Raw genomic sequence first — 72,089 nt, forward strand, 5'->3', positions numbered from 1 at the left:
GCCACACCTTGGTGTGCGCGTCGGAACAGAGAGACGCATCGGGGTGCGTCTGCCAGGAGGAGTGTGCCAAGCACGAAGGTCTGGAAGATGCGCGTCGGCGCGCTGAGGTCTGGAGAGCGTGCCAAGCTCGAAGGTCTGGAAGATGCGCGTCAGAGCGCTGGTACGGAGGAGCGTGCCAAGCTCGAAGGTCTGGAAGATGCGCGTCTGTGCGCCGGTACGGAGGAGCGTGCCAAGCTCGAAGGTCTGGAAGATGCGCGTCAGTGCGCTGGTACGGAGGAGCGTGCCAAGCTCGAAGGTCTGGAAGATGCGCGTTGCGCGCTGGTCTGGAGAGCGTGCCAAGCTCGAGCGTCCTTGGAAGATGCGCGTTGCGCGCTGTGGACTGGAGAGCGTCTGCGCTGGTCTGGATGTGCGTCAGGACGACAGCTGCGCGGGGGGTCTGAAGTGGATGACTGGGATGCCTCCCGTGGAAGTCTAGGGAGCGCAGACCAGTCCCACTCTCAGGCAACGGCGACAGCAGGCGAAGGCTGGAGCAAACATCTCGACGCCGGAGAATGGAACAGCATAGGCAGACAGAGGATCTCCCGAAAGAGTCTAGATGTTTAGAGAATATGACTCGGCAAGTATACAACACGACCCCACGCCAAAACGAGGGGAAGCGCCCTGGTATTTAAAGCCCACAGGGGGACTAATTAGCCTGCCACCACAGGTGCGAGAGATAATAGAATATCAAACAGGTGTGGCCACTAAGGGTAAGGAACGAGAGGGTGGGGGCTAGAGAGAGTGAGTAGGGAATTCCTAACAGTAGGCTTAAAGAAGACAGAGAATAGGGAATTCCTAACAGTAGGCTTAAAGAAGACAGAGAAAAGGTAGTGAGCAGCGGGCAAAACCTCACAGTATCCCCCCCTCCAACGGGAGCCACCCGGCGACCCAAAACAAATACAGACAGAGTGGCAGGGGGCAAAACAAGAGGTACTGGCCAAGCCAGCAGGGGAAGCCACCACAAGAGTGGGGCTAGCAAAAGAAACAGGGTCGCCGAGGGGTAACTAGGGTAGCAGAGGGGCAACTGGGGGAACTGGTCTAGAGGAACTGGGTCTAGAGAACTAGTCTAGAGGAACTGGTCTAGAGAACTGGTCTAGAGAACTGGTCTAGAGAACTGGGCTAGAGAACCGGGCTAGAGAACTGGTCTAGAGAACTGAGGGGCAAGCAGGGTAGCAAAGGGTTAACCATGGAAGCACCGGGAAAGGGCTAGCAGAGGGAAGGTTAGCTGCCAGGGCACTGATAGCTACAGGGCCTATGCTAGCTGTACTGCTACATCAACATAGAGGCTGCGCAAGCTGCCGGAGCCAGGCTAGCAGAGGGAAAGGGTAGCTGCCAGGGCACTGATAGCTACAGGGCCTATGCTAGCTGTACTGCTACATCAACATAGAGGCTGCGCTAGCTGCCGGAGCTAGGCTGGCAGACAGGGCTGGACCAGCATGAGAGCACAAGCTAGCTGGAAGGACAGTCCTAGCTGTGTGAGAAAAACTGACCTTGCTAGCTGAAAGGGCAGTCCTAGCAGTGGGATAAACTACACAAAAAGGTGGAGGCCATGCAGAGGGACCGGGTTAGCTGCTTGGGCCTGGCTAGCTACAGGGCCTATGCCAGCTGCAAGGCTGCATTAACATAGAGGCTGTGCTAACAGCCGGGGCCAAGCTAGCAGACCGGGGCTCTGCTGAGGGACTGGGTTAGCCGCCAGGGCATGGCTAGCTACAGGGGGATCAAACAGGGCAAAACGGGAAGCAAACAGGGGAGCTAACCGGGGAGACTAACAAGCTAACAGGGGAGCTAACAGGGCTAACAGGGGAGCTAGAGGGAACAAGAAAAAAAAAAGGCAAACTCAACATACACCGTCTGTGCTGGCTGGGGTCGTCGATTTGGTGGGGTCGTACTGTTATGGTTTGTAACCGACCCCAATCGCACAACACAAGACAGGTATGATGGTTTGCCAAGAAACAGATATTTATTGAACAACAGGGAAATACAGGGAAAAGGGCACTGTCCCTTTAAGGGAGAATCACAAATACAGGAATATAATATGAGGGGAAGGAAAGGTGCCTTTAAGAGGCGGGCAGGAAAAGGGAACACTAAGGGAAAGTAAGGGAACGCCTAAGGGAAGGTTAAGGGAACGCCTTGGGACAGAGGAACTAGAGACTAGGTAAACCAGGGACAAGGAGAACTAGGGAGAGAGGACTAGGGACTAGGAGAGCTAGGGAACAGGAGAAACGGGGACTAGGGGAACTAGGGACAAGGAACTAGGTGGAACTAGAAGGGGAGAACTTGGGACCAGGAACTAGGTGGAACTAGAAAGGGGAGAACTAGGGAACGGGAACTAGGTGGAACTAGAAAGGGAAAACTTGGGACCAGGAACTAGGTGGAACTAGAAGGGGACTGAGGCCCGCGGAGGCGGGCTGGGGTACAGGGAGGAACTGGGGACTGGTGGGAAAACATCTGGGCCGCTCTGCAGGACAGAGGAGAGAGTTAATGCACAAAAGGGAAAAAACAGAGCAGGTGCAGAACAGTCCAAATAACAAAGTGAACAAAGTAATAATATCTTCGTGTGACAAACACACAGGGGGAGATGTAAAGTCCAAAAATACTATTCTAAGTGAGAACCAAAAACAGAGGCATTACGCTGGGAGATGAAAAGTCCAAACTAACTAACAGAGGCAATACGCTGGGAGATGAAATGTCCAAACTAACTAACAGAGGCAATACGCTGGGAGATGAAATGTCCAAACAACTAACAGAGGCAATACGCTGGGAGAGTGACATCACAATCAAAACTCACCCAGGCGTATGCGTAAAGGTACAGGAACAGCAGCGGGAACGGGGGCAAGAGGCATTACGCTGAGTGAGTGACATCACAATCAAAACTCACCCAGGCGTATGCGTAAAGGTAAAGGGGCAGCAGCGGGAACGGGGGCAAGGGCACTACGCTGAGTGAGTGACATCACAATCAAAACTCACCCAGGCGTATGCGTAAAGGTACGGGGCAGCAGCGGGAACGGGGGCAAGGGCACTACGCTGAGTGAGTGACATCACAATCAAAACTCACCCAGGCGTATGCGTAAAGGTACGGGGACAGCAGCGGAAACGGGGGCAAGTGCACTACGCTGGGTGAGTGACATCACAATCAAAACTCACCCAGGCGCATGCGTAATGGTACAGGGACAGCAGCGGGAACGAAGGCATCGCCACCGGGGCGGCTGGCTGTCCGAGCCGAGGGAGAGAGTGCTGGAACAGTGGCGGTGACGAGGGCATCGTCCACCGGGTAGCCGCTGTCGGAGCCGAGGAACAGAGTGCTGGAACAGTGGCGGTGACGAGGGCATCGTCCACCGGGTAGCCGCTGTCGGAGCCGAGGAACAGAGTGCGCGCCACACCTTGGTGTGCGCGTCGGAACAGGGAGCTGGAACAGTGGCGGTGGCGAGGATGTCGTCCACCGGGTAGCCACTGTCGGAGCCGAGGAACAGAGTGCGCGCCACACCTTGGTGTGCGCGTCGGAACAGGGAGCTGGAACAGTGGCGGTGGCGAGGATGTCGTCCACCGGGTAGCCACTGTCGGAGCCGAGGAACAGAGTGCGCGCCACACCTTGGTGTGCGCGTCGGAACAGGGAGCTGGAACAGTGGCGGTGGCGAGGATGTCGTCCACCGGGTAGCCACTGTCGGAGCCGAGGAACAGAGTGCGCGCCACACCTTGGTGTGCGCGTCGGAACAGGGAGCTGGAACAGTGGCGGTGGCGAGGATGTCGTCCACCGGGTAGCCACTGTCGGAGCCGAGGAACAGAGTGGCGCGCCACACCTTGGTGTGCGCGTCGGAACAGAGAGACGCATCGGGGTGCGTCTGCCAGGAGGAGTGTGCCAAGCACGAAGGTCTGGAAGATGCGCGTCGGCGCGCTGAGGTCTGGAGAGCGTGCCAAGCTCGAAGGTCTGGAAGATGCGCGTCAGAGCGCTGGTACGGAGGAGCGTGCCAAGCTCGAAGGTCTGGAAGATGCGCGTCTGTGCGCCGGTACGGAGGAGCGTGCCAAGCTCGAAGGTCTGGAAGATGCGCGTCAGTGCGCTGGTACGGAGGAGCGTGCCAAGCTCGAAGGTCTGGAAGATGCGCGTTGCGCGCTGGTCTGGAGAGCGTGCCAAGCTCGAGCGTCCTTGGAAGATGCGCGTTGCGCGCTGTGGACTGGAGAGCGTCTGCGCTGGTCTGGATGTGCGTCAGGACGACAGCTGCGCGGGGGGTCTGAAGTGGATGACTGGGATGCCTCCCGTGGAAGTCTAGGGAGCGCAGACCAGTCCCACTCTCAGGCAACGGCGACAGCAGGCGAAGGCTGGAGCAAACATCTCGACGCCGGAGAATGGAACAGCATAGGCAGACAGAGGATCTCCCGAAAGAGTCTAGATGTTTAGAGAATATGACTCGGCAAGTATACAACACGACCCCACGCCAAAACGAGGGGAAGCGCCCTGGTATTTAAAGCCCACAGGGGGACTAATTAGCCTGCCACCACAGGTGCGAGAGATAATAGAATATCAAACAGGTGTGGCCACTAAGGGTAAGGAACGAGAGGGTGGGGGCTAGAGAGAGTGAGTAGGGAATTCCTAACAGTAGGCTTAAAGAAGACAGAGAATAGGGAATTCCTAACAGTAGGCTTAAAGAAGACAGAGAAAAGGTAGTGAGCAGCGGGCAAAACCTCACAGTACATGATTTGATATCTTTACTTTTGTCTTGCCTTGTTGTCTTATTGTTATGATTTTACATGTATGATTATATATATATATTAATTGTTTTGCTTATTTCTGTACGTACACTCAACGTGACTGTAAATGAGGGAAACCTCCGTTGCCTTTTGAGTTTAAATAAAGGTTTGAAATGAAATGAATATATGTTTGACCACGTGTCTCAGTGTGTTGCTCTGTGAAGCCCCACCTGTTACACTGGTAGCTGTTCACCTTGTTGTGACCTGACTGGAGTTCAGACTTCATAGTTTATCCACTTTTCATCTTGGCTGCATTTTGGTCAATAATTAAGCCAGCACAGATTAGAGAGAGAGGCATATAGCCGATAGTTAAGAGGAGTCGAAAACTACCTTTGAAATCTTTATTAGGATTCAAGTGAAATGTATAGAAATGTCAGTCATCAATCATCCGCAAAAAGGTCTCGGAAATACCATAACACTGTGCAAATCTGATCAGATGAAAACAAAATTAAAAAGATAATCAGTTAAAAAAATCTGTTTGTTAGAAATAAATCCCAAACCGATGAGGATTAACTGCATTAATTCAATCATTACCAGGTGCGTAGCGTGAGTCACTTCTTTCCGTTGTGACACCTGCTCCACAGGTCTCATTTGAACATCTCCGATCTGCACAAAGAAAGTTCAATTAAGTTAACTCACATACAAGCCAGGCTCGCTGACTCGCTCCTGGGCCCCAGCGTGGTCACGGGGGTTCCTGAGAAGCTGCGGGTTAAGCATCAAACGGCCAAGCTTGGTTATGACAAGTGGGCCAGAGATCTGCCCGAGCTGTGTATCGGCCAGGACATAAGAATGAAGCCCCTGCCTGGAGACGGGACGGGCAAGTGGACGAGAGGAGTGTGCCTGCAACAGGTGACCCCCAGATCGTACTTGGTGGAGGTCGAGGGGTGTGCCTGCAACAGGTGACCCCCAGATCGTACTTGGTGGAGGAGAGGAGTGTGCCTGCAACAGGTGACCCCCAGATGGTACTTGGTGGAGGTCGAGGGGTGTGCCTGCAACAGGTGACCCCCAGATCGTACTTGGTGGAGATCGAGGGGTGTGCCTGCAACAGGTGACCCCCAGATCGTACTTGGTGGAGGTCGAGGGGTGTGCCTGCAACAGGTGACCCCCAGATGGTACTTGGTGGAGGTCGAGGGGTGTGCCTGCAACAGGTGGCCCCCAGATGGTACTTGGTGGAGGTCGAGGGGTGTGCCTGCAACAGGTGGCCCCCAGATCGTACTTGGTGGAGGTCGAGGGGTGTGCCTGCAACAGGTGGCCCCCAGATGGTACTTGGTGGAGGTCGAGGGGTGTGCCTGCAACAGGTGGCCCCCAGATGGTACTTGGTGGAGGTCGAGGGGTGTGCCTGCAACAGGTGGCCCCCAGATGGTACTTGGTGGAGGTCGAGGGGTGTGCCTGCAACAGGTGACCCCCAGATCGTACTTGGTGGATGTCGAGGGGACATTCTACCGGCGGAATCGGGTGGACCTGCGACCAGCGGAGGGGGATGTGACTGGACGCCGCCCGGAGCAACACAGAGTGCAGCACAGCGGCCCACCTGAGGAGCCACACAGCAGTCCGCCCAGCGAAGGGATGGACAGTAACACACCCAGGAAGTCAGGCCGTTCAGGCGGAGCGGCCTGTAACAGCATGCGGAGGACCCTCCACCGGCGCCAGAGTACAGGACGTCCAGTGGTAGGCTGGTGAGAGCGCCACAAAGACTGAACTTATAGAGCCAGTGGTAGCTGGTGAGAGCGCAACAAAGACTGAACTTATAGAGCCAGTGGTAGCTGGTGAGAGCACCACAAAGACTGAACTTATAGAGCCAGTGGTAGCTGGTGAGAGCGCCACAAAGACTGAACTTATAGAGCCAGTGGTAGCTGGTGAGAGCGCCACAAAGACTGAACTTATAGAGCCAGTGGTAGCTGGTGAGAGCACCACAAAGACTGACCTTATAGAGCCAGTGGTAGCTGGTGAGAGCACCACAAAGACTGAACTTATAGAGCCAGTGGTAGCTGGTGAGAGCGCCACAAAGACTGGACTTATAGAGCCAGTGGTAGCTGGTGAGAGCGCCACAAAGACTGGACTTATAGAGCCAGTGGTAGCTGGTGAGAGCGCCACAAAGACTGGACTTATAGAGCCAGTGGTAGCTGGTGAGAGCACCACAAAGACTGGACTTATAGAGCCAGTGGTAGCTGGTGAGAGCACCACAAAGACTGAACTTATAGAGCCAGTGGTAGCTGGTGAGAGCACCACAAAGACTGAACTTATAGAGCCAGTGGTAGCTGGTGAGAGCGCCACAAAGACTGAACTTATAGAGCCAGTGGTAGCTGGTGAGAGCGCCACAAAGACTGGACTTATAGAGCCAGTGGTAGCTGGTGAGAGCACCACAAAGACTGGACTTATAGAGCCAGTGGTAGGCTGGTGAGAGCACCACAAAGACTGAACTTATAGAGCCAGTGGTAGCTGGTGAGAGCGCCACAAAGACTGAACTTATAGAGCCAGTGGTAGCTGGTGAGAGCGCCACAAAGACTGAACTTATAGAGCCAGTGGTAGCTGGTGAGAGCGCCACAAAGACTGAACTTATAGAGCCAGTGGTAGCTGGTGAGAGCGCCACAAAGACTGGACTTATAGAGCCAGTGGTAGCTGGTGAGAGCGCCACAAAGACTGAACTTATAGAGCCAGTGGTAGCTGGTGAGAGCGCCACAAAGACTGAACTTATAGAGCCAGTGGTAGCTGGTGAGAGCGCCACAAAGACTGAACTTATAGAGCCAGTGGTAGCTGGTGAGAGCGCCACAAAGACTGGACTTATAGAGCCAGTGGTAGCTGGTGAGAGCGCCACAAAGACTGAACTTATAGAGCCAGTGGTAGCTGGTGAGAGCACCACAAAGACTGAACTTATAGAGCCAGTGGTAGCTGGTGAGAGCGCCACAAAGACTGAACTTATAGAGCCAGTGGTAGCTGGTGAGAGCACCACAAAGACTGAACTTATAGAGCCAGTGGTAGCTGGTGAGAGCGCCACAAAGACTGAACTTATAGAGCCAGTGGTAGGCTGGTGAGAGCGCCACAAAGACTGAACTTATAGAGCCAGTGGTAGCTGGTGAGAGCACCACAAAGACTGAACTTATAGAGCCAGTGGTAGCTGGTGAGAGCGCCACAAAGACTGAACTTATAGAGCCAGTGGTAGCTGGTGAGAGCACCACAAAGACTGGACTTATAGAGCCAGTGGTAGCTGGTGAGAGCACCACAAAGACTGAACTTATAGAGCCAGTGGTAGCTGGTGAGAGCGCCACAAAGACTGAACTTATAGAGCCAGTGGTAGCTGGTGAGAGCACCACAAAGACTGAACTTATAGAGCCAGTGGTAGCTGGTGAGAGCGCCACAAAGACTGAACTTATAGAGCCAGTGGTAGCTGGTGAGAGCACCACAAAGACTGGACTTTTAGAGCCAGTGGTAGCTGGTGAGAGCGCCACAAAGACTGGACTTATAGAGCCAGTGGTAGCTGGTGAGAGCACCACAAAGACTGGACTTATAGAGCCAGTGGTAGCTGGTGAGAGCACCACAAAGACTGAACTTATAGAGCCAGTGGTAGCTGGTGAGAGCACCACAAAGACTGAACTTATAGAGCCAGTGGTAGCTGGTGAGAGCACCACAAAGACTGAACTTATAGAGCCAGTGGTAGCTGGTGAGAGCACCACAAAGACTGAACTTATAGAGCCAGTGGTAGCTGGTGAGAGCGCCACAAAGACTGGACTTATAGAGCCAGTGGTAGCTGGTGAGAGCGCCACAAAGACTGAACTTATAGAGCCAGTGGTAGCTGGTGAGAGCACCACAAAGACTGAACTTATAGAGCCAGTGGTAGCTGGTGAGAGCACCACAAAGACTGAACTTATAGAGCCAGTGGTAGCTGGTGAGAGCGCCACAAAGACTGAACTTATAGAGCCAGTGGTAGCTGGTGAGAGCGCCACAAAGACTGAACTTATAGAGCCAGTGGTAGCTGGTGAGAGCACCACAAAGACTGAACTTATAGAGCCAGTGGTAGCTGGTGAGAGCGCCACAAAGACTGAACTTATAGAGCCAGTGGTAGCTGGTGAGAGCGCCACAAAGACTGAACTTATAGAGCCAGTGGTAGCTGGTGAGAGCGCCACAAAGACTGAACTTATAGAGCCAGTGGTAGCTGGTGAGAGCACCACAAAGACTGAACTTATAGAGCCAGTGGTAGCTGGTGAGAGCGCCACAAAGACTGAACTTATAGAGCCAGTGGTAGCTGGTGAGAGCACCACAAAGACTGAACTTATAGAGCCAGTGGTAGCTGGTGAGAGCGCCACAAAGACTGAACTTATAGAGCCAGTGGTAGCTGGTGAGAGCACCACAAAGACTGAACTTATAGAGCCAGTGGTAGCTGGTGAGAGCACCACAAAGACTGGACTTATAGAGCCAGTGGTAGCTGGTGAGAGCACCACAAAGACTGAACTTATAGAGCCAGTGGTAGCTGGTGAGAGCACCACAAAGACTGAACTTATAGAGCCAGTGGTAGCTGGTGAGAGCGCCACAAAGACTGGACTTATAGAGCCAGTGGTAGTTGGTGAGAGCGCCACAAAGACTGGACTTATAGAGCCAGTGGTAGCTGGTGAGAGCGCCACAAAGACTGGACTTATAGAGCCAGTGGTAGCTGGTGAGAGCGCCACAAAGACTGGACTTATAGAGCCAGTGGTAGCTGGTGAGAGCGCCACAAAGACTGAACTTATAGAGCCAGTGGTAGCTGGTGAGAGCGCCACAAAGACTGGACTTATAGAGCAGAGTGTAAGCAGCAGGGACCAGGATGTAAGCTATGATGCCCATGTTATTGGTTTGCAATACAGACGCACAGTTGACACACGCTCTGGCTTGTTATTTCACACAAACAGGATTCACCAAGTCATGAGCGCTGGGAATCACCCACACCAGGAACTGATCAGGTCTCGTCACAGCTGGTGAATCACCCACACCAGGAACTGATCAGGCCTCCTCACAGCTGGTGAATCACCCACACCAGGAACTGATCAGGCCTCCTCACAGCTGGTGAATCACCCACACCAGGAACTGATCAGGCCTCCTCACAGCTGGTGAATCACCCACACCAGGAACTGATCAGGCCTCCTCACAGCTGGTGAATCACCCACACCAGGAACTGATCAGGCCTCCTCACAGCTGGTGAATCACCCACACCAGGAACTGATCAGGCCTCATCACAGCTGGTGAATCACCCACACCAGGAACTGATCAGGCCTCATCACAGCTGGTGAATCACATATGTTGGATTATGTCATGACAAACCATGACATGAGGGTCCACGACCCTCCGTGCTGCGATCGCTGGAGCAAGCCAGAGACAGCCGGCGATGCCATTTTTTTATTGGTTTGTCATGACAAAATCCAACATATGTGTAAAGGCACAACATATTCCAGTCAACGGTATATTTTTTTAATGATTCGTTACGGCGTAATCAATACTTCCATTTGTATAAATTGCGTTAAGGCGAGTTTAGATTAGAGGAGCTTGTCGCGGCTCATGCGCACGCTCGGCCAATCAGAGCGCAACACGGCAACGCGGACCTGGAGCAGCGCTGCAGAAGGCAGACACGCCCCCCGGACCAACAGTAGGGGGGGGTGCGCAACAACCAGGAAGGGGGGCGGGGCATAACGACTAACAGGGGGATGGGAGAAAAATCGGAAAAAAAGGAGGGGGGAAAAAGATATTTACTTTATTTTATTTATTGTAATTTTCCTTGTATACTATTGCTACTGTGCTCCTGTCCGTCTTCGTCAGGGAGGCGACAGCGTTAGCGATCTGTTGTGCATGTTTTTCCATTGGGTTCCATCTCATCGGGGGGGGGGACCCTTGCGAGCACAGAGGGGGGAGAACATGCAAACTCCACACAGAAAGGCCCGGGAGACACCCCCCCCCCCCACCTGGGTACCTGGCAGCACGGCAACCTGGTCCCCTGCAGGCGGGAATCGAACCCAGGAACCCAGGACAGTGGTAACCACTACACCACCGCCCGTGCCGCATCTAGGTCCAAACCTATAAGCCACGTGTCGGGCTGACGTGTCTCCCCCGACCCCCGACCCCCGACCCCCGACCCCCGACCCGCTGAACGCACACGTTGTCCACCCAGAGATAACAGAGTGCACTCTGGCCTCGAGAGAGACGCCACTGAAGCGAGGAGACGCCGGACCGAGAGTGCAGCCTGTCGTCATTCACACACTCAATACCCTGCTGGATCAATAATGATGGTACCTAATAACATGTATTATTATAATAATAATAATAATAATAACTTTATTTGTATAGCACCTTTCATACAAGAGTTGCAGCTCAAAGTGCTTCACAGGAGTAAAAAAAAAAAGACAAGCATGAAATGAGCACAATATTGGCAGATCAATGCATGAAGTGCAGACGTATGAATTAATGATTTTATTTCTTTTTTACAAAGCATAGTAGTAGAACTTCCAAAAAACGACGAAAAAAAATAAAATGACGGAAAAGGTGTAAAACAAACATAAAATAGATAGCAGCAGAATAGACAAGGCAAGGCAAATCACATTAGGATCTAACATCCCAATAGGCCTCTTTGTTTTACGGTTTGATTCTATGGCAGTTTTAAAATAGACGGTAATAAAAAGAGTAAAATATAATAGACAGAGTAAAATAGTGCAGTGCACGAGAATTGAATAGTAACTTTTAACGTGTCCCCATTTTTAATGAAGTAATTACAAAGTCACTCAAGTCTGAAAATGTCTTCTGCACCTGCTGGCTTCCAACTCCATGTCCGCCATAGATTCTTTTGTCGGAGACAAAGAGGACATCAAAACATTGTTTAGGATGACAGCTCTGCTGCTGACCAAAGGGAGTCTGTCTGAACTGGGATATATATATACGGGGAATCCTACCTAAAGCACTTGAACTGACTCAAAAGAATTGCAATTGATACGGGTCAATTGGAATGGAATCTTGGAACCTATTCTACACGTTCAAGGTTCTCAGGGCTCCTCCGGTTTGCTCTGAACTAGGGAACAACTGCTTTTTCCTTCGACGCTTCCAACACCTGGAAGGCCCTCTGACTGACTCTGAAGCTGAAGGTTCTTCCAACACCTGGAAGGTCCTCCGACTGACTCTGAAGCTGAAGGTTCTTCCAACACCTGGAAGGTCCTCCGACTGACTCTGAAGCTGAAGGTTCTTCCAACACCTGGAAGGTCCTCCGACTGACTCTGAAGCTGAAGGTTCTTCCTTCTCTCGCTGCGTTTAACCTCTTAAGCCCGGAGCCCTATTTTCTGAAAATCCGCCTAAACTACATACCCAAGTAAATGGAAGATTGCTCCACTTCTACAAGGTCCATTTGCATGTTCTTGGTATCTAGGGACATCTATGGACCTCAGGGAATGTATTCCCAGTGTCAGACATATTGTGTCTATTATTACCAGGCTCGCTTAAAAGTATGATCTCCGACCACCGTGTGTCGACGTGTAACTCTCGTCCGCTGTAAAAGAGGGGTACCCTCAGTGTCCCTACGAGTTGAAATAAAGCTTTGAAATTAAACTCATTGTGTTGCTTTCTTTACAAAACGGTTTAAAATGTAGTCGTCAAATACTGTATTTCCCAGGTCTGGGGCGGCCGGCGTGAGAGCTGGGGGTTGAAGATACTGTCAATTTGAGCTTCCTCTACATCCCGTTAACCCGTTCACTGCCACACTACCAAATGGTTAACCCGTTCACTGCCACACTACCAAATGGTTAACCCTTTCACTGCCACACTACCAAATGGTTAACCCTTTCACTGCCACACTACCAAATGGTTAACCCTTTCACTGCCACACTACCAAAGGGTTAACCCTTTCACTGCCACACTACCAAAGGGTTAACCCTTTCACTGCCACACTACCAAATGGTTAACCCGTTCACTGCCACACTACCAAAGGGTTAACCCTTTCACTGCCACACTACCAAAGGGTTAACCCTTTCACTGCCACACTACCAAATGGTTAACCCTTTCACTGCCACACGACAAAGGGTTAACCCTTTCACTCCCACACTACCAAATGGTTAACCCTTTCATCATCTCTGCTGCTGCCATGAAGCCACTTATACACACACACACACACACACACACACACACACACACACACACACACACACACACACACACACACACACACACACATGGTGTCTTCCAGTGGAGATGGTGACGTGTGTTGTTTACCGTGGAGGCGGCTGAAATCAGCAGCTGGTTTAGTTCTGGAACATTCTGTCTCTGTTGGTCTCGTCTTGAAGCACTTTGAACTGCAATCTCTGTAAGAAAAGTGCTGCGCAAAGAACGTCGTTTATTGTTGTCAAATTGAAACCATCTATACATAGCGATGGGATATTTTACTCATAGTATATGATACAAATTCTTTATCGCCTATAATATAATAATATATAATATTATAAATAAATAAATATAGAGTAATGTGTAATATAACCCATAGGGCATACAGACCCTCATCTGCACCTTTGTTTACACTGTTTCTTTTTTCTCATATTTTTATATTCAGATCTAATGTTATCGCCTATAATTTATATCTTTCTACTATTACCCCGCCCATACCTGTACTCCCCCCCCCCCCCCCCTTCCCCCACGCTGCTATGATGCCCGAATTTCCCCCAAGGGGATCAATAAAGGAATATCTTATCTTATGTTTTCAATAAAGTCTCTCTTTATACATATTATTTTCATATATAGGCATATATATATATATCCTTTCTTAAATACAAACATATCCTTCATACATAAGTATGTTTAACTTTTCTTCAAGCCATTGACTTCATTCACATGGCGGCTCTTCTGCTCCTACTATTACGTCAGACTTGGCAACAAGCAGAAGTCTTGATCGCTGCCACGCCGCGCGCTCTTTATTGGCCTCCGCAGGAATGGGGAAGTGCGCGCGGCGTGGCGGCCGTCTTTACGGGAGAGGGCTCGGCGAGAGAGGGGGGGGGGGGGGGGGGGGAGTCAGGCGCAGAGAGACATTTCATCGGCGACCTATTGCATGTGTGTGCGTGTGTGTGTGTGTGTTCCTGTGTGTCGCATGTGTGTGTTAAACTGCATGACTAATAAAGACTTCTTCGTGTGTGCGTGTGTGCGTGTGCGTGTGCCTGTGCGTGTGTGTGCGTGTGTGTGTGTGCGTGTGTGTGTGTTTTGCAAGTAGTGGAATGTACATACATGGGAGTTATGGGAGTTCCTATCTGTTGAAACTGTGTGTCAAGTGTTACCGACTGTACCGACTGTATAACAGACAGGATCATCAGTTACATGAGGACATCAGTTAGGTCAGTTCAGTATAACATTTAGAGGTCCTACTATTTGGAACACTCAAAACCCTCCATAATACAAATGTGCTCAAATCCAAGCTTAACTATACATTATTAAATGAATAGTTTCAATCTCATAAAACCATTAATGTCACTTTGTTTTACAGTTTCATGTTAATTTGTTTAGACTAATTATTAATGTTGTTGTTGTTATTGTTGTTGTTGTTGTTATTATTATTATTATCTTAATATTATGACAATTGTTTTATGAACTTATTTCACTTTACTTTTGTTTTTGTGTTTATTTTTTTTAATCCAGTGATGTAATGAGTTGAGGTCCATCTGGGTCTCTGGCCTCGACTCGGCACCTTGATACACGTTCTGTCACGGTCAATGTTTTACTGTTTTGCTGAAATGGTGCGAAATAAAGAGAAATAAAGGACATCAGTTACATGAGGACATGACTGCCCTCTCTGAAACTTTCCATTCAGTCTTGTTGTTCTTCTTTTGGTCTCAGTCATTAATAAACGAGGAGGAAGAGGAGGATGAAGGGACCGCAGTGTAGTTTTCCAGTAAGTGAAGAACAGTAAGTGAAGAACAGTAAGTGAACAGTAAGTGAAGAAAACAGGAATTTAATCCGAGTGTCTCTTCCTGCTGGCTGGGCGCCAGCATGTGTCAGCGGTGGAATTTAACTTCCTCTGAGCCAACTGGTGGATAAAACCATGTCTCTGTATGTGTGTGCGTGTGCGTGTGTGTGTGTGTGTGCTCTGTGTGTGTGTGTGTGTGTGTGTGTGTGTGTGTGTGCGTGCTCTGTGTGTGTGTGTGTGTGTGTGCGTGCTCTGTGTGTGTGTGTGTGTGTGCCTGTGTGTGTGTGTGTGTGCCTGTGTGTGTGCGTGTGTGTGTGTGTGTGTGTGTGTGTGTGTGCGCGTGTGCCTGTGTGTGTGTTTTGCAAGTAGTGGAATGTACATACATGGGAGTTATGGGAGTTCCTATCTGTTGAAACTCTGTGTGTCAAGTGTTACCGACTGTACCGACTGTATAACAGACAGGATGTTCTCAGCACATGATGACAGAGCACACACACACACAGAGCACACACACACACAGAGCACACACACACACACGCACAGAGCACACACACACACAGAGCACACACACACACAGAGCACACACACACACACGCACAGAGCACACACACACACAGAGCACACACACAGAGCATGCACACGCACACACAGAGCACACACACACACAGAGCACACACAGAGCACGCACACAGAGCATGCACACACACACACACACACACAGAGCACACACACAGAGCACGCACACAGAGCATGCACACACACAAAGCACACACACACACAGAGCACACACACAGAGCACGCACACAGAGCATGCACACGCACACACACAGAGCACGCACACAGAGCACGCACACACACACACACACACACACACACAGAGCACGCACACACACACACACAGAGCACACACACACACACACAGAGCACGCACACAGAGCACACACACACACAGAGCATGCACATGCACAAAGCACACACACACACAGAGCACACACACACACAGAGCACACACACACACAAAGCACACACACACACAGAGCACGCACACAGAGCACACACACACACAGAGCACACACACACAGAGCACACACACACACACAGAGCACACACACACACACACAGAGCACGCAGCGTGGGTGGTGATGATGATGATGATGATGATGATGATGATGATGATAGAAACCGCTGTGGCGCATACAGGTGAACGCTGGTATTACACTCACTGAGGGACACGAAGAAGTCAAGTCCGATGGGATTTGGGAATCTCAAATACAAATCGGGATTGGAATAAAAAAATGCATTTATATTAAACAATACAGAATATACAGCACTTCTTGGGGTCTGTAGGGTAAGCACTTATTCCCTCCGCCCTGAACATTTATGGAGATGTGTGGGCCTTTTAAGTCAGTGATAAAAGTGTCTTTCAAGGATAAGTGAGCTCCTGCACTGATTATTATAGTTCAATATTCAATATTTGATCACCAAAACCCCCCAAAAAGCATAAAAAGGGGGCCCCCGAGGCGGTTAGGTGGCCGAGCGGAGATTGCGTTCGTCACCAGCCCCGGAGCTGTGAGCTGGATTCGCCTGTTCGAATCCAGCTCACAGCTCCGGGGTTGTCACCAGCTTGGCTGGCCGTCTGCACTAATACAATTGGCTGTATTAGAGGGTGGGAGAAGCTGGCGGGGTGGGTCCGGGTCGTTGTAAACAGCGACTCCTACAGTTCGGTCGGGGCGCCTGCTAAGCGCGGATTGGACGTGAGGGGGATAGTGTGGTCCTCCCACACGCTACGCCCTCTCAATGAGAATCCGCGCTGCCAGGTGAAAAGAAGCGGTGATTGGCTGGACGTGTGTCGGAGGAAGCACGTGGTAGCCTCCACTCTCCCAGACCGACTGTGGGGGGTAAGTGCGCAGCGACCAGGAAGGGACTGGGAATTGGCATACGACTAACATTGGGATGGGAGAAAATCGGAGGAAAATGGAGGGGGAAAAAGACCAATAAAAAAAATAAAAAGGGGGGCCCCGCCCGAAAAGGGCCCTTAAAAATCGAGCTTGCACGCTATGCGCGCTCAGTTAATATATACACACAAGTGTAGTGCCCTTTTCAGCCTTTGAGCACCTGCCCCTCTAAAGTCCTGTGCACGTCCCTGTACCCAGCCCCCCCCCCCCCACCTCTTTCAATGTAGTTTCTTCGTCAAATGTATATACTCTCTTTTCTTTTTTTTACTCTTTTTGTGTCACAAACAGTACTGTATTTGTAAATCTGGTATGTCATACATGTATAGATGTAGCAGTACTGTCTATCTGTATGTCATGTATGTCATATATGTCCTGATGAATTGAAAATGGGGGACCCTGATGTAAACAAGACGAAAGTCTTTCTCTGGTCTGCATCCCCTTAATTGTGTGTATTGAGCCGTACTGTATTGTACCCATTCTGCAATATGTTAATAAAGTTTTCAATCAATCAAGCAACACAACACACACTGGGTTTATGGGTCAAACATCATGTTTATTGTCCATAGGGAGAGAGAAGAGTCATATTTCATACCCGTTTTATGACAGAAATAGGCAAAAATAAAAGGAACAAAAAAAAGAATAGATATCCAACACTGAAGCCAGAGCAGAGACTCTGCAGTTACCACAGCTCACCACTAGAGGGTAGTAAGTAGCATATGGCCAAACAACATGGAGAGTAATATTTCACACCCGTTTTAACGGGTTTTCACGCCCGATAATAATAATAATAATAATAAGGAGAGAGAAGAGTGTTAGAGGGGGTTGCCTGGCCCGATACCGATATCAACCTAAACTATATATGCAGGGTCCCCCCCCCCCTCATTTTGATGTGTTAATTTCACTGGATGCATCAACAAGGCATTCTAAATGTAAACATTATCTGTGCTTCTCCCCTTTTCTTCTCTCTCTCCCTCTGGTTCTCACTCTCACCCTCTCTCTCTTTCCTTCTCTCTCCCTTATTTATTGTCATTTTCCGGGGCGGTCAGGTGGCGTAGCGGAGATTGTGCTCGTCACCAGTGTGCGATCCATACCAGCAAAAAGAAATCTCAGAGCGATTCCCTGAGTCTTGCAACTGCCGAGAGAGAGAGAGAGAGAGAGAGAGAGAGAGAGAGACGCCCGCGGAGAGAGAGAGAGAGAGAGAGAGAGAGAGACGCCCGCGGAGAGAGAGAGAGAGACGCCCGCGGAGAGGGAGAGAGAGACGCCCGCGGAGAGAGAGAGAGAGACGCCCGCGGAGAGAGAGAGACGCCCGCGAGAGAGAGAGAGAGAGAGAGAGAGAGAGAGAGAGAGAGAGAGAGAGAGACGCCCGCGGAGAGAGAGAGAGAGAGAGAGAGAGAGAGAGAGAGAGAGAGAGACTCCAGCTCACTGCCGCGGAGAGAATTACATTTGTTTTTCTTGCAGTTTTATTAAAAGTCACTCCTCATCTCCAGTAGTAAAAAAAATGCAACATTATCGCCACCCACCTGTCCTGATGGTCTGCCCTATTCTCAAAATCTGCATGTCACAGAAGTAGTCCCCGCAGCAGGTTGTCATGACAAACCAATAAAGAAATGGCAGCGCTGCTGTCTCTGGCTTGCTCCAGCGATCGCAGCACGGAGGGTCGTGGACCCTCATGTCATGGTTTGTCATGACATGATCCAACATATGTGTAAAGGCACAACATATTCCAGTTAACGGTATATTTTTTTAATGATTCGTTACGGCGTAATCAATACTTCCATTTGTATAAATTGCGTTAAGGCGAGTTTAGATTAGAGGAGCTTGTCGCGGCTCATGCGCGCGCTCGGCCAATCAGAGCGCAAGGAGGGGGGAAAAGATTTATTTTATTTTATTTATTGTAATTTTCCTTGTATACTATTGCTACTGTAATTTTGTATTTTATTTACTTGTATGCATGTAGGCTACACATAACCTTGTTTTTGTTGCAGCCCCCCCCCCCCCTGCTTTTGTATATAATAATTTGTTCTTACTTGGCTGCCTGGGTAAATAAAGGTTACATTTAAAAAAAGAAAAAAAGAAAGAAAAATGCCAATTGGTATGAATTATATTTAAAAATAGATACGATGGTGTCATGTTCTACCATATCTTCATCAATTCTGCTGTGTCTCCAACACAGTTAACCCTTATCCCTGGATAGAGGTCCTGAGTGAACGTGGTTCTAACTGTATGGAGGAGGGTCATGGTGTCAGAGACAACACTGTAGAAGGACAGAGTACCTGCCTTGTGATCCAGGTACACTCCTATCCTGGAGGACCGAGGGCCTGAGACTGTAGTCTGAACATTATTGTGTCTGAACCTGTACTCTCCTCCACTGAAGCAGATCAAACACCAGGACTTGTTATTGTTTACAAACACTGACTCAACACCTGTTCTTTTGATGTCTTTGTAACAGACTGCTGTCTCAACCCAGGAGCCGCTCCACTCTACTTCCCAGTAACAGCGTGCAGACTGACCCTCTCTGCACAACACCTGCCTCCAGTCAGTGAATCTCTCAGGATGGTCAGTGTAGCGCTGGTCGTCTCCTGTATTAGTCACCTTCCTGTTCTCCTCTGACAGGGACAGGAAGTTGCTCACTGTGTTTGGGTCCAGGGAGAGGGGACAGGCGTCTGGGAGAAAAATACAGGACATCAAATCAGAGCAAATTAACCCTTTCACCGCCGCACTACCAAACGGTTAACCCTTTCCCTGCGACAATACACAGAAGGTTAACCCTTTCACTGCCACACAACAGCAGGTTAACCCTTTCACTGCCACGCTACAGAAGGTTAACCCTTTACTATCACACTACCAAACGGTTAACCCTCTCACTGCGACAATACACCGAAGGTTAACCCTTTCACTGCCACACAACAGAAGATATTGTATATTTATAATTCTGTATGGGTTTGATATTGTGTATTTATATATCGATTATATCACTACTCCTACAAAAGGTTTTGATTTGATTTGATTTTTATTTGTCACGAACATAGAAACATAAAACAAGTTTAAAAAACAAAAAGGTAAATAGTCAAAGACTATTTCCATACAATAAGTGTTCGAGAAGGAACAGGGGGAAGTAAAACAACTTATCAAGCCCTGCCCCTTCCTTACAATATTTGACATTATAATTTAATAAAAATAAAGATAATATAACAAATAATAAATAAAATAAAAATACAGTTTTTTATATATCCAAATATCCAAATGAGAAAAAAGAATAGGGTCACATTACTGCTCAAGCTCCTCTCTCTTATAAGTGCTTGTTTATAGCTACCTTTAAAGGGGAACTATTTTACTATTTCTTTCACTATTTTGGGCAATTTTACACAATTCCTGTGAGTTTATGGAACACCTCTGTAATTTTTAATTTTTTTTAATTCATTGTTTTGTATTTCTAATCAAGTCCTCAAAAACAGCATTTTTCTACCTCAAGATCTTAATCCGTTTTGAGCCTCTGGGCTCCAACCACTGTGTTCGGACCTGTGTAGAGAGTGAGAGTCTCAGCTGAGTCTCTGAACTGTGTGGAGAGTGAGAGTCTCAGCAGAGTCTCTCTGAACTGTGTGGAGAGTGAGAGTCTCAGCTGAGTCTCTGAACTGTGTAGAGAGTGAGAGTCTCAGCAGCTGAGTCTCTCTGAACTGTGTAGAGAGTGAGAGTCTCAGCTATGTCTCTCTGAACTGTGTAGAGAGTGAGAGTCTCAGCAGAGTCTCTCTGACCTGTGTAGAGAGTGAGAGTCTCAGCTGAGTCTCTGAACTGTGTGGAGAGTGAGAGTCTCAGCAGAGTCTCTCTGAACTGTGTGGAGAGTGAGAGTCTCAGCTGAACTGTGTGGAGAGTGAGAGTCTCAGCAGAGTCTCTCTGAACTGTGTGGAGAGTGAGAGTCTCAGCTGAACTGTGTGGAGAGTGAGAGTCTCAGCAGAGTCTCTCTGAACTATGTGGAGAGTGAGAGTCTCTCTGAACTGTGTGGAGAGTGAGAGTCTCAGCAGAGTCTCTCTGAACTGTGTGGAGAGTGAGAGTCTCAGCAGCTGAGTCTCTCTGAACTGTGTGGAGAGTGAGAGTCTCAGCTGAGTCTCTCTGAACTGTGTGGAGAGTGAGAGTCTCAGCAGAGTCTCTCTGAACTGTGTGGAGAGTGAGAGTCTCAGCTGAGTCTCTCTGAACTGTGTGGAGAGTGAGAGTCTCAGCAGCTGAGTCTCTCTGAACTGTGTGGAGAGTGAGAGTCTCAGCTGAGTCTCTCTGAACTGTGTGGAGAGTGAGAGTCTCAGCTGAGTCTCTGAACTGTGTGGAGAGTGAGAGTCTCAGCTGAGTCTCTCTGAACTGTGTGGAGAGTGAGAGTCTCAGCAGAGTCTCTCTGAACTGTGTGGAGAGTGAGAGTCTCAGCTGAGTCTCTGAACTGTGTGGAGAGTGAGAGTCTCAGCTGAGTCTCTCTGAACTGTGTGGAGAGTGAGAGTCTCAGCAGAGTCTCTGAACTGTGTGGAGAGTGAGCTCTATGTTTTATTATGATGCTCTGTTTTAGTATGTTTTATTATGATGCTCTATGTTCTATTATGATGCTCTGTTTTATTATGATGCTCTATGTTTTATGATGTCTGTCCATGTCCAAAATCAGGGACCATGATGGAAATAAGTGCTTGCACTTTCTCATGTTTTTATCCCTTGGATGCTGTCTTTTACTCCACAATAAAAATCAATCAATCAATCAATCAAGTCCCAATAAGTAAGTAAAACTTTATTTTTTATAGCGCCCTTCTCAGCACGAGTGCTTCACAGCATTTTAAAACATCAGTAAAAATACAAAAAAATAAATACATGTGAAGAGAAGAATAAAACATTAAAATGAGCTAAAACAACAGACAACAAGTAAAGTGGGCCGATGGTTAATTTGATGTGATGTCATGGTATAATGTGTGATGTCATGGTATAATGTGTGATGTCATGGTGTAAAGTGTGATGTCATGGTATGAAGTGTGATGTCATGGTATAAAGTGTGATCTCATGGTATGAAGTGTGATGTCATGGTGTAAAGTGTGATGTCATGGTATGAAGTGTGAAGCTGCTCCATAGATGATGGATTGGGAGAGGTGGTAAAGATGACACTGGTGTTGTATGGGTGCTTTCCCTGGTTCAGAACTGAGAACACTACTATGGAATGAAGATGTGTATAAGAACTCAAACAGCAGAGTCTCTCTGAACTGTGTGGAGAGTGAGAGTCTCAGCTGAGTCTCTCTGAACTGTGTAGAGAGTGAGAGTCTCAGCAGAGTCTCTCTGAACTGTATGGAGAGTGAGAGTCTCAGCAGAGTCTCTCTGAACTGTGTGGAGAGTGAGAGTCTCAGCTGAGTCTCTCTGAACTGTGTGGAGAGTGAGAGTCTCAGCAGAGTCTCTCTGAACTGTGTGGAGAGTGAGAGTCTCAGCTGAGTCTCTCTGAACTGTGTGGAGAGTGAGAGTCTCAGCTGAGTCTCTCTGAACTGTGTGGAGAGTGAGAGTCTCAGCTGAGTCTCTCTGAACTGTGTGGAGAGTGAGAGTCTCAGCTGAGTCTCTCTGAACTGTGTAGAGAGTGAGAGTCTCAGCTGAGTCTCTCTGAACTGTGTGGAGAGTGAGAGTCTCAGCTGAGTCTCTGAACTGTGTGGAGAGTGTGAGTCTCAGCTGAGTCTCTGAACTGTGTGGAGAGTGAGAGTCTCAGCAGAGTCTCTCTGAACTGTGTGGAGAGTGAGAGTCTCAGCTGAGTCTCTGAACTGTGTAGAGAGTGAGAGTCTCAGCTGAGTCTCTCTGAACTGTGTGGAGAGTGAGAGTCTCAGCTGAGTCTCTGAACTGTGTGGAGAGTGAGAGTCTCAGCTGAGTCTCTCTGAACTGTGTGGAGAGTGAGAGTCTCAGCAGAGTCTCTGAACTGTGTGGAGAGTGAGAGTCTCAGCAGAGTCTCTCTGAACTGTGTGGAGAGTGAGAGTCTCAGCAGCAGAGTCTCTCTGAACTGTGTGGAGAGTGAGAGTCTCAGCAGAGTCTCTGAACTGTGTGGAGAGTGAGAGTCTCAGCAGCTGAGTCTCTCTGAACTGTGTGGAGAGTGAGAGTCTCAGCTGAGTCTCTCTGAACTGTGTGGAGAGTGAGAGTCTCAGCTGAGTCTCTGAACTGTGTGGAGAGTGTGAGTCTCAGCAGAGTCTCTCTGAACTGTGTGGAGAGTGAGAGTCTCAGCAGAGTCTCTCTGAACTGTGTGGAGAGTGAGAGTCTCAGCAGAGTCTCTCTGAACTGTGTGGAGAGTGAGAGTCTCAGCTGAGTCTCTGAACTGTGTGGAGAGTGAGAGTCTCAGCTGATTCTCTCTGAACTGTGTGGAGAGTGAGAGTCTCAGCTGATTCTCTCTGAACTGTGTGGAGAGTGAGAGTCTCAGCAGCTGATTCTCTCTGAACTGTGTGGAGAGTGAGAGTCTCAGCAGCTGAGTCTCTCTGAGCTGTGTGGAGAGTGAGAGTCTCAGCTGAGTCTCTCTGAACTGTGTGGAGAGTGAGAGTCTCAGCTGAGTCTCTCTGAACTGTGTGGAGAGTGAGAGTCTCAGCAGCTGAGTCTCTCTGAACTGTGTGGAGAGTGAGAGTCTCAGCTGAGTCTCTGAACTGTGTGGAGAGTGTGAGTCTCAGCTGAGTCTCTGAACTGTGGAGAGTGAGAGTCTCAGCAGAGTCTCTCTGAACTGTGTGGAGAGTGTGAGTCTCAGCAGAGTCTCTCTGAACTGTGTGGAGAGTGAGAGTCTCAGCAGCTGAGTCTCTCTGAACTGTGTGGACAGTGAGAGTCTCAGCAGCTGAGTCTCTCTGAACTGTGTGGACAGTGAGAGTCTCAGCAGCTGAGTCTCTCTGAACTGTGTGGAGAGTGAGAGTCTCAGCAGCTGAGTCTCTCTGAACTGTGTGGAGAGTGAGTCTCAGCAGCTGAGTCTCTCTGAACTGTGTGGAGAGTGAGTCTCAGCAGCTGAGTCTCTCTGAACTGTGTGGAGAGTGAGTCACTAGCCGGAGAGCCAGCAGCGCCACTGTCTACACCAAACCGAGCGTAGAAGGTGTTGAGCTTGTCCGCGAGGGAGGCGTCGTCGCTCCCCATTGAGGGGGCGCTGACTTTATAGTCAGTTATTGTCTTCAGTCCCTGCCATAATCCTCTTGTGTTGTTTTGTGCCATTTGTGTCTCCAGTTTGTCAGCATATGTCCTCTTAGCAAGTTTAACAGCCTTGCGTAGAGTATAGACTGAAGCCTTATACTCCTCCATGTTTCCTGACTCTCTACCCAGGTTGTAGGCGGTGGTGCGAGAGTTCAGAGCTGCTCTAATAGTGCTGTCCACCCACGGTTTCTGGTTTGGGAAAACCCGCACCATTTTCGTGAGGACAATACCATCAGCTATAGTTGTTATGTAGCTCACCACTGTCTGAGAGTGAGAGTCTCAGCTGAGTCTCTGAACTGTGTGGAGAGTGAGAGTCTCAGCAGAGTCTCTCTGAACTGTGTGGAGAGTGAGAGTCTCAGCTGAACTGTGTGGAGAGTGAGAGTCTCAGCAGAGTCTCTCTGAACTGTGTGGAGAGTGAGAGTCTCTCTGAACTGTGTGGAGAGTGAGAGTCTCAGCAGAGTCTCTCTGAACTGTGTGGAGAGTGAGAGTCTCAGCAGCTGAGTCTCTCTGAACTGTGTGGAGAGTGAGAGTCTCAGCTGAGTCTCTCTGAACTGTGTGGAGAGTGAGAGTCTCAGCAGAGTCTCTCTGAACTGTGTGGAGAGTGAGAGTCTCAGCAGAGTCTCTCTGAACTGTGTGGAGAGTGAGAGTCTCAGCTGAGTCTCTGAACTGTGTGGAGAGTGAGAGTCTCAGCTGAGTCTCTCTGAACTGTGTGGAGAGTGAGAGTCTCAGCTGAGTCTCTCTGAACTGTGTGGAGAGTGAGAGTCTCAGCAGAGTCTCTGAACTGTGTGGAGAGTGAGAGTCTCAGCTGAGTCTCTGAACTGTGTGGAGAGTGAGAGTCTCAGCTGAGTCTCTGAACTGTGTGGAGAGTGAGAGTCTCAGCAGAGTCTCTCTGAACTGTGTGGAGAGTGAGAGTCTCAGCAGAGTCTCTGAACTGTGTGGAGAGTGAGCTCTATGTTTTATTATGATGCTCTGTTTTAGTATGTTTTATTATGATGCTCTATGTTCTATTATGATGCTCTGTTTTATTATGATGCTCTATGTTTTATGATGTCTGTCCATGTCCAAAATCAGGGACCATGATGGAAATAAGTGCTTGCACTTTCTCATGTTTTTATCCCTTGGATGCTGTCTTTTACTCCACAATAAAAATCAATCAATCAATCAATCAATCAAGTCCCAATAAGTAAGTAAAACTTTATTTTTTATAGCGCCCTTCTCAGCACGAGTGCTTCACAGCATTTTAAAACATCAGTAAAAATACAAAAAAATAAATACATGTGAAGAGAAGAATAAAACATTAAAATGAGCTAAAACAACAGACAACAAGTAAAGTGGGCCGATGGTTAATTTGATGTGATGTCATGGTATAATGTGTGATGTCATGGTATAATGTGTGATGTCATGGTGTAAAGTGTGATGTCATGGTATGAAGTGTGATGTCATGGTATAAAGTGTGATCTCATGGTATGAAGTGTGATGTCATGGTGTAAAGTGTGATGTCATGGTATGAAGTGTGAAGCTGCTCCATAGATGATGGATTGGGAGAGGTGGTAAAGATGACACTGGTGTTGTATGGGTGCTTTCCCTGGTTCAGAACTGAGAACACTACTATGGAATGAAGATGTGTATAAGAACTCAAACAGCAGAGTCTCTCTGAACTGTGTGGAGAGTGAGAGTCTCAGCTGAGTCTCTCTGAACTGTATGGAGAGTGAGAGTCTCAGCAGAGTCTCTCTGAACTGTGTGGAGAGTGAGAGTCTCAGCTGAGTCTCTCTGAACTGTGTGGAGAGTGAGAGTCTCAGCAGAGTCTCTCTGAACTGTGTGGAGAGTGAGAGTCTCAGCTGAGTCTCTCTGAACTGTGTGGAGAGTGAGAGTCTCAGCTGAGTCTCTCTGAACTGTGTGGAGAGTGAGAGTCTCAGCTGAGTCTCTCTGAACTGTGTGGAGAGTGAGAGTCTCAGCTGAGTCTCTCTGAACTGTGTAGAGAGTGAGAGTCTCAGCTGAGTCTCTCTGAACTGTGTGGAGAGTGAGAGTCTCAGCTGAGTCTCTGAACTGTGTGGAGAGTGTGAGTCTCAGCTGAGTCTCTGAACTGTGTGGAGAGTGAGAGTCTCAGCAGAGTCTCTCTGAACTGTGTGGAGAGTGAGAGTCTCAGCTGAGTCTCTGAACTGTGTAGAGAGTGAGAGTCTCAGCTGAGTCTCTCTGAACTGTGTGGAGAGTGAGAGTCTCAGCTGAGTCTCTGAACTGTGTGGAGAGTGAGAGTCTCAGCTGAGTCTCTCTGAACTGTGTGGAGAGTGAGAGTCTCAGCAGAGTCTCTGAACTGTGTGGAGAGTGAGAGTCTCAGCAGAGTCTCTCTGAACTGTGTAGAGAGTGAGAGTCTCAGCAGCAGAGTCTCTCTGAACTGTGTGGAGAGTGAGAGTCTCAGCAGAGTCTCTGAACTGTGTGGAGAGTGAGAGTCTCAGCAGCTGAGTCTCTCTGAACTGTGTGGAGAGTGAGAGTCTCAGCTGAGTCTCTCTGAACTGTGTGGAGAGTGAGAGTCTCAGCTGAGTCTCTGAACTGTGTGGAGAGTGTGAGTCTCAGCAGAGTCTCTCTGAACTGTGTGGAGAGTGAGAGTCTCAGCAGAGTCTCTCTGAACTGTGTGGAGAGTGAGAGTCTCAGCAGAGTCTCTCTGAACTGTGTGGAGAGTGAGAGTCTCAGCTGAGTCTCTGAACTGTGTGGAGAGTGAGAGTCTCAGCTGATTCTCTCTGAACTGTGTGGAGAGTGAGAGTCTCAGCTGATTCTCTCTGAACTGTGTGGAGAGTGAGAGTCTCAGCAGCTGATTCTCTCTGAACTGTGTGGAGAGTGAGAGTCTCAGCAGCTGAGTCTCTCTGAGCTGTGTGGAGAGTGAGAGTCTCAGCTGAGTCTCTCTGAACTGTGTGGAGAGTGAGAGTCTCAGCTGAGTCTCTCTGAACTGTGTGGAGAGTGAGAGTCTCAGCAGCTGAGTCTCTCTGAACTGTGTGGAGAGTGAGAGTCTCAGCTGAGTCTCTGAACTGTGTGGAGAGTGTGAGTCTCAGCTGAGTCTCTGAACTGTGGAGAGTGAGAGTCTCAGCAGAGTCTCTCTGAACTGTGTGGAGAGTGTGAGTCTCAGCAGAGTCTCTCTGAACTGTGTGGAGAGTGAGAGTCTCAGCAGCTGAGTCTCTCTGAACTGTGTGGACAGTGAGAGTCTCAGCAGCTGAGTCTCTCTGAACTGTGTGGACAGTGAGAGTCTCAGCAGCTGAGTCTCTCTGAACTGTGTGGAGAGTGAGTCTCAGCAGCTGAGTCTCTCTGAACTGTGTGGAGAGTGAGTCACTAGCCGGAGAGCCAGCAGCGCCACTGTCTACACCAAACCGAGCGTAGAAGGTGTTGAGCTTGTCCGCGAGGGAGGCGTCGTCGCTCCCCATTGAGGGGGCGCTGACTTTATAGTCAGTTATTGTCTTCAGTCCCTGCCATAATCCTCTTGTGTTGTTTTGTGCCATTTGTGTCTCCAGTTTGTCAGCATATGTCCTCTTAGCAAGTTTAACAGCCTTGCGTAGAGTATAGACTGAAGCCTTATACTCCTCCATGTTTCCTGACTCTCTACCCAGGTTGTAGGCGGTGGTGCGAGAGTTCAGAGCTGCTCTAATAGTGCTGTCCACCCACGGTTTCTGGTTTGGGAAAACCCGCACCATTTTCGTGAGGACAATACCATCAGCTATAGTTGTTATGTAGCTCACCACTGTCTGAGAGTGAGAGTCTCAGCTGAGTCTCTGAACTGTGTGGAGAGTGTGAGTCTCAGCTGAGTCTCTCTGAACTGTGTGGAGAGTGTGAGTCTCAGCTGAGTCTCTGAACTGTGTGGAGAGTGAGAGTCTCAGCTGAGTCTCTCTGAACTGTGTGGAGAGTGAGAGTCTCAGCTGAGTCTCTGAACTGTGTGGAGAGTGTGAGTCTCAGCTGAGTCTCTGAACTGTGTGGAGAGTGAGAGTCTCAGCTGAGTCTCTCTGAACTGTGTGGAGAGTGAGAGTCTCAGCAGCTGAGTATCTCTGAACTGTGTGGAGAGTGAGAGTGAGAGTTTCTTTAGGCAACTAAACTGGCTTCCGGTCAATAAAAGGGTAATTCACATCAAATTAGGTCTCACACACAAGATAGTTCAAAATACAGGTCCGAAATATCTATCTAATTATTTTAATCGATTCCGTGACAATCATTCATACTCCACTAGAAGGAGCAGTACGGATTTTATTCTGCCAAGATTTAACTCCCTAATGGGCACAAATACATTTTTATATTCTGCAGCACTGGAGTGGAACAAGCTTCCAGTGGCCCTGAAAAACATCGAAGAGGGGGGAAGTTTTAGACGTGCCACAAAGAAATGGCTAGCCAGTGAAGTATAGAATAGCCATAGGAAGGAGAGGGTAGGAAGTGCTTTTTTTGTATGGGGTTGCTATTATGTTTTATTCTGTTTTTTATTATGATGATCTTTGTTTTATTATGATGCTATATGTTTTATTATGATGCTCTATGTTTTATTATGATGCTCTATGTTTTTATTATGATGCTCTGTTTTAGTATGTTTTATTATGATGCTCTATGTTTTATGATGTCTGTCCATGTCCAAAATCAGGGACCATGATGGAAATAAGTGCTTGCACTTTCTCATGTTTTTATCCCTTGGATGCTGTCTTTTACTGCACAATAAAAATCAATCAATCAATCAATCAGTCTCAGCAGCTGAGTCTCTCTGAACTGTGTGGAGAGTGAGAGTATCAGCAGAGTCTCTGAACTGTGTGGAGAGTGTGAGTCTCAGCAGAGTCTCTCTGAACTGTGTGGAGAGTGAGAGTCTCAGCAGAGTCTCTCTGAACTGTGTGGAGAGTGAGAGTCTCAGCTGAGTCTCTCTGAACTGTGTGGAGAGTGAGAGTCTCAGCTGAGTCTCTGAACTGTGTGGAGAGTGTGAGTCTCAGCTGAGTCTCTGAACTGTGTGGAGAGTGTGAGTCTCAGCTGAGTCTCTCTGAACTGTGTGGAGAGTGAGAGTCTCAGCAGAGTCTCTCTGAACTGTGTGGAGAGTGAGAGTCTCAGCTGAGTCTCTCTGAACTGTGTGGAGAGTGAGAGTCTCAGCTGAGTCTCTCTGAACTGTGTGGAGAGTGTGAGTCTCGGCTGAGTCTCTCTGAACTGTGTGGAGAGTGAGAGTCTCAGCAGCTGAGTCTATCTGAACTGTGTGGAGAGTGAGAGTCTCAGCTGAGTCTCTGAACTGTGTGGAGAGTGAGAGTCTCAGCAGCTGAGTCTCTGAACTGTGTGGAGAGTGAGAGTCTCAGCTGAGTCTCTCTGAAATGTGTGGAGAGTGAGAGTCTCAGCAGCTGAGTCTCTCTGAACTGTGTGGAGAGTGAGAGTCTCAGCAGAGTCTCTGAACTGTGTGGAGAGTGTGAGTCTCAGCTGAGTCTCTCTGAACTGTGTGGAGAGTGAGAGTCTCAGCTGAACTGTGTGGAGAGTGAGAGTCTCAGCAGCTGAGTCTCTCTGAACTGTGTGGAGAGTGAGAGTCTCAGCTGAGTCTCTCTGAACTGTGTGGAGAGTGAGAGTCTCAGCAGAGTCTCTCTGAACTGTGTGGAGAGTGTGAGTCTCAGCTGAGTCTCTCTGAACTGTGTGGAGAGTGAGAGTCACAGCAGCAGAGTCTCTGAACTGTGTGGAGAGTGAGAGTCTCAGCAGCTGAGTCTCTGAACTGTGTGGAGAGTGAGAGTCTCAACAGCTGAGTCTCTCTGAACTGTGTGGAGAGTGAGAGTCTCAGCAGCTGAGTCTCTGAACTGTGTGGACAGTGAGAGTCTCAGCAGCTGAGTCTCTGAACTGTGTGGAGAGTGAGAGTCTCAGCTGAGTCTCTCTGAAATGTGTGGAGAGTGAGAGTCTCAGCAGCTGAGTCTCTCTGAACTGTGTGGAGAGTGAGAGTCTCAGCAGAGTCTCTGAACTGTGTGGAGAGTGTGAGTCTCAGCTGAGTCTCTCTGAACTGTGTGGAGAGTGAGAGTCTCAGCTGAACTGTGTGGAGAGTGAGAGTCTCAGCAGCTGAGTCTCTCTGAACTGTGTGGAGAGTGAGAGTCTCAGCTGAGTCTCTCTGAACTGTGTGGAGAGTGAGAGTCTCAGCAGAGTCTCTCTGAACTGTGTGGAGAGTGTGAGTCTCAGCTGAGTCTCTCTGAACTGTGTGGAGAGTGAGAGTCACAGCAGCAGAGTCTCTGAACTGTGTGGAGAGTGAGAGTCTCAGCAGCTGAGTCTCTGAACTGTGTGGAGAGTGAGAGTCTCAACAGCTGAGTCTCTCTGAACTGTGTGGAGAGTGAGAGTCTCAGCAGCTGAGTCTCTGAACTGTGTGGACAGTGAGAGTCTCAGCAGCTGAGTCTCTCTGAACTGTGTGGAGAGTGAGAGTCTCAGTAGCGGAGTCTCTCTGAACTGTGTGGAGAGTGAGAGTCTCAGCAGCTGAGTCTCTCTGAACTGTGTGGAGAGTGAGAGTCTCAGCAGAGTCTCTCTGAACTGTGTGGAGAGTGAGAGTCTCAGCAGCTGAGTCTCTCTGAACTGTGTGGAGAGTGAGAGTCTCAGCAGAGTCTCTCTGAACTGTGTGGAGAGTGAGAGTCTCAGCTGAACTGTGTGGAGAGTGAGAGTCTCAGCTGAGTCTCTGAACTGTGTGGAGAGTGAGAGTCTCAGCAGCTGAGTCTCTCTGAACTGTGTGGAGAGTGAGAGTCTCAGCAGCTGAGTCTCTCTGAACTGTGTGGAGAGTGAGAGTCTCAGCAGAGTCTCTCTGAACTGTGTGGAGAGTGAGAGTCTCAGCAGAGTCTCTGAACTGTGTGGAGAGTGATAGTCTCAGCTGAGTCTCTCTGAACTGTGTGGAGAGTGAGAGTCTCAGCAGAGTCTCTCTGAACTGTGTGGAGAGTGAGAGTCTCAGCAGAGTCTCTCTGAACTGTGTGGAGAGTGAGAGTCTCAGCAGAGTCTCTCTGAACTGTGTGGAGAGTGAGAGTCTCAGCTGAACTGTGTGGAGAGTGAGAGTCTCAGCTGAGTCTCTCTGAACTGTGTGGAGAGTGAGAGTCTCAGCAGCTGAGTCTCTCTGAACTGTGTGGAGAGTGAGAGTCTCAGCAGAGTCTCTCTGAACTGTGTGGAGAGTGAGAGTCTCAACAGCTGAGTCTCTCTGAACTGTGTGGAGAGTGAGAGTCTCAGCAGCTGAGTCTCTCTGAACTGTGTGGAGAGTGAGAGTCTCAGCAGCTGAGTCTCTCTGAACTGTGTGGAGAGTGTGAGTCTCAGCTGAGTCTCTCTGAACTGTGTGGAGAGTGAGAGTCTCAGCAGAGTCTCTGAACTGTGTGGAGAGTGATAGTCTCAGCTGAGTCTCTCTGAACTGTGTGGAGAGTGAGAGTCTCAGCAGAGTCTCTCTGAACTGTGTGGAGAGTGATAGTCTCAGCTGAGTCTCTCTGAACTGTGTGGAGAGTGAGAGTCTCAGCAGAGTCTCTCTGAACTTTGTGGAGAGTGTGAGTCTCAGCAGAGTCTCTCTGAACTGTGTGGAGAGTGTGAGTCTCAGCAGAGTCTCTCTGAACTGTGTGGAGAGTGAGAGTCTCAGCTGAACTGTGTGGAGAGTGAGAGTCTCAGCTGAGTCTCTCTGAACTGTGTGGAGAGTGAGAGTCTCAGCAGCTGAGTCTCTCTGAACTGTGTGGAGAGTGAGAGTCTCAGCAGAGTATCTCTGAACTGTGTGGAGAGTGAGAGTCTCAACAGCTGAGTCTCTCTGAACTGTGTGGAGAGTGAGAGTCTCAGCAGCTGAGTCTCTCTGAACTGTGTGGAGAGTGAGAGTCTCAGCAGCTGAGTCTCTCTGAACTGTGTGGAGAGTGAGAGTCTCAGCAGAGTCTCTCTGAACTGTGTGGAGAGTGAGAGTCTCAGCAGAGTCTCTCTGAACTGTGTGGAGAGTGAGAGTCTCAGCAGCTGAGTCTCTCTGAACTGTGTGGAGAGTGTGAGTCTCAGCTGAGTCTCTCTGAACTGTGTGGAGAGTGAGAGTCTCAGCAGAGTCTCTCTGAACTGTGTGGAGAGTGAGAGTCTCAGCAGATCACAAATCAGCACATGTTCAGATGACTCAGTTCAGTGAGGGTGAATATTGTGAGAGGAGAATTGGAAGAATGCGCCAATATGAGAATTAGAGACATAGATCATATTAATATAAGTCCACATAGCTTGGAAACAATGCTAAACACTGAAAAAGGCCATTTATAAGATAGTTCCCCTTTAAATTGATTGATATTTTTGCTTAATTTTATATTCGCATCCAGACCATTCCAGAGTGATACCCCACAAACTGCAATGCACATACTTTTAAGAGTTGTACGTACCGTAGGTTGCTTTAAAGCTAATGTCCCTCTAAAATTATAAACACTCTCTAGCCGTGATTTTTTTTTAATGTTGCTTGGTAATTTGTTTTTTATTGCCAGAAACATAATTTGTGCAGATTTGAATTTGATTAAGTCCATGAATTTTAATGTTTGACTGCTTACAAACAGACTATTTGTGTGATCTAAATATCTACCGTGATGTACTATCCGTATGGCTCTTTTTTGCGGTGTGCATATCTTTTGTAAGTTGCTTTTATAAGTATTTCTCCAGATTTCAACACAATATGATAGATATGGTACAATGAGTGTGCAATATAATGTATATAGAGTTTTCTGATTCAGGATATGTCTTGCCCAGTATACCAATACTTCTCGCTAACTTTGAAAACAAATATTTTATATGGGGTTTCCAGCAGAGTTTATGGTCTATTAAGACCCCTAGAAACTTGTTTGTATATACTCTCTCAATTTTCACTGGCTTTTTTTTTTATGTGGTTATCTTTTCTTAGCACACCCATTTGTGTCAGGCTAGAACACTCTGCAGGCGTTGGATAGAACACTGCAGGCATTGGATAGAACACTGCAGGCGTTGGATAGAACACTGCAGGCGTTGGATAGAACACTGCAGGCGTTGGATAGAACACTGCAGGCGTTGGATAGAATATTATAGACGTATATTTACCCGTCAGTAGTGTGATAGTAAAGGGTTAACCTTCTGTAGTGTGGCAGTGAATGGGTTAAACACACAACCTCTATTATGTCAGAGTCTGTCCGTCAGCCGACACACGACAACACAAGTGATGGAAAGAGGTCATGGTGGAACTCACTCACCTTGTAGGAAGTACTCTCTCGTCCCGGACTCTGGTGGAAGTAGAACAGCCACTGGAGAAACTAGAGACACAAAATATCAGTCACAGCATGTTATGAATGAATGATTTTATTTCTGTCTTCTTTTACAAAGCATATAGAACATTTAAAAAACGAAAAGTAAAAATGACCGAAAAGGTGTAGGCTGAAGGCGAGGCTTATAATTGCCTATCCCCTTTTTACATTACATTATTTACACACTGAAGAGTTTATCGCTGGGACGTCAGCCCCCCCTGTCCACCCGGGCTGGGTGATGCCCCAGGGATTGCTCAGCAGACGGCTGATGGACCCCGCGACTCGGCTATAGACGCCTCCCCACCGGCGCCTGCTGATGAGGAGACCTCTGGCTGCGGGGCCCAGGCGGACCCCGTTCCTGCAGGTATCTCCCTGGGCGCACCGCTCCCGCAGTCGCTGCCCCAGCCCACTCGGCCGGGCCGCGTGAGGAGGCCGCCTACACGCTACGAGCCCGAGTCCGGCAGTTGGATACGGGACTGAGACCGTTAATCTATTCCGGTTCATCCTTATGTCATCTGTAACAATGCACCACCTTGTAACAGCTCCTTCTTGTTCACGAAAATCTCACCTATTGATGTTCTGAATGCCATAAAATACCTCAAAGTGTGTAGTGGCCCAGGCCTAGATGGTTTAGAAAGCAAATTTCTTAAACTTGCTCCACACATTTTGATGTACCCCCTATGTGATCTCTATAATCTGTCTTTATTATCACATGAAATACCATCTATCTGGAAGCACTCAAAAATCACTCCTCTCCACAAAGCAGGCAATGTACTAGATCCCAATAATTACAGACCAATAGCAATTATCTGTTCCATAGCAAAAGTCTTTGAAAAGTTAATTTATAAACAACTGTCTAATTATCGCAGCAACAACAATATTTTATCACCTTCGCAATCTGGTTTTCGCTCCAATCATTCCACATCTACTACCTTATTAAAACTCACTAATGATATATTTTCTTCATCTGGTAATGGTAATCTCACTGGTGCAATATTTATTGATTTAACAAAAGCCTTTGATTTGGTCAACCATTATCTCCTATTGGACAAACTGTATGCTATTGGCCTCTCACGCAATGCCCTGCTTTGGTTTAATTCATATCTGCACAACAGAAAACAATGTGTTGCTATACAGGATGGTAGATCTGAATTGGCAGTACAGGAATGTGGGGTGCCACAAGGCTCAACATTAGGCCTGCTCTTGTTTTCAATATTTATTAATGATCTCCCCTCAATTTTCACAGGTTGTAATACTCAACTCTATGCCGACGACACAGTGATATATACATCTCTAATTACCTTACCTCAAATTCAGTTATCACTGCAATCAAATTTCAATAAACTCGAATCATGGCTCTCGGCTAATAAACTTTTAATCAACAAAACTAAAACTAATACTATGCTCTTTGGGACCACCCGTAATCTTGCATCCAAAACCATTGATCAACCATTTAATATCACTTGTCTGGACGGTACACAACTGCATAGAGTTGATCACATTAAATACCTTGGTCTATGGTTCGATTCAGAACTCTCATATAAATATCACATAGATAATATTGTTAGAAAAGTGAACTTTAGTGCTGGTGTTCTCTACCGCAACAGAAAATGTTTCACACTCCCTGTCAGAAAGAAACTGGTTCAGCAACTAATTTTACCCATCATGGATTACGCTGACGTAGTTTACCAAACTGCATCTAAAACCAACCTTCTTCCACTAAACACACTATTCAACCGTCTATGCAGATTTGCTCTTGGCTGCCCATATTTGACACACCACTGCACCATGTATGAAAATCTTAATTTGCCAGCTCCCACAGTAAGACGACAGCAGCACTGGTTACAGTTCATTTTTAAATGTATTCACTTCAATTATCCGCAATATCTCAAACAGTATAAGTATATGGACCCTTTCACCTCTATACATCAACTAAGACACTGTGCACAGCTATTTTTTAAAGTTCCAACAAATGTTACTACCTCAGTTGGCAAAAAAGCATTCATGTTCAAAGGTCCATCTGACTGGAATAATCTCCCAGTTCATATTCGAGCTATAACATCCTCCAAACTGTTTAAAACTGTGCTGTCCTCTCACCTTGAGATTACTTGGTCATGTTTCCACCAATAATAGTATAACAGATCTTTGAAGCAATCACTTGAATATGTGCTCTGTGTTTTGTTGTTTGGTTGTCTTATGTTCCTCTTGTTTGATGTCGTTTGAACCGGTTTATTATTAATTCTATTTTGTTTTGTGTTTGGTTTTTGTTTGCTTCTTTGTTTTGTTATGTTGAATACATATTAATGTATGTATTCTGTAAGCTGTGGACCCCCTTGAAAACGAGATGGTTCATCTCAAGGGGTAATTCCAAATAAAGAAATAAAGAATCATAGCTTTCCGGTCTGGGGGGGATGAAGAGTTTATCGCCGGCCACTAGGGGGCAGCGTCTCATTAGTATTGCCGACCGGCTTTGTTTTGTTTTGTAGTATTGCCGAGTGGCCATTTTGTTTCACTTAATGTGAGTCTGTTTATATCACTATTGAGTGTTTATGTACATTATATAGCGATATATATATATGCATTATGATAGTGTTGTCATGTCATGCATTTATGTTGGTACTTTGTCAGCTTATTTCGCTGTGCTTTGTTCTGTTTCAGGGTGTCGTCATCCTTGTCATTAAATACTAAAACTGACATCGAGGAGTGCATTTCTTCACACACAAAAACATATACAAAAAATAAACATAATTTAGTACATAATTTGCAAAAAAAAAATTCTACAAAGTTTCATGTACAAATCGTATGCACATTTATTATTATTTTTTTTTCACGATTTGAATACAGTTATGTTATAATAAAATATAATTAGGATAATAATAAGGTTTTATATTTATGTATCACCTTATATTTGAATAATTTCTTAAATGTATGTAGCGAACTACACATTTTTACTTCTTTGTCAAAGTTATTCCATAGTGTTGCCCCTTTAACATGCAGATGTACATCGACTTTTTATATTCGTCCTTGCCTTTGCGATATCGAATACACAAGTTCCCCTAAGTCTATACTGGCTCTCTCTAGTTTGGAACAACTCCTGAATGCAACTTGGAAGTGAGTGCTTATGTGCTTTGTACATTATTATTGCAGTGCTAAGATCGATAAGATCTTCCCATTTTAAGGTATTTGATTTAATAAAGAGTGCGTTTGTCGGTTCATAGTAATCAGCTTGATTCACAATTCTTATGGCTTTCTTCTGCTTGATTGATTGATTGAAAACTTTATTAACAGATTGCAGAATGGGTACAATACAGTACAGCTCAATACACACAATTGTTAAGGGGATGCAGACCAGAGAAAGACTTTCGTCTTGTTTACATCAGGGTCCCCCATTTTCAATTCATCAGGACATATATGACATACATGACATACAGATAGACAGTACTGCTACATCTATACATTTATGACATACCAGATTTGCAAATACAGTACCGTTTGTGATACAAAAAGAGTCAAGAAAAGGGAGTATATACATTTGACGAAGAAACTGTACATTGGAGGAGGTGGGGTGGGGTTGTGTGGGGGGGGGGGGGGGTTGGGTACATTGGGATATTGACAACCATACTGGGTAATTTACATTAGAGGTGGTTGGGGGGGGGGGGGGGGGGAAACACTGTATAAACAAGCAAAACTGTACATTGGGGGGGGGGGGACACTGTACAAACAAGCACAATTGTACATTGGAATATTGACAAAACCATACTAGGTAAATTACTGTACATTGGAGGGTGTTGGGTTAGGACATTTACAGGGGCCAGTGCATTATGAACATTTGGTTAATGTTTGTTTTATATGTGTTTCCCCATACCTCCACACAGTACGTTATGTATGGAACTATGAGCGAACAGTACAATAAATAGAGTTGTCAACATGGATGAAACAATAGAGCTCATCACTTATTTCTGATTTGCTCCTTGAGCTGTTCCAGAGGTCCTGACGAGTGGGTTCACAGGGAGGCTTATTCTGGGTTTATATTGTGATGTCACTTGTCTTTATTTATTTGTATTTGTATGCATCTATCTCTCACTCTTTAGTTCTGTTATCTGTTGCTATTTGATTGGATTGATTAATTGGTTGAATCATTCATTCATCCATTGATTGCAATTTCTATTAGAGTGTCATTAAACATGTAATTAAATTCCATTTCACACAAACAAAACATTCTGCTACCTTCCCCCCAAGCTTTACAAAGTGCCTTTCCTAAAACATACTTTCATGATCATTCTAAACAAAATAAATTAGAAGAAATAGATAACATCTTACTGAAATAATGGGCCTCATACCATGAAGCGATATATGAACAGATTTCGTTCTTAACTAGCATTTCCTCTTACTTTGTTCTTACCTGGGATTCAGCAAAGTTCTCTTATTGTTGCTTTTTTCTCAGGCAAGAACAAATTATAAGAGTGGTCGAGAGCACTCTTACCGAAATAAGACACTCTTACCCAAAAATAAAATAAAAAAAGCATACCATTGGTTAATTGCCCCCAAATACGACTTTAAAAATACAGAACTTTTCAATAATAATAATTATTATTATTATAACTTATTGCGTGTGTTCTATCTGAAATGGATTATATATTGCTGTTAGAACAGTTATGCTCTGGCCGCCCAGGCCATTGATTGATTGAAGATTTTATTAACAGATTGCAGAATGGGTACAATACAGTAGGGCTCAATACACACAATTGTTAACACAATCGCTGCCACTGGGATGAGTCTAATAAATCTCTAGAGGACCAGCAAATGTAAACAGACGTGGGGCTGTTTGTAGAGCAAAATCTATACTTTATAGTATTGCTATCTGTCCATTCTCATTGTCAATTGAGACCATAAACCATCCCTTCAAAATGGCTTAAAGAAAAAAAAATGTCATCAATACGTTCTCATTTTATAGTGCCGTGAATATAAGCGTTATACGGGATTTCGGCTAGGATATTTCCTGGAAGGCGAGATACAGGCCGCTAAGCTACTACCGTTATATCCAATGGCATTTCCGTTATACATATGCTACAGAAATAACTCAAACTGCATATGATCGGCACGATCCTCAAGCATGTATGCATGAAAGGGGGGGGGGGGGGGGGCGGGGGACGTCGTTTCTGATTATTGATTACCAATAACCGCGTTAGCCTCATTAGCCTCATTCATTGATCGGATGGATGGCTATCAAAACAATGCCTGATCGGGATGTACTTTACGTGAAAAAGATCTTACCGTGGGCCAGTGGGATCCCCCCGAGCATTTCCCCGTTATCGATCGCCATCTGGTAGATCGATATGTCCATTGGCTGATGATAAATCCCCTTATTGCATAGTGAAATCTGCAATCCAAAACGTAATCCAAGCTACAGGCTGCACATCCAGAATCGCGCTAACTAGAAACTCCATTGAAAGTAAAAAAAAAAATAGTCCACCGTTCAGCCACAGGGCACACTCCATTATCGCGACAGCACCCCTAAGAGGATCTGGCCGGTAATGCACGTTGGCGAATTCAAAGAGTAGGGTAAATCTGCAGTGCCGCTCGGCGACCTTGAATAGGTTATTCAAATGGAATAAAAGCCAAAACTTGCCACGGATATATCCGTCCTTCTGTCCACAACGGGTGGAATGCTTGGGCGGGATTGTGTTAAGGGGATGCAGACCAGAGAAAGACTTTCGTCTTGTTTACATCAGGGTCCCCCATTTTCAATTCATAATGACATTTATGACATACACAACATACAGATATATATCATGACATTTATGACATGACATACAGATATGCAGTACTGTATACATAGCATAGAACGCATATTTAGAGATCGTCTATATCAGTGGTTCCCAAACGACCCCTCTCACCCAGCACACCACTTATTCCAGCACATGCCCTCAGGTCGCTACAGGTCCATTCTAACCAGACACACACGCTTCACAAACAGTTTTTTCCCCACAGCAGTCCGAACACTGAACACCCTGGCCTGCCCCCTTTTGCACAAACGGGCAAGCATCTGTCACCGACTGACACTGTTACCGTGACTGTCCTGTATGTATTTATGTATATATGTATCTATTGTGGGATTGGGAGGTGGGAGGGGGGCGCTTTTGACGTTTTTGATGTTTGATGTCTGTTTCATGTTTGATGTAACCAGTGCTTAACATCTGTACCGAAAACAATTACCACTGAACCATTGTTGTGTGGCATTAAAGTATCTTGTATCTTGTATCTTGTTCTGTTTTATGCGGACCACTAGATTGTTATCAAGAACATTTGCGGACCACCTCGTATGCAAACAGTAAAACATAAATAAATAAACAACTGACTTAAATCCAGTAATACACGAGACCCTCTTCTTGGACCAAGTAAGGTTTCGTCGATAATCCAATGTACAGTTAACCCCACCCCGCCTACCCCACCCACCCACCCACCTCCAATGTACAGTTCCCGCGCCCCACACCACCTCCAGGTACAGGAGTCGGCCCTTGTAAATCCCTTGATCAGCAGCAAAGTAATAATTGTAATCCAAATGCTCGATAGCATTGATGACAGCTAGCCAGCCTCCGTCCACGAGGCCAGCCCGAGTTGTAATCCTCACGAGGTTGAATCCCAAACGATAGTGGAAATCAACGATGCTCTTCTCCGGGTAACACGTTCCAAATCAATATAATCCAACCAGTAATGGTTCTGCAATCGCCGCCTCTGGTTCTCCTGTGCACATGCTACACACGAACGAACTGGGATGCACGATATACAATAAATTAACGACTATTTACTTCACATTAGATTAGGTCGAACTTGACGTTACTTTACTAAACTATTCGCACGTGGTTCTCAATGCTCTGTTAGACGCAAGGTTGCTCACTTCACTGCACGTTGACTCGTGGTGAAGGTGGGTAAGGTACTGAACGTAACTGAATTGAACTAAGCACGGTGTGCGCACCTTGCGCTGTATTTATACTTAAGTGAATATCTAGTCCCAACCTCAGTCCTTGTCTGGGATCACTACGCTGACTCCGGGCATGTTCCGACATGCCTGCAGTTGTCTTTGAACTTGCCGTTGGGGGCTTGCGCGCTGGCGCCTGGGGGCGCCGTCCAATAGGAGAGCGAATATTACTCTGGTCTGAACGCAGGTAAAGGGATATTCCGTGTATATATATAAATAATATACAAAGTATATCAAACAATAAAGGTAGATTCTCAGTTTAATCTGGCCCTTCACAACAACTACTGTATATTAATACAGTCTATTCCACTATATAGCTATAGGTGCTGTATGATGACAATACATTTGATTCCTATCTAATTTTGATCCATCGCAAAGCGCTCCAGCGCTTGAATACGGCCGGGGGATCCGCTCATATACAATGCAGACCCACGGCTCTCGTATTATAATGAGCCCGCGAGGCGTGTCTCTGTATGCAAATGACTTGCGCGAGAATGCGCATCCAGTTTAGAATGAGTGGGATTCACCATTAAAAAAACCTGGGTAAGAACAGATTTGGACTTTAAGAACGGCTTGATGAATGTGGCGGTGGCTTTTCTTATTGTTCTCTTAACAGACAGGTAAGCAAGAATATAAGAAAAATAATAAGAGAGTATTGTTGAATGAGGCCCATTGTTTATATGTTATCATAGAACCTGCTGGAGTGTAGCCTGCATTGACAGTCATGTTTTACGATATATTCATCTCACCTTCTGCTTATATCTTCATGTTTTACAACAGTCTATATCAGGGGCGTCTATAGACTATATATATATATATTCATCTCACCTTCTGCTGATATCTTCGGCCACGTATCCTTCAGGATGTTCATCAGTTCGTCTCTCAGCTCAGAAACAGCATCACTCACATTCCTGAAGTCACGTAGAGGATGGACAGCGATACTGGGTAAGTCTGGAGATACACTGGGACTGGAGAAGGACTGGAAACCCTGGATAGAGAGACATTATATTAAACAGAGAGAGACAGACACTGTAACAGTACTGTATATCTGTATGTCATGTACTGTATGTCATAAATGTCCTGATTAGATTAGATTTTTATATCTGTATGTTGTGCATGTCATAAATGTCATTATGAATTGGAAATGGGGGACCCTGATGTAAACAAGACAAAAGTCTTTCTCTGGTCTGCATCCCCTTAACAATTGTGTGTATTGAGTTGTACTGTACCCATTCTGCAATCTGTTAATTAAAGTTTTCAATCAATCAATCAATCAGACTCATTTGAAAATCACCTACAGTAAAACTGTAGTATTTCTGTGTTTTTTTTGCTTCAGATGTACAAATGGCTGTAGAAATACTATAGTGAATCACTATAGAAATAACCATATACATAGTATTTCTTTGGTAAAACCACAGGAATACTAGTGTTTCACCGTACATTTCTATTGACTTTACTACTGAAAAAAGTACACGGGCAGTCACAGAAATGTAAACGTAGATATAGATGGTTTAAATATGAAAGGCATATTCAGTAGAAACAGTTAGTCCTAACGCTATCTATACGACTGAATAGCTAGTGAACCGGAGTACAATGGATGTGGTTCAAAGACATATGAAAGGCATATTCATCAGAAACGGTTACAGTCAGTCCTATGGATGAGACTGAATATCTAGTGAACCTGAATGAAATGGATGTGGTCGTCAGCGTGCTTCAGCTGCTCCAGCTCCACCCCTCTCCTCCTCAGCTCCTCTAGCTCCTGTTCCAGTTGCTTCAGGACCCCTTCAGCCTGACTGACTGCAGTCTTCTCCTGGGCTCCGATCAGGGCCTTCACCTCCTTGCGCCTCGTCTGTATGGAGCGGATCATCTCAGAGAAGATCTTATCACTGGCCTTCACTGCTGTCTGGGCTGAACTCTGTTAAGACACAAAGACATGAATGGACTGCACTTTTATAGCACTTTCTTCTAAAGAGCTTTACAACTTATGCCTCACACACACACACACACACACACACACACACACACACACACACACACACACACACACACACACACACACACACACACACACACACACACACACACACACACACACACACACACACATTAACCTGAAGAGCATTATTGAGGATAAAGAGGTCACCTATCTGGGCTTTATTTTAAACAACAAACGTTCTAACGAAAAGATGGCACAAAGTGATTACAAAGGTTATGACTCTATGTTATCAGTGTTAGGATAATCAGACTAATTTTGATGAAGTTATAAGCTGTTTTGTGAAATGTCCTCTTTCGGTTTCACTGTAAAAGTCAGAGAGGAAATCAACGGGGCGATTATCCGTGCGCGGCCCGAATGTGCTTGCGTGCACGTATAATATTGATCATCTAGCGTTTATTTGAAAACGATTCATAAAAAGGCCGACGAATATCAACGTTGTGGAATATTCCAGTAAAAGACGATTTTCATAGAACGCTCCAGAATGGGCAGTTTTTTATCTGAAAACGGGTGCTTTTCTAAATGCTCTGAAACGGAAATGACGCGATAAAAAAACAATCTGCCTTGACAGCACTGACTGGAAAATAGTCTTTGATAATGCGATGGGCAGATTAGACACATAGCCATAATTTAAAACATAGATTAGGCGATATTAACGTTAACATTGGCGCCGATGGTGGCATTCAGGGGGTAAAAAGGAAAACCCGTGTGGCGCTCAAAGTGTTAACAGTCTGGGATGGCTCAGGGTTGAGGAAAGGGTACACCAGCTTAAAATGCTTCTGGTTTTTAAAGTACTGAAAGAAACGGTCCCCAAGTACCTAGTAAATTATTTTAATAAAGTAGGAGATGTCCACAAACACGCCACAAGAGGGAGCCCCACTGACCTGTCCCTGCTGAGAGTCAGGACATGCATGGGGAAAGACGCATTTTTTTTACTCGGCTACTGTAATGTGGAATGCCCTGCCAACATTCATAAAACTCCTGAACTCCCCTCTCGGATTTAAATCGGCCCTAAAATCATGGCTCAGCAGCAACTCAAATTGGTCTTAATTTGGTTTTTATCTCTTATCATAATTTGGTTTTTATCTCTTTTTATCATGAGTTGCTTTTAAGTGTTTGCGTTTTTATTTAATTTCTTTTAACATTAGATCAGTGGTTCCCAAAGTCGGGGTCGCGACCCAAAGGTGGGCCGCGAGCAGCCACGGGAGAGCCGCGAGATGATTTTCAAAAAAAAAATAAAAATAAAAAATCTTAGAAGCAGGCCAGGTCAGTGTTTCTAGTTGTATTCTAAAATTCTATTCTATTGTATTCTAAAATGTGACTATATGGTTTTATATTAACTTAATAAATAAACAAAAACGAAAAATCTACTTATTTCAACGAACATTTCAAACTAAATAACAGATTATGCACATAAAACGCTGAAAACAACCGAAGCAACAATAGTATTTTAATGAGGCTATTATTATTATCATTATTATTTTGCAACAAGTTAGCCCTCTCATAAATAGCACATATAAATGAATAACTAACTTAATAGGATTGAAGTGATATTTGGCTTAAAAAATCGGTCACCTGGAAAAAAATAAAAATAAAAAAAAGCCTGACGATGTGCATTGGGCCGCAGCTCTCTGACGCCTTATTTTCTGGGTCCCGGCCTGAAAAGTTTGGGAACCCCTGCATTAGATGACTGTATGAGTTTTCAGGTTAGGTGTTTTTGTACTTACTTTTAGGGTGTCCTGTCTGTGTACATGTCCATTCGTGTTTTTGTGCCTTTTTATGTTCCATGTAAATGGACCACAATGGAAAGAAGCCATGGCTTTATTGTGTTTTATCCATTTGACCAGCGTTATGACACTTTTATTGTTAAAATGTTGTCCTACTGTTGTCAATAAAGTATTCAATCAATCAACACACACACACACACACACACACACACACACACACACACACACACACACACACACACACACACACACACACACACCGAAGGCACTAAGGAGGACAGGAAGCAGTCATGAAATCGTTGTAGTAATGTTTTAGTCTTATTAACTAAAAGATTTTAACAAAATAAAAGGCAGCAGCACTATTGCATAACTGAGTCATGTTTGCTATGTATTTCTTTCTTTAGGGGAGTAGGACATTTGTTTCACAGTTTTAGCACGATGTTTTATAGATGGCCAGGTTAAACCCAGGCTTTTGTTTTTTAAGAGGGGGGTTTGATTTGATGAAGTTTATTTCAAATATGCAACACAACAAACAAATATCAAGTACAGATATAGCCTTAAGCCGTTCAAATAAGAAATTGTAAAAAAGAAAAATATTTAAATAATAATCTAAAAGAACCGATAAGAGTATCGATAAAGCACCGAACCGTTAAGCAGTATCGATAAGAGTAGTAGTATCGATAAAATCCTAACGATACCCATCCCTAGTGATAACGAGTTAATGCCTCCACGCCATAAAAACCTGGATGTCAACCAAATGACTGAAACTCAACAGCAAAAAGACAGAGCTCATGGTTGTGGCCCCCAAGGCACTGCTCGGGAAGGTTGGAGATCTCCTCCTCCACGTTGACGGCTGTTCCATCTCCCCGTCTCTCCAAGTCCGTAACCTGGGCGTCACCCTTGACTCCACACTTTCATTTCACTCCCACATCAAATCCGTCACCAAGTCTGCCTTCTACCACCTCAGGAACATCTCCCGTCTCCGACCCTCACTCTCAGACTCTGTGGCTGAGACCCTGATCCACTCATTCATCACCTCCCGGTTGGACTACTGTAACGGAGTCCTGTTCGGGGGACCCTGCGAAGCCCTGGACAGGCTCCAGTATGTTCAGAACTCAGCTGCCAGGGTTCTCACTCACACCAAGCCCTGGCAGCACATCACCCCCACCCTCATCCACCTCCACTGGCTTCCAGTCAAGTTCCGCATCACCTTCAAACTCCTGCTCCTCACCTACAAGTCCCTCCATGCCCTCGCCCCCCGATACCTGTCTGATCTCCTCCACCAGTACACTCCATCCCGGAACCTACGATCCTCTGATCTAGGTCTCCTCTCCATCCCTCGCACCAGGTTACAGACTTTTGGGGACAGAGCCTTCAGCGTGGCGTCCCCTACCCTCTGGAACTCTCCCCGCCCCCCGAAATCTGCAACGCCCCAACCCTGGACACCTTCAAATCCGCTCTAAAAACACACCTCTTCACCAAGGCTTTTCCCCATCAGTTAGTTTAGATTAGGTCCATTATCCCTTACCTTCCCTCATCCCCCCTTTCCCCCCCCCCCCTATTTTCCTTGCCCTATTTTTTGTCCTGATTGTGAAGCGACCTTGGGTGTCCCTCCTCACTCACCAGTGCGTACACGGTGGTGCCCCTGCCTATCTCAAGGAACTCCTCACCCCCCAGTCCTCCTCACGTTCCCTCCGCTCCGGCACAGCCTACCTCCTCAAAGCCCCCAGGACTAAGCTGCACTCCATGGGAGATCGAGCCTTCTGCTCTGCCGCACCCAGACTGTGGATATTTTTTTATGCGCCACACACGCGGGCCATCGCACCAGTGCTACTGAGGTAAATCCATTCATCGCACAGACTGACGTCAGTGTAGCACGTGCGACATATATCTCGCACTGTACAGCCCTGGTGGAGAGGGATGAAGAATAGGGCAGATACAGGAAAGAAGGCTCTGGCAGGATTGGATCCCAGGCTAACAGGGGTACATGTGGTTCCAGAGGTAGGGTCCTAACCACTACACCATCTCTGGGCACAGTGTGTCTTGCTCAAGGACACTTCGGCATGCTTCCAGGAAGAGCTGGGATCGAACCGGGAACCTTCAGATTACCAGACTGAATGCCAAAAAATGCATGCGTGTCCTATGTGTCACCCATCTCGCATGTGTGTGTTCGCTGCATGACGATGTAGCAATGTGCTACAAATAAAGACTTCTTCTTCAAAGTCCAGTTTCATATGACCTCACCTTCAGTGTCTCCACAGCCAGTCTGCGTGCTTTCAGCTCCTTCTCTCTCTCCTGGACTCTCTCCTGGACTTTGAAAAGACTCTCCCCCAGCTGTTTCTGGAACAAATCAACGTAGGAAGAATAGTTTTAGTTAGGGACTTCATTTAAAGCTACACTAGAGACTGCTTTATCTATAGTGTAAGATTGGCACCCTGTGGCCATGAAAGGTAATTGCATCTTGTTTAAACATCGCAGATGACAAAACAGTAACAAACTAGAATGGGTGATCGTTGGAGCACATTATGGCCGCAACTCAACATGCTATATAGTTGGAAATAAATATGTCCCCCCAATAAGTGAAGGAGGTATGGCATGTGTACATATGTTTTATATGGTCTCTTGTGGCCTATTCAGGAGGTGTGTGAGTCACAAGTGCTTTCTTGCAGTTTGTGGTTTTCATTGGGATTGATGTGCCTTTAGCTACACAAGTTGCTTCCAATAGAAAACGCTAGCGTTTACTCTGACTGACCAACCAGAAGTCTGCAAGTCATGTCATGATTTCTCAAAACACAACTGAGTAACACTAGCTGGTTACTGGAAAACGATAGATGTGCTTCCAGCCTATCACAAAATGAACTCCTCACACCCAAAATGTCTAATTTATATATTGTAATTTTCAAAATGATAATCATTGCCCCAAGCTGTTGCAGAGTGAAACAATTGGGGTGTTGATGAGATCGCACTGGGTGAGGCTTGGCCATTGCACTTTGTTTGTGCCGACTCCTGTGAATGCCGAGCAAAAGGCGTTGTCTCTCTGGTGGTAAAAAGGTGAACCATTAACTCTATAGTTTACACACACATACACACACACACACACACACACACACACACACACACACACACACACACACACACACACACACACACACACACACACACACACACACACACACACACACACACACACACACACACACACACACACACACACACACACACACACACACACACACACACACACACACACACACACGACGTCAGCTGTCACTCTGCATTTTTTATCAAATTTTCTTGTCTCTTTTATTGCACTTTGCCCTTGCTTTCCTATATGTACTGTACTCTACCTCTTTTTCTAGTGTATTTTTATTGCATTGTATGTGTTTTTATCATGTTGTGAAGCACTTTGGTTTGGCTGTTAGTCATTTGTAAACGTGCTATACAAATAAACTGACTTGACTTGACACACACACACACACACACACACACACACACACACACACACACACACACACACTTCTAATTCGTTATTGCAACATATAATATAACTGATGTGCCATACAGACCCTCATCTGCAAATTTTTTTTTGTTTACCTTCTCAAATTCTTATACACCGTTTATTTTTTATTATACTTCTATTGCCTATATGTATGTCTTTCTACTATTACCCTACCCTGTGCCAGGTTGTGGTCTATTTTCCTCAGTAATCGTTTCACTTGTGTTTCATGATGATCTAATTAAACACCTTTGTTCATTGTGGACCTTCCTCATTCTTTAAATGTGATCTTCGTCATGAAGTAGATGTTCTGGTCCTACCTGTTTCTCAGTCCTCTCTGCTGCAGCCGACACCGTGTCGTGGCCTTTATGTTCATCCATGACGCACAGATAACAGATACACTGCTGGTCCGTACGACAGTAGACCTGCAGCAGCATGTTGTGACTAGAACACATCTTGTCCTGCAGTCGGGCCGTGGCTTTGACCAGCTTGTGCTTCTTCAACACGGGGATACTGTGGTGAGGTTGGAGGTGGGTCTCGCAGAAAGAAGCCAGACACGCCAGGCAAGACATGAGGGCCTTGTGGCGTCTGGTTCCAGTGCAGAAATCACAGGCCAGGTCTCCTGGTCCGGCGTAGGTCAGAGCAGCAGAGGCAGAAGCCTGCTGGCCCCCTGTCCTCTTCAGCTGCTCCACCACCTAGGAGGACAGAAGGAGGACGGCTCAGTCACTGATGACCATGGCACCTGGCAAGAGCACTTATTCAAGGGTACTACGACTATGCTTGCACCTCATGGTACCAAAGCACCTCAAAGGCGCTAAAAACTAAATTACAAACATCACAAAACAAACTGGTCAGACTACTGCTTGACCTTACCCCTAGAACCCACCTCACCCCTGCTCACTTTGACAACCTAGGATGGCTTAGAGTAGACGACAGAGTACAGCAACTTGCAATGGGCCTGGTCTACAAGATACACTACACGACTAAGGTACCCATGTACATGTCGAAATACTTCCCTAAGGTCAGTGAATACCACGACCACAACACCAGAGGGAGCTCTACGGGAGACTGCAATTCGAAACTGGCCCCTGTAAATGTCCTAACCCAACCCTCTCCAATGTACAGTAAATGTCCTAACCCAGTAATACACGAGACCCTCTTCTTAGTTGGGACCAAGTAAGGTTGTCGATAATCCAATGTACAGTTACCCCCTACCCCCCCCCACCTCACCCACCCAACCACCTCCAATGTACAAACCACAAAACAAGGAAAACATAATACGTCATCTGCAATGAGAAATTTCATGTGTTTCTGTCTCTCTTCATGTACATGGGGGGGGGGGTCAGTGCCAATACGCAAAATGAATGGCCTACTGACAATCAGAGCTATTTGTTGTTATTGAGTCTACTATTAGCATAAGTTACTTCATATTGCACACTGACCAAAAACTTCAGATTCAATCAAAGAAATGTAGGCCAGGAAAAAAGATCTGAAATGTGTAGGAACACTGTATGAGGATTAGTATGGTTACTGGATAGCATTGGTATTATCGCACATTAAAAATGCCCTTATGTTTAAAATGTTCATAGGACAAAAGGAAAAAAAACAAATTTTTTGAACTTTTAAAACATTTTAAAATAAACCTTTTAGTAAAGACTAAACACACGGAGGGCCCTCCCCCAGTTTTGGGCCATAGGTCATCTGTTCCCCTCTTAAACTGGTAAATGGTGCATTTATATAGTGCTTTTATCCAAAGCGCTTAACAATTTGTTCCTCACATTCTACCATTCACTCACACATTCACACACCGACGGCAGAGCCATGCAAGGTGCCACCCACCTCTGCCAGCATGGTGTTTTTCTTCAGCGCTGGCCTGGGAGTGAAGCTCTGTCTGCACTGGGGACAACTGTAGACTCCTTTATTCTCACCCTGGTCCCAGTAATCTCCAATACAGCTGCTGCAGTAACTGTGTCCACAGGGGACTGTGACTGGTTCCTTAAGAAGGTCCAGACAGATAGAACAGCAGAACTGGTCCTCGTCCAACACAACCCCCTCCTGCTGTTCGGCCATTGTACCCACGTCTCTCTCTGAGGGCTGTCTGCTGACAAGAGACAAAACAAGTTTCGTTTTCTCTGAAGAGGCAGCGGGAGAGAAGGGGAGGGACTCATGGTTTCTTCCCAGGAGGGCGGAATTTAACTCAGCATAGAACGTTAAGAATGTCTTTGGGGTGGTTTTAAATAATATAGGATGCAGACAGTGAAGACAAAACTTAATGTTTCCATTATTTATTTGGTTTCTTACACCTCCAAGCACCACATTTCATGTAATACAGTACCGAGAACAGAAGTGATTGTTACATAACAGGCATCATGTTTATAGCCTGTGTTACAGCGACACCTAGTGGTGCTCTTAAGATGCTGCATGTAAGACCTGGGTTGGCAGAGGGGCGGAGCCTCAGTTAAATAAAGCTCTACTGAAACATGATGGTGTCAGAAGAAGCGGCAGCTCCGAAAGAAATAAACACATAAAGAAATAAAACCACGCCATGGCAGCAAGGAACAGCGTCCCAGCGCCCGAGGGCATGATGCCCATTGTCTGGTGATTTGGTGAAGAACTGGGAGGTTTTCCGTGCGGAGTTTGAGGATGCTCTCTCTCTCTCTCTCTCTCTCTCCCCCTCTCTCTCTCTCTCTCTCTCTCTCTCTCTCTCTCTCTCTCTCTCTCTCTCTCTCTCTCTCTCTCCCCCTCCCTCTCTCTATCTCTCTCTCTCTCTCTCCCTCTCTCTCCCCCTCCCTCTCTCTATCTCTCTCTCCCCCCTCTCTCTATCTATCTCTCCCCCTCCCTCTCTCTATCTCTCTCCCTCTCTCTCTCCCCCCCTCTCTCTATCTCTCTCTCCCTCTCTCTCCCCTCCCTCTCTCTATCTCTCTCTCTTTCTCTATCTCCCCCTCTCTCTATCTCTCTTTCTCTCTCTCTCTCTCCCCCTCCCTCTCTTTCTCTATCTCCCCCTCTATATCTCTCTCTCTATCTCTCTCCCTCTCTCTCCCCCTCCCTCTCTTTCTCTTTCTCTATCTCTCTCTATCTCTCTCTATCTCTCTCTCTCTCCCTCTCTCCCCCTCCCTCTCTCTCTCTCCCTCTCTCTCTCTATCTCTCTCTCTCTCTCTCCCCTCCCTCTCTTTCTCTATCTCCCCCTCTCTATCTCTCTCTCTATCTCTCTCCCTCTCTCTCCCCCTCCCTCTCTTTCTCTATCTCTCTCTATCTATCTCTCTCTCTCCCTCTCTCTCCCCCTCCCTCTCTCTCTATCTCTCTCTATCTATCTCTCTCTCCCTCTCTCTCTCTCTCTCTCTCTCTCTCTCTCTCTCTCTCTCTCTCTGTAAAATACAGAATACTTTTCCATTAAATGCTTTTTTCTGTATGAGCTCCTGAGAGTGTGCTAGATCAAATAGATAAAAAGTATAAAATAGATAAAATAGATAAAATAGATAAAATAGATAAAAAGTATAAAATAGAAAAAGTCAAGAGTACATAAACAAAAAGTGTTCAGTCAATCAATACACATATATGCAATACAGAGTAAAAAAGGAGTAACAGTGAGGTACAATGCAGCAATGGAATCAGGTACAACTTAGGGTAAGGTGCAATGAGGTATGAGTTGTAGTGCAAGTCTCTTTGTTAATAAATATAAAGTGTGTTAAAGTGAGTAGAGTGGGTGTTACGGTGAGTGTTTATTTAAAGTGAGTGTGTGCGTGTGGATGTGTGTGCTGTTACATAGTGTTATTGTCGTTGAGCATCCTGATGGCCTGGGGATAGAAGCTCTTTCTGAGTCTCTCTGTACCGGCCATGAGACTCCGGTATCTCTTGCCTGGGGATAGAAGCTCCTTCTGAGTCTCTCTGTACCGGCCATGAGACCGGCCACGTTCACTCACACATTCACACACCGACGGCGGAGGCAACCATGCAAGGTGCCAACCTGCTCATCGGGAGCAGTAAGGGGTTAAGTGTCACATCGACACGCTGCCCGGGAGGAGCGGGAATCGCACCGGGAACCTCCGGATTGTCAGACGACTGCTCTACCTCCAGAGTATTATTGTATTGTATTATTACACAATTAAACCAGGCAAACCTAAAATAGGAACAAATGTCTTAGACTCCACTGGGTTCATGATAAATGTCTTAGACTCCACTGTGTTCATGATAAATGTCTTAGACTCCACTGGGTTGATGATAAATGTCTTAGACTCCACTGTGTTCATGATAAATGTCTTAGACTCCACTGGGCTGATGATAAATGTCTTAGACTCCACTGGGTTGATGATAAATGTCTTAGACTCCACTGGGTTGATGATAAATGTCTTAGACTCCACTGGGTTGATGATAAATGTCTTAGACTCCACTGGGTTCATGATAAATGTCTTAGACTCCACTGGGTTGATGATAAATGTCTTAGACTCCACTGGGTTGATGATAAATGTCTTAGACTCCACTGTGTTCATGATAAATGTCTTAGACTCCACTGTGTTCATGATAAATGTCTTAGACTCCACTGGGTTCATGATAAATGTCTTAGACTCCACTGGGTTGATGATAAATGTCTTAGACTCCACTGGGTTCATGATAAATGTCTTAGACTCCACTGGGTTCATGATAAATGTCTTAGACTCCACTGGGTTGATGATAAATGTCTTAGACTCCACTGGGTTGATGATAAATGTCTTAGACTCCACTGGGTTGATGATAAATGTCTTAGACTCCACTTGATGATCGCATTGAATACAATATTTCACAAATAATAACCTTCCAGTGAAGCACCTTCCAGTGGGTCTTTTGTTCCCCTCAGGCGCCCAGGCTGAGACAGAACACAACTTCCCTTGTGCTGCAGGTAACAAGCTGTACTTACTGTAATCAGCAACGGTTATGGACAGACTGTTGATATAGGTGATATCAAATATAGGGGCACCACCATTTGGTTTGTTATACTAGATGGAAGTGGACGGGGGGGGGGCAGCGCTGGTGGACGGGGGGGGGCAGTGCTGGTGGACGGGGGGGGGGCACCGCTGGTGGACGGGGGGGGGCAGCGCTGGTGGACGGGGGGGGGGGGCAGCGCTGGTGGACGGGGGGGGCAGCGCTGGTGGACGGGGGAGGGGCACCGCTGGTGGACGGGGGGGGGGGGGGGGCAGCGCTGGTGGACGGGGGGGGGGGGGGGGGCTGGTGGACGGGGGAGGGGGGGGGCAGCGCTGGTGGACGGGGGGGGGCAGCGCTGGTGGACGGGGGGGGGGGGGGGGCAGCGCTGGTGGACGGGGGGGGGGGCAGCGCTGGTGGACGGGGGGGGGCAGCGCTGGTGGACGGGGGGGGGCAGCGCTGGTGGACGGGGGAGGGGCAGCGCTGGTGGACGGGGGGGGGGCAGCGCTGGTGGACGGGGGGGAGGGGCACCGCTGGTGGACGGGGGGGGGGGGGGAACCGCTGGTGGACGGGGGGGGGGCAGCAGATTGAGGCTTGTGTGGTGAAAGAAGCTAGTAATGGTTTGGGAGAAAGCTAACAAGAGGTGGTGATATGTGGTGATGTCACCAGTGAGGCGGGCGGGTGGAGGGTGGAGGTTGAGAGGAGGGTGGAGGTTGAGAGGAGGGTGGAGGGTGGAGGTTGAGAGGAGGGTGGAGGTTGAGAGGAGGGTGGAGGTTGAGAGGAGGGTGGAGGGTGGAGGTTGAGAGGAGGGTGGAGGTTGAGAGGAGGGTGGAGGCTGAGAGGAGGGTGGAGGTTGAGAGGAGGGTGGAGGTTGAGAGGAGGGTGGAGGCTGAGAGGAGGGTGGAGGTTGAGAGGAGGGTGGAGGCTGAGAGGAGGGTGGAGGTTGAGAGGAGGGTGGAGGTTGAGAGGAGGGTGGAGGTTGAGAGGAGGGTGGAGGCTGAGAGGAGGGTGGAGGTTGAGAGGAGGGTGGAGGCTGAGAGGAGGGTGGAGGTTGAGAGGAGGGTGGAGGCTGAGAGGAGGGTGGAGGTTGAGAGGAGGGTGGAGGTTGAGAGGAGGGTGGAGGTTGAGAGGAGGGTGGAGGCTGAGAGGAGGGTGGAGGTTGAGAGGAGGGTGGAGGTTGAGAGGAGGGTGGAGGCTGAGAGGAGGGTGGAGGTGGAGAGGAGGGTGGAGGTTGAGAGGAGGGTGGAGGTTGGAGGTTGAGAGGAGGGTGGAGGTTGAGAGGAGGGTGGAGGTTGAGAGGAGGGTGGAGGTTGAGAGGAGGGTGGAGGTTGAGAGGAGGGTGGAGGTTGAGAGGGGGGTGGAGGTTGAGAGGAGGGTGGAGGTTGAGAGGAGGGTGGAGGTTGAGAGGAGGGTGGAGGTTGAGAGGAGGGTGGAGGTTGAGAGGAGGGTGGAGGGTGGAGGCAGAGGAGGGTGGAGGCTGAGAGGAGGGTGGAGGTTGGAGGTTGAGAGGAGGGTGGAGGTTGAGAGGAGGGTGGAGGTTGAGAGGGGGGAGAGGTTGAGAGGAGGGTGGAGGTTGAGAGGAGGGTGGAGGTTGAGAGGAGGGTGGAGGTTGAGAGGAGGGTGGAGGTTGAGAGGAGGGAGGAGGTTGCATCTGACTGAGACGGTTTGTTTCTGTCTCTGTGGCTCCTCCCCCTCTGTCTGACTGACACACTGCACTCGTACAGTATCTCTCTGTGGCTCCTCCCCCTCTGTCTGACTGACACACTGCACTTGTACAGTAGCTCTCTGTGGCTCCTCCCCCTCTGTCTGACTGACACACTGCACTCGTACAGTAGCTCTCTGTGGCTCCTCCCCCTCTGTCTGACTGACACACTGCACTCGTACAGTAGCTCTCTGTGGCTCCTCCCCCTCTGTCTGACTGACACACTGCACTCGTACAGTAGCTCTCTGTGGCTCCTCCCCCTCTGTCTGACTGACACACTGCACTCGTACAGTATCTCTCTGTGGCTCCTCCCCCTCTGTCTGACTGACACACTGCACTCGTACAGTATCTCTCTGTGGCTCCTCCCCCTCTAACTGCCCAACAGTGATTCCATGATTTTCATCCCGTATTTCAAAACATTGTACACAATATAAAACCAAGGAAGGCTTTCATGTGAAAATACATTGACTGGACCAGAACAAGCACAGATTATAACGGTAAGGCGTTTGAATATGTTCACTGTAGTGCATGAAACCTGTTGAACACAGCAGGTATTGTTCAAAGCATTCTTGTTCAAAGCCTGTCAATATGTAATTATTGTAGTAACATCGATAGACATGTTAACATGACAATAGTTTGTTACTGTTCGTGCGAGTGAGCCTCAAAGATCTAGCTGTAAATTAAATCAGTGGTTTTTAGAGAATGGTTTGTCATTTTAGTGATCTGACATAATGCACTCTAGCTGATGTAATATTGCCTCATATGTATCTGTCACAGACAGCTATGCACCAGCTGAGCTCAGAATGTATACACAGAGTAGCTTCAGTGTATGTTTGGTGCATGCTTATCATATGTGTGTGTGTGTGTACACGTGTGTGTGTGTGTGTGTGTGTGTGTGTGTGTACACGTGTGTGTCTGTGAGAAACTCCCACTCAGGGCAATCCCTTAACGGGTCGAATCGGAATTTGAAACACAACACAGAGCAATACGAGACCGGTTACATGTGCAGGCACACGCAAACATGTATGTTATAATGGAATCATCTTACCTCAGAGTTTATCAGTGTTAGAACTTTGCTCTGAAAATGCCACCTCAAGAAACAAAACTGTCAAAACAATGGGAATAAAGCAGAATTATACATGTATGACGCCTGACTCAAATTTAAATAGAAAATGTATTAAAAGATTCATGGCATTTTTACAAACGAACCCTCAAAATGCCTCCTAAATGTTATACTGATTTGATTTGATTTGATATTTTTTATTTTCGTGTCTTACATACAGATGTATGCCCAGCCCATATGGGCTTACAAGACACATAACAATAAGTATATAATAATATACTTTACCAATTACTTAACAAATGACATAGACCAAGATGGCCATAAAAAAAATACAAGAAAATACAATAAAACGTAATATAACACAAGCTGTACTCAATGTAAATAAACAGAAAAACAGAAAAACAAGGTGAATTCAAATACAATTATATAGGATACAGTGTGTTTTGTCTCAGGTGCCATGCCTTCTCCAAAAATCCTGCAAAACCGAAGATGTCCTCCACAAAAAAACAACTCAACATACAACTCTCAGACTGCCAAAACAAATCTGGGTTTACAATTTGAATTTTTTCAAATAAAGCCCTCCTCAAAGTGGTGTACAAAGGGCAATAAAAAACAAAATGATATTCATCCTCCACCACTCCCAGATCACACAGAACACACAACCGCTCCTCCTCAGGTTTACCCTGGAATCTACCCACTTCCACAGCCAATGGCAGGGTGCCAGACCTCAACTGGGCACACAGAGACCTCCGTCTTCTCTTTAAGTTTAACATTACATAAGGTTCAGTAAAATACTCATTTTTAATTGCAATATATTTTCTAAGTTTAGGTTTTTTCAAAATCTCCACCTTCCACTTATCCTGATGGATTGTTGATAATTTTGTTTTAATTATGTGAACCTTACACTGCAAATTGTTCATAAAAATCATACTCAAGTCAGTAGAAGAAAAAATCATGGACATCTCTCTTGACCAGGGATGACCGTGTGCTCTGTCCCAATTAAACATCTTTTTAGTCACCCTGCCATTTGGCAGCTGGACCAGGCGGTTCCATAACCTCACCATTTCACCTTTTTGCTTGACCAAGCAAGAATCCCACCCCATGTCCCCTTCTATAGCCCCTTTTGGTGTGTATTTATGGACTCCTAAAAAGTATCTTATGGCCCGGTTCTGGATCGCATTACATTCAGGAGCATCATCAAAACCCCATACTCCAGCAGCATAAAACAAAACAGAACCCACCATTGAATCAAATAATTGTGTAAATGTTGAAAACCCAAGGTCAGTGCACACTTTCATTTTACTCAACACGCCCCCTAGCGCCCTTCCTGCTGACTCAGACATTATTTTCCTTCCTTCTATGAAGCACATGTACTCATTAAAGGTGAAACCAAGATATTTATAAGAATGTGTGTAAATCAGGGGCGTTGGTCCAAATTGAAACTTATGGTTACTCTGCTGTTCGTGTTTTTTCCTAAAGTGCATAATCTGTGTTTTTTCACTGTTAATCGCAAGTCTCCATTTCATGCACCAAGAACTCATAATATTCAACATGTTTTGTAAATTTGCTTCATTTTCTGCAAACAAAACAATATCATCAGCGTACAATAAAATACTTAGGATTATATTATCTATTGGAATACCAAGATTGGCTTGCTTGATTTCTTGCGCCAGGTCATTAACATAAAGGGCGAATAAAGTAGGAGAAAGCACATCTCCCTGTTTTACACCGAATGGGGTGGGGAACCAGCCGGTCCTGACATCATTCAGCTGCAGACAGGCAGATGGGGCCTTATACAGGCTTTTGATAGCCTTATAAAATAGTCCATCAATACCAGAACAGATTAATTTATAGTCCAAAAGCTCTCTATTAATCCAGTCAAAGGCTTTTTTAAAGTCAACAAAACAAACAAATGTATTCTTGCCCTCGTCCAATCTGGCTCTCACCACCAATGATAAAACAAAAGCATGATCAATACAAGCTCTCTTAGCCCTAAACCCATTCTGCTCATCCACCAACATTTCATTATATTCTAAGTATTTATTTAATCTATTATTAAGAACACTTGAGTATAATTTATAAACTGTACTGATCAAACTAATACCTCTGTAATTTAGTGGTAGTTTAACCAGAGACAGTCTATATAATGATATGGATCACTGTGGTAGTTTAACCAGAGACAGTCTATATAATGAGATGGATCACTGTGGTAGTTTAACCAGAAACAGTCTATATAATGACATGGATCACTGTGGTAGTTTAACCAGAGACCGTCTATATAATGAGATGGATCACTGTGGTAGTTTAACCAGAGACAGTCTATATAATGACATGGATCACTGTGGTAGTTTAACCAGAGACCGTCTATATAATGAGATGGATCACTGTGGTAGTTTAACCAGAGACAGTCTATATAATGACATGGATCACTGTGGTAGTTTAACCAGAGACAGTCTATATAATGATATGGATCACTGTGGTAGTTTAACCAGAGTCAGTCTATATAATGACATGGATCACTGTGGTAGTTTAACCAGAGACAGTCTATATAATGAGATGGATCACTGTGGTAGTTTAACCAGAGACAGTCTATATAATGAGATGGATCACTGTGGTAGTTTAACCAGAGACAGTCTTTGGTGAGTTTATAGGAGGTAGGGCCTCATATGGAGCTTTCTTTAGACAGGGTTTGGCTTTTTACCTGCTCTTGTCTGGTGGGACACATATAGAACTGACTAGTATAGAACTGACTAGTATAGAACTGACTAGTATAGAACTGACTAGTATAGAACTGACTAGTATAGAACTGACTAGTATAGAACTGAACTGACTGGTATAGAACTGAACTGACTGGTATAGAGCTGAACTGACTAGTATAGAGCTGAACTGACTGGTATAGAGCTGAACTGACTAGTATAGAACTGAACTGACTGGTATAGAGCTGAACTGACTAGTATAGAGCTGAACTGACTAGTATAGAACTGAACTGACTAGTATAGAGCTGAACTGACTAGTATAGAGCTGAACTGACTGGTATAGAGCTGAACTGACTAGTATAGAGCTGAACTGACTGGTATAGAGCTGAACTGACTAGTATAGAGCTGAACTGACTAGTATAGAGCTGAACTGACTGGTATAGAGCTGAACTGACTAGTATAGAGCTGAACTGACTGGTATAGAGCTGCACTGACTAGTATAGAGCTGAACTGACTGGTATAGAGCTGAACTGACTAGTATAGAGCTGAACTGACTGGTATAGAGCTGCACTGACTAGTATAGAGCTGAACTGACTAGTATAGAGCTGAACTGACTGGTATAGAGCTGAACTGACTAGTATAGAGCTGAACTGACTGGTATAGAGCTGAACTGACTAGTATAGAGCTGCACTGACTAGTATAGAGCTGAACTGACTGGTATAGAGCTGAACTGACTAGTATAGAGCTGCACTGACTAGTATAGAGCTGAACTGACTAGTATAGAGCTGCACTGACTAGTATAGAGCTGAACTGACTAGTATAGAACTGAACTGACTAGTATAGAGCTGCACTGACTAGTATAGAGCTGAACTGACTAGTATAGAGCTGACTAGTATAGAGCTGAACTGACTAGTATAGAGCTGAACTGACTAGTATAGAGCTGAACTGACTGGTATAGAGCTGAACTGACTAGTATAGAGCTGAACTGACTAGTATAGAGCTGCACTGACTAGTATAGAGCTGAACTGACTAGTATAGAGCTGAACTGACTAGTATAGAGCTGAACTGACTAGTATAGAGCTGACTAGTATAGAGCTGAACTGACTAGTATAGAGCTGAACTGACTAGTATAGAGCTGAACTGACTGGTATAGAGCTGAACTGACTAGTATAGAGCTGAACTGACTAGTATAGAGCTGAACTGACTGGTATAGAGCTGAACTGACTAGTATAGAGCTGAACTGACTAGTATAGAGCTGCACTGACTAGTATAGAACTGAACTGACTAGTATAGAGCTGCACTGACTGGTATAGAGCTGAACTGACTAGTATAGAGCTGAACTGACTAGTATAGAGCTGAACTGACTAGTATAGAACTGAACTGACTAGTATAGAGCTGAACTGACTGGTATAGAGCTGAACTGACTAGTATAGAGCTGAACTGACTGGTATAGAGCTGAACTGACTAGTATAGAACTGAACTGACTAGTATAGAGCTGAACTGACTAGTATAGAGCTGAACTGACTGGTATAGAGCTGAACTGACTAGTATAGAGCTGAACTGACTAGTATAGAGCTGAACTGACTAGTATAGAGCTGCACTGACTGGTATAGAGCTGAACTGACTAGTATAGAGCTGAACTGACTGGTATAGAACTGAACTGACTGGTATAGAGCTGAACTGACTAGTATAGAGCTGCACTGACTAGTATAGAGCTGAACTGACTAGTATAGAGCTGAACTGACTAGTATAGAGCTGAACTGACTGGTATAGAACTGAACTGACTAGTATAGAGCTGAACTGACTGGTATAGAGCTGAACTGACTAGTATAGAGCTGAACTGACTGGTATAGAGCTGAACTGACTAGTATAGAGCTGAACTGACTAGTATAGAGCTGAACTGACTAGTATAGAGCTGAACTGACTAGTATATAACTGAACTGACTAGTATAGAGCTGAACTGACTGGTATATAACTGACTAGTATAGAGCTGAACTGACTAGTATAGAGCTGCACTGACTAGTATAGAGCTGAACTGACTGGTATAGAACTGACTAGTATAGAGCTGAACTGACTAGTATAGAGCTGCACTGACTAGTATAGAGCTGCACTGACTAGTATAGAGCTGACCTGACTAGTATAGAGCTGAACTGACTAGTATAGAGCTGAACTGACTAGTATAGAGCTGAACTGACTAGTATAGAGCTGCACTGACTAGTATAGAGCTGAACTGACTAGTATAGAGCTGCACTGACTAGTATAGAACTGAACTGACTAGTATAGAGCTGAACTGACTAGTATAGAGCTGAACTGACTAGTATAGAGCTGAACTGACTAGTATAGAGGGGCCGCAGACATTAAACAGAACTGACCAGCAGGGTCCATGCCCTCTGACCTCTGACCTCTGCACTGACCAGCAGGGTCCATGCCCTCTGAACTGACCAGCAGGGTCCATGCCCTCTGAACTGACCAGCAGGGTCCATGCCCTCTGAACTGACCAGCAGGGTCCATGACCTCTGACCTCTGCACTGACCAGCAGGGTCCATGCCCTCTGACCTCTGCACTGACCAGCAGGGTCCATGCCCTCTGACCTCTGACCTCTGCACTGACCAGCAGGGTCCATGCCCTCTGAACTGACCAGCAGGGTCCATGCCCTCTGAACTGACCAGCAGGGTCCATGACCTCTGACCTCTGCACTGACCAGCAGGGTCCATGCCCTCTGACCTCTGCACTGACCAGCAGGGTCCATGCCCTCTGACCTCTGACCTCTGAACTGACCAGCAGGGTGGGTCCATGCCCTCTGAACTGACCAGCAGGGTCCATGCCCTCTGAACTGACCAGCAGGGTGGGTCCATGCCCTCTGAACTGACCAGCAGGGTCCATGCCCTCTGAACTGACCAGCAGGGTCCATGCCCTCTGAACTGACCAGCAGGGTCCATGCCCTCTGAACTGACCAGCAGGGTCCATGCCCTCTGAACTGACCAGCAGGGTCCATGCCCTCTGAACTGACCAGCAGGGTGGGTCCATGCCCTCTGAACTGACCAGCAGGGTCCATGCCCTCTGAACTGACCAGCAGGGTGGGTCCATGCCCTCTGAACTGACCAGCAGCAGGGTCCATGCCCTCTGAACTGACCAGCAGGGTCCATGCCCTCTGAACTGACCAGCAGGGTGGGTCCATGCCCTCTGAACTGACCAGCAGGGTGGGTCCATGCCCTCTGAACTGACCAGCAGGGTGGGTCCATGCCCTCTGAACTGACCAGCAGGGTGGGTCCATGCCCTCTGAACTGACCAGCAGGGTCCATGCCCTCTGAACTGACCAGCAGGGTGGGTCCATGCCCTCTGCACTTCCCTCCAGTCCTCTGGAGCTAGGAACTAGGAACCATTACTTCATTAGCTATGTTCCCGGGGAAGCTGTTGGCCTGTGGCACCACTGGATTTCTGCTGTGTCACTGATGATTCATCATCTTCATTGTGCTACAGTCATTGTTTTGTGTGTGTGTGTGTGTGTGTGTGTGTGTGTGTGTGTGTGTGTGTGTGTGTGTGTGTGTGTGGATACTCTGTCTAGCTTCAGCTACAGTCTATAGCAGTGGTTCTCAAACTACGGGTCGCGACCCAAATTGGGGTCGCTGGTAGTAAAAAAAAATAATAATAATAAATTAAAAAATAATAATAATAATTTCTTTCATTTTTTTAATGTTCTGGCAACATATTTTGGCTAAATATGTCTCGTTTTATAAATGTGTATTGATAACATAGATAGTGCTGTAATAAAATGTTCTAATAAATGCATGATCAAGTTCAACAACGTGTGCTTTTGTTTTGATATTCCTTAATTCCACGTTGAAATTAGGCGCTACATTAAGTGTGGGGTCCCCAAAACAAATCCTAAATAAAATGGGGTTTGAGAACCGTGGTCTAGAGAGAACGTTGAAACACGGTGGATGGATGGATGGATGGATGGATGGATGGATGGATGGATGGATGGATGGATGGATGGATGGATGGATGGATGGATGGATGGATGGATGGATGGATGGATGGATGGATGGATGCTCCCGGCTGCATTGTGGAATCTATTTTCTAAAGAGTTCAAGTTCAAGTTTCAAGTTTCTTTAATAGTTGTCATACAGAAGTACAGAATACTTTTATACAACATGCTTCTTACTGTTACGCTCCAGAGACTGTGTTGGACAAGATAAGTATGAAATAAAATAGTATAGCATGTAAAATAGAAGTAAAAATAGAGGTCACAGTGTTCAGTATAGTCATATGTACAATGTTCGATGCAGAGTAGACGTAACTGAGTTACCATATAATATACAATATACTATGCAATGTACTAATATACAATACTATATAGTGCAAAGCAGAAATGGGATGAGGTGCAATTTAGGTACAATTTACAGTAAGGTGTACGAGTTGTAGTGCAAATCCTTTATCAATAAATATAAAGTGTGATTATGATCTAAAGTGTGGAGAGTGGGTGCTGCAGTGAGTTGTTTGTTTAAAGTGAGTGTGTGTGTGTGATGGTTGTTGCATAGTGTTTATTGTTCGTTTAGCAGCCTGATGGCCTGGGGGGGCGTGTCCTCGCAGACCAGAGTGTCCAGTCACCACACGGCTACATGGTCACATGGTGTCCAGTCACCACACGGCTACATGGTCACATGGTGTCCAGTCACCACACGGCTACATGGTCACATGGTGTCCAGTCACCACACGGCTACATGGTCACATGGTGTCCAGTCACCACACGCTACATGGTCACATGGTGTCCAGTCACCACACGCTACATGGTCACATGGTGTCCAGTCACCACACGGCTACATGGTCACATGGTGTCCAGTCACCACACGGCTACATGGTCACATGGTGTCCAGTCACCACACGCTACATGGTCACATGGTGTCCAGTCACCACACGGCTACATGGTCACATGGTGTCCAGTCACCACACGCTACATGGTCACATGGTGTCCAGTCACCACACGGCTACATGGTCACATGGTGTCCAGTCACCACACGGCTACATGGTCACATGGTGTCCAGTCACCACACGGCTACATGGTCACATGGTGTCCAGTCACCACACGGCTACATGGTCACACGTTTTTAATTAAAAAAAAAATTGAAAAGAAAAGAAAACAATTATTATTTTTTCTTCTTTTTTTAACACATCCACCGCCGGAAACGCTTTAAAACGTTATTGCCTGCCATGCTTTGAGCGCCAGACCTCGCTGTACAGCGTTATTGAGATCAATATTTCATTTTTTCGCCATGGCATTCATAATTCATATATACACCCGCAACGCTGCAGCTGGACCCTATAGGTGAAGGCAACGACGGCTCAATACCGCCGCCTGGTGGATGGTCGGGCGAGTTACACTGGTAAACAGGATATGGCTGCTGTGCGTCGATTAAATTCATCCGGCCGTCAGATATTGTCGCACGGCTCCCGACAGAGACAATGTACATAATGGATCGCTTTATAAACTTAATAATCGATATGATTTCGGCGTTTATTGCGACATACAAACCGGAAATGGACCTATGCGATCGACGTCCTATACCTGGGATCTTTCACCGCCAGTCTCTTTGACGCACGGTAAGAGGACGCTGACCCTATTTTCAGCCCAATTGTACATTTCTTTATTTACAAACCATCTGATCAATAAATCAACCCATACTACATAACGCATTTACTGACGATCACGGAATTATAAACGACCCCCCCCCCCCCCCCTTTCCTCCACGCATGATGAATCATAACTATACCGATCATGTACATTTGAATTTTTTAATATAGCGTGTCTAGGGAAGAAACGGCAATCGATAATCTATATATGCGTTTAGGCCTATAACTCACGTTCTAGGAATTACTGCAGAAAACGATAAAAACATACTTATATTCTAGACGGTATTTTTGTATGAATGTATGAATGAAAAAGTATAACGTTCCCACATCCTAAACGATAGATTTTTTAGGGGGACACTGATATATTTGATTCATTTTCTTTGTCCCTTTCCTCTCCCACCTTCCTCTGCCCTGTGAACAGTTCAATATATACAAATAAAATGTGTTCATTCATTCAAATGGAGTGTTTATAAAAAAATAGATATAGTTTAGAAAATGTTCAGGTTTTTTTCTTAAGGCGCAATCACATCCCTGTCCCATACGGGCACGGTTGGTACGAAGGTGATGGTGACGTCTTGATGGAGCGCCGAGCGGATGCAGACAGGCTACATCATTTAATTATGATACATGTTTTATTAAAAAATGTATGACGAGTCATATACTATACTATAGTGTAGCCTGATCTTTATCTGCAACTGTGAAAAAAACCCATTTGTTTTAAACAGAATGAATAGACGCATACAAAAAAAAAGATTTTCATGGGGCGACAGTGGCTCGAGAGGTAGAGCAGTCGTCTGGCAATCCGGAGGTTCCCGGTTCGATTCCCGCTCCTCCCGGGCAGCGTGTGACGATGTGTCCTTGAGCAAGACACTTAACCCCTAATTGCTCCCGATGAGCAGGTCGGCACCTTGCGTGGTCGCCTCCGCCGTCGGTGTGTGATGTCTGAGTGAACGGGTAAAAATGTGAGGAACAAATTGTAAAGCGCTTCGGATAAAGCGCTATATAATATATATATATAAATTAATTTTATATATATATATATATTTTTTTGTTCGAATGTGGCTTTAGAATTGGTACGCCAACGTAACGGACGGCTCCGCCCTGGTTGACCGCGTTGCCCCGTGCGCCCCCTCTGTCTGGCAGGCTACATGTACCCCGAGCCCGGAGGCCCCATGTTCAGGAGAGGCCCACTGCCCCCGCCCCCCGGCCCCTACCCCCTGCTGGGCCCCCTCCATCCCAGGGGACCCCCCCTGCACCCCGCAGACATGGCTGGTGAGTAGAAAGCTGGTTACTAGTCCGTCTGTCTGTCTGAGAGTTGTTCCTTCCTGATGACCTGTCGTACAGAACTTGTAAGTCGCTTTGGATAAAAGCGTTTCAGCTAAATGTGAATGTTTCTGTTTATCTGTCCGTCTCCCTCTGTCTGTTTGTCTCTCTCTCCGTCTCTCTCTCCATCTCTCTCTGTCTATCTCCATCTCTCTCTGTCTATCTCCATCTCTCTCTCTCCATCTCTCTCCATCTCTCTCTGTCTATCTCCATCTCTCTCTGTCTATCTCCATCTCTCTCTGTCTATCTCCATCTCTCTCTCCATCTCTCTCCATCTCTCTCTGTCTCTCTCCATCTCTCTCTTTCTCTCTGTCTTTGTTTCTGTGTCTCTGTCTCTTTCTCTCTCTGTCTCTCTTTCTCTCTCTCTGTCTCTCTTTCTCTCTCTGTATCTCTGTCTGTCTCTCTCTCTCCCTCTCTCCCTCTCTGTCTCTCTCTCTATCCTTGTCGCTCTCCCTCTCTGTCTCTCTCCCTCTCTGTCTCTCTCCCTCTCTGTCTCTCTCCCTGTCTCTCTCTCTCTCTCTGTCTCTCTCCCTGTCTCTCTCTCCCTCTCGCTCTCTCTCTCTCTCTCTCTCTCTCTCCCTCCCTCCACCCTCTTTTGCACATGCACTGGACTCCTGAACTTAACTGCACATTAATCGGAACACATAAGTACGGAATCTACCCTCCCAGCTCCTAAGTCCTAAGTCCGCGTATTGAGCAACTGAGCCCATGTGGGAATACAAGCTGGTCATTGTTCGCAGAATTCACACAGCGAGCAAGTGGGCGTATTGATTATTATAGACTAACCATGTTGATTAATATAGACTAACCATGTTGATTATTATAGACTAACATGTTGATTAATATAGACTAACCATGTTGATTATTATAGACTAACATGTTGATTAATATAGACTAACCATGTTGATTATTATAGACTAACATGTTGATTATTATAGACTAACCATGTTGATTATTATAGACTAACCATGTTGATTAATATAGACTAACATGTTGATTATTATAGACTAACCATGTTGATTATTATAGACTAACCATGTTGATTAATATAGACTAACCATGTTGATTATTATAGACTAACCATGTTGATTAATATAGACTAACCATGTTGATTATTATAGACTAACCATGTTGATTAATATAGACTAACCATGTTGATTATTATAGACTAACCATGTTGATTAATATAGACTAACATGTTGATTATTATAGACTAACATGTTGATTATTATAGACTAACATGTTGATTAATATAGACTAACCATGTTGATTAATATAGACTAACCATGTTGATTATTATAGACTAACCATGTTGATTAATATAGACTAACATGTTGATTATTATAGACTAACCATGTTGATTAATATAGACTAACCATGTTGATTAATATAGACTAACATGTTGATTATTATAGACTAACCATGTTGATTAATATAGACTACCATGTTGATTAATATAGACTAACATGTTGATTAATATAGACTAACATGTTGATTAATATAGACTAACCATGTTGATTATTATAGACTAACCATGTTGATTATTATAGACTAACCATGTTGATTAATATAGACTAACATGTTGATTATTATAGACTAACATGTTGATTAATATAGACTAACATGTTGATTAATATAGACTAACATGTTGATTAATATAGACTAACATGTTGATTAATATAGACTAACCATGTTGATTATTATAGACTAACCATGTTGATTATTATAGACTAACCATGTTGATTAATATAGACTAACCATGTTGATTATTATAGACTAACCATGTTGATTAATATAGACTAACCATGTTGATTAATATAGACTAACATGTTGATTATTATAGACTAACATGTTGATTAATATAGACTAACATGTTGATTATTATAGACTAACCATGTTGATTAATATAGACTAACCATGTTGATTAATATAGACTAACCATGTTGATTAATATAGACTAACATGTTGATTAATATAGACTAACATGTTGATTATTATAGACTACCCATGTTGATTAATATAGACTAACATGTTGATTAATATAGACTAACATGTTGATTAATATAGACTAACATGTTGATTATTATAGACTAACCATGTTGATTATTATAGACTAACCATGTTGATTAATATAGACTAACATGTTGATTATTATAGACTAACCATGTTGATTATTATAGACTAACATGTTGATTAATATAGACTAACATGTTGATTATTATAGACTAACATGTTGATTAATATAGACTAACATGTTGATTAATATAGACTAACCATGTTGATTAATATAGACTAACCATGTTGATTAATATAGACTAACCATGTTGATTATTATAGACTAACATGTTGATTATTATAGACTAACCATGTTGATTATTATAGACTAACATGTTGATTAATATAGACTAACATGTTGATTAATATAGACTAACATGTTGATTATTATAGACTAACATGTTGATTAATATAGACTAACATGTTGATTAATATAGACTAACATGTTGATTAATATAGACTAACATGTTGATTAATATAGACTAACATGTTGATTAATATAGACTAACCATGTTGATTAATATAGACTAACATGTTGATTATTATAGACTAACATGTTGATTAATATAGACTAACATGTTGATTAATATAGACTAACCATGTTGATTATTATAGACTAACATGTTGATTAATATAGACTAACATGTTGATTAATATAGACTAACATGTTGATTATTATAGACTAACATGTTGATTAATATAGACTAACCATGTTGATTAATATAGACTAACATGTTGATTAATATAGACTAACCATGTTGATTAATATAGACTAACATGTTGATTAATATAGACTAACATGTTGATTATTATAGACTAACATGTTGATTAATATAGACTAACATGTTGATTAATATAGACTAACCATGTTGATTATTATAGACTAACCATGTTGATTAATATAGACTAACCATGTTGATTAATATAGACTAACATGTTGATTAATATAGACTAACATGTTGATTAATATAGACTAACATGTTGATTAATATAGACTAACATGTTGATTATTATAGACTAACCATGTTGATTATTATAGACTAACCATGTTGATTATTATAGACTAACATGTTGATTAATATAGACTAACATGTTGATTAATATAGACTAACATGTTGATTAATATAGACTAACATGTTGATTATTATAGACTAACATGTTGATTATTATAGACTAACCATGTTGATTATTATAGACTAACCATGTTGATTATTATAGACTAACATGTTGATTATTATAGACTAACCATGTTGATTAATATAGACTAACATGTTGATTAATATAGACTAACATGTTGATTATTATAGACTAACCATGTTGATTATTATAGACTAACCATGTTGATTAATATAGACTAACATGTTGATTATTATAGACTAACCATGTTGATTATTATAGACTAACATGTTGATTAATATAGACTAACATGTTGATTATTATAGACTAACATGTTGATTAATATAGACTAACATGTTGATTAATATAGACTAACCATGTTGATTATTATAGACTAACATGTTGATTATTATAGACTAACCATGTTGATTATTATAGACTAACATGTTGATTAATATAGACTAACATGTTGATTAATATAGACTAACCATGTTGATTATTATAGACTAACCATGTTGATTATTATAGACTAACCATGTTGATTAATATAGACTAACATGTTGATTATTATAGACTAACATGTTGATTAATATAGACTAACATGTTGATTAATATAGACTAACCATGTTGATTATTATAGACTAACCATGTTGATTAATATAGACTAACCATGTTGATTATTATAGACTAACATGTTGATTAATATAGACTACCCATGTTGATTAATATAGACTAACCATGTTGATTAATATAGACTAACCATGTTGATTAATATAGACTAACATGTTGATTAATATAGACTAACCATGTTGATTATTATAGACTAACATGTTGATTAATATAGATAACATGTTGATTAATATAGACTAACCATGTTGATTATTATAGACTAACCATGTTGATTAATATAGACTAACATGTTGATTATTATAGACTAACATGTTGATTAATATAGACTAACATGTTGATTATTATAGACTAACATGTTGATTAATATAGACTAACATGTTGATTATTATAGACTAACCATGTTGATTAATATAGACTAACCATGTTGATTAATATAGACTAACCATGTTGATTAATATAGACTAACATGTTGATTAATATAGACTAACATGTTGATTATTATAGACTACCCATGTTGATTAATATAGACTAACATGTTGATTAATATAGACTAACATGTTGATTAATATAGACTAACCATGTTGATTATTATAGACTAACCATGTTGATTAATATAGACTAACATGTTGATTAATATAGACTAACATGTTGATTAATATAGACTAACATGTTGATTATTATAGACTAACATGTTGATTAATATAGACTAACCATGTTGATTATTATAGACTAACATGTTGATTAATATAGACTAACATGTTGATTAATATAGACTAACCATGTTGATTAATATAGACTAACCATGTTGATTAATATAGACTAACCATGTTGATTATTATAGACTAACATGTTGATTATTATAGACTAACCATGTTGATTATTATAGACTAACATGTTGATTAATATAGACTAACATGTTGATTAATATAGACTAACATGTTGATTATTATAGACTAACATGTTGATTAATATAGACTAACATGTTGATTAATATAGACTAACATGTTGATTAATATAGACTAACATGTTGATTAATATAGACTAACATGTTGATTAATATAGACTAACCATGTTGATTAATATAGACTAACATGTTGATTATTATAGACTAACATGTTGATTAATATAGACTAACATGTTGATTAATATAGACTAACCATGTTGATTATTATAGACTAACATGTTGATTAATATAGACTAACATGTTGATTAATATAGACTAACATGTTGATTATTATAGACTAACATGTTGATTAATATAGACTAACCATGTTGATTAATATAGACTAACATGTTGATTAATATAGACTAACCATGTTGATTAATATAGACTAACATGTTGATTAATATAGACTAACATGTTGATTATTATAGACTAACATGTTGATTAATATAGACTAACATGTTGATTAATATAGACTAACCATGTTGATTATTATAGACTAACCATGTTGATTAATATAGACTAACCATGTTGATTAATATAGACTAACATGTTGATTAATATAGACTAACCATGTTGATTATTATAGACTAACCATGTTGATTATTATAGACTAACATGTTGATTAATATAGACTAACATGTTGATTAATATAGACTAACATGTTGATTAATATAGACTAACATGTTGATTATTATAGACTAACATGTTGATTATTATAGACTAACCATGTTGATTATTATAGACTAACCATGTTGATTATTATAGACTAACATGTTGATTATTATAGACTAACCATGTTGATTAATATAGACTAACATGTTGATTAATATAGACTAACATGTTGATTATTATAGACTAACCATGTTGATTATTATAGACTAACCATGTTGATTAATATAGACTAACATGTTGATTATTATAGACTAACCATGTTGATTATTATAGACTAACATGTTGATTAATATAGACTAACATGTTGATTATTATAGACTAACATGTTGATTAATATAGACTAACATGTTGATTAATATAGACTAACCATGTTGATTATTATAGACTAACATGTTGATTATTATAGACTAACCATGTTGATTATTATAGACTAACATGTTGATTAATATAGACTAACATGTTGATTAATATAGACTAACCATGTTGATTATTATAGACTAACCATGTTGATTATTATAGACTAACCATGTTGATTAATATAGACTAACATGTTGATTATTATAGACTAACATGTTGATTAATATAGACTAACATGTTGATTAATATAGACTAACCATGTTGATTATTATAGACTAACCATGTTGATTAATATAGACTAACCATGTTGATTATTATAGACTAACATGTTGATTAATATAGACTACCCATGTTGATTAATATAGACTAACCATGTTGATTAATATAGACTAACCATGTTGATTAATATAGACTAACATGTTGATTAATATAGACTAACCATGTTGATTATTATAGACTAACATGTTGATTAATATAGACTAACATGTTGATTAATATAGACTAACCATGTTGATTATTATAGACTAACATGTTGATTAATATAGACTAACATGTTGATTAATATAGACTAACATGTTGATTAATATAGACTAACCATGTTGATTATTATAGACTAACATGTTGATTATTATAGACTAACCATGTTGATTATTATAGACTAACATGTTGATTATTATAGACTAACATGTTGATTAATATAGACTAACCATGTTGATTATTATAGACTAACCATGTTGATTATTATAGACTAACATGTTGATTATTATAGACTAACCATGTTGATTATTATAGACTAACATGTTGATTAATATAGACTAACATGTTGATTAATATAGACTAACCATGTTGATTATTATAGACTAACCATGTTGATTATTATAGACTAACATGTTGATTATTATAGACTAACCATGTTGATTATTATAGACTAACATGTTGATTATTATAGACTAACATGTTGATTAATATAGACTAACCATGTTGATTATTATAGACTAACCATGTTGATTATTATAGACTAACCATGTTGATTAATATAGACTAACATGTTGATTATTATAGACTAACCATGTTGATTAATATAGACTAACATGTTGATTAATATAGACTAACATGTTGATTATTATAGACTAACCATGTTGATTATTATAGACTAACATGTTGATTATTATAGACTAACATGTTGATTAATATAGACTAACCATGTTGATTAATATAGACTAACATGTTGATTAATATAGACTAACATGTTGATTATTATAGACTAACCATGTTGATTATTATAGACTAACCATGTTGATTATTATAGACTAACATGTTGATTAATATAGACTAACATGTTGATTATTATAGACTAACATGTTGATTAATATAGACTAACCATGTTGATTAATATAGACTAATATAGCGGCAACATGCCAGAATGCCGCTTCTTGGTGTAGACGGGGAGTGAATCCATACGCGCTCAACGTCCAAAGAAATAGTTTTCCACACATTAAGCTCCGTTATCAGACACCGATGTGGTGACCCGATTTAATTAGAATAAGTAGGTTACATGGGAGGGTTGATCACAGTGATCCTAAAACGTCATATAACCTGGTCTAATTGCTTAAAGTGTAATCTAAACAGTTTCCGAAAGCGTCCTGAAGCGCTGAAGCGGTAAGAAAATCATATGCTTTCCCCATCGACTACCGCCCAACAGCTGATTCCTATCACCTATTTAATGATCTCTGCCGCGCCGTCGCCGATCACCCGACAGGTGCAGGTGATCCACTCACGGCGCAGCAGAGTCCACCCAACAGGCTGCACAGAATCATAACATTCCCCTCAATCATTAC

General features: G+C 44.5%; 1 protein-coding gene across 1 annotated transcript; it reads right to left on the reverse strand.

The window, feature by feature from the left end:
- Nucleotides 1-17,155: 17,155 nt before the first annotated feature.
- On the reverse strand, nucleotides 17,156-49,265 carry LOC311223232 (tripartite motif-containing protein 16-like). Its single transcript, XM_084308002.1, has 7 exons — nucleotides 49,007-49,265; nucleotides 47,488-47,862; nucleotides 45,916-46,011; nucleotides 41,633-41,866; nucleotides 40,780-40,939; nucleotides 32,922-32,981; nucleotides 17,156-19,286 (listed from the first exon to the last, which is right to left on the reverse strand). Exons 1-7 carry the CDS (start codon nucleotides 49,235-49,237, stop codon nucleotides 18,757-18,759), a joined length of 1,686 nt encoding a protein of 561 aa, XP_084164128.1. The 5' UTR covers nucleotides 49,238-49,265; the 3' UTR covers nucleotides 17,156-18,756.
- Between the last annotated feature and the right edge of the window lie 22,824 nt (nucleotides 49,266-72,089).

This window comes from Notolepis coatsorum (assembly GCF_963971535.1).
Source record: "Notolepis coatsorum genome assembly, chromosome: 2".
Lineage (NCBI taxonomy): Eukaryota > Metazoa > Chordata > Actinopteri > Aulopiformes > Paralepididae > Notolepis > Notolepis coatsorum.

What these genes read in the sequence shown, in the direction of transcription:
- LOC311223232 (XM_084308002.1), bottom strand. Translation starts at nt 49,237, where the DNA reads ATGGCCGAACAGCAGGAGGGGGTTGTGTTGGACGAGGACCAGTTCTGC. An exon ending in ACCACATCCATTTCATTCAG is followed by an intron (nt 40,940 to 41,632) that starts GTTCACTAGATA and finishes CTCTCTATCCAG; the next exon opens with GGTTTCCAGTCCTTCTCCAG. An exon ending in GCCGAAGATATCAGCAGAAG is followed by an intron (nt 32,982 to 40,779) that starts GTGAGATGAATA and finishes TTGTGTCTCTAG; the next exon opens with TTTCTCCAGTGGCTGTTCTA.